The following is a 72,089-nucleotide window of genomic DNA, read 5'->3' as shown; positions in this document are numbered from 1 at the left end:
ACTAGGAATGTTTTAATTACAATTTACAGGTATTACAAGTCAGTATCTCAGATAAGTATACAGGGTGTCCAGAAACTTTACCGACTAACGAAGACAGGAACTTCCTCAGATAATTTTAAGATATTTTAACCCAATTCACCTAGTCCGAAAATGCTTCCTAAAGCAGCTAGAGCCCTTTGAAGATGGCGTCTTGTAATTAGTTTTTCTTAAATAACTCCAGAACATTTCTATTGAGAAAAACAAAAATGGGTACACATATTTATCTTCCAGAGATAAATCGATTCCATGCATAACGAATTTCTAGTACCGGTCATAGGCATCCGTTTTGGGTAACAGTTATTTTATCGCATAACTTTTTTTATTGAAGATATTCTTCTTTAGCGGCGAATTGATTGAGGGTAAAATTTGATTGATCCGCGCGCATGCGCACACCGACAGTATGGTATTAGTTGTTATACGGGCTCTGATTGGGTGTTGAAATTTTTAAATGATCTGTCAATAATTGTTCAATATGGAGGTTATCGGTAAACAAAAATATTGTATAATATTAGTTTTTATTGATGTGTGGACAGAAATAAAATCAAATTTATAATTATAGTGACTTTTTAAATAGTTTTGAAAAGCCGCAGGTACGTAATTCTAAATGTTTCAGTTGGAAATACCTAATAGTTTCAATACCTACCTATTTGGAAAATGTAAACAAAATAATGTAGTTAATAATAAGTATATTATTATATAATTTTTGAAGATATTCTTCTTTTTTGAAAGTGGTAGATAAGAAAGTTAGTTTGATTTTTAAATAAAATAAGTACAAATAACCTTTTAAATATATTTACTTCGTTTAAATTACCTATTATATAATAGAAGAATATCTTCTTACGTGCGTACAAAGTACACACACATTTTTTTTTCATTTTAAAGCATTTTTGACTCTGAATTATTAAATTGTGAGGTATTTTACAACTAAAAGGTACTCTTGTCTTAAGTCGATAGGATACACCGTTTTCTAAAAAAATCGATTTGAAAATTTTTCTTTTCTTGAATTTCCAAAAAAAATTAAAAAAAACTATTTAGAAATCCAAAAACTGGTACGTTTCTTTATATTTCAGAGATGAATCGATTTCATTAATTGCGAATTTCTAGTACGGGTCATATGAGTCCGTTTTGGGTAGGTCAACGGTTATTTTATCGCATAACATTTTTGTCTTTAATTTTTAACCATTTTTGACTCTAGATTATTAAGTTATGGGGTATTCTAGTACTAAAAGTTACTCTTGCTTTAAGTTGGTAACATACACCGTTTTTTTTAACTTCTTAAATTTTTTTTTAATTCAAAAAACGAAAAATTGTCAAATTTATTTTTCTAGCTAACCGTGTGTTTTATCGACTTAAAGCAAGAGTATCTTTTAGTACTAGAATACCTCACAATTTAATAATCCAGTATCAAAAATGCTTAAAAAGACAAAAAAGTTATGTGATAAAATAACCGTTACCCTACCCAAAACGGACGCCTATGATCGATACTAGAAATTCGCAATAGATGGAATAGATTTATCTCTGGAAGATAAATATATGCACCGATTTTCGTTTTTCTAAATTGAAGCGTTATGGAGGTATTTAAGAAAAACTAATTATAAGACGCCATTTTCAAAGAGCTCTAGCTCCCTTAGGAAGCATTTTCGAACTAGGTAAATTGAGCTAAATTGTCTTAAAATTATCTGAAAAATTTCCTGTCTTCGTTTGTCGGTAGAGTTTCTGGACACCCTGTATAATTAATCCTGTGTTTAGTTTTATAAACTATAAACGTTCTTCCCTTTTATTGTTCGTCCTTTTTACTTACTATTGCCTTTATTGATTTCTGATCATTTCATTTCTATGGTTATTTTAATATTTGGTTGCATTTCTAGCCAGAATTAGCTAGATTACTAACCAAACTCGAAAGTAGAGAGATATTTTTGTATCTCTCTACATTAGACCTGTCGAAAATTTCATAACAAATTTGAATTGAGAGCCAGGAGTAAAAATCTGAACAAAAATTACAATTTCAAAACGGAAACAAACTTCAAAAATAAACAGCCAAGAAAATAATATAAGGTTAAAAATATGCGAATTATAAAAAGTAATACTCTATTCTTTGCATGAAACTAAGTAGACGAATTGACAATGTCACAATTAGGACCATGCTGCCCAATGTTAACTGTAAGATACATTTTATAAAAGTATATTGCAAATGAACCATAAAGTATTAGTGCCCAAAACTTGTGAATAATCAAACTTAAATAACATAATAATAAGTGACTTGAATTAGTTTCCATAAAGAACATATTATAATAGAATAGTAACAGTAAACTGAACTTACCTCTTGTGTTGATTGCTTAAAAATGGCGCGCACTTACAGAACAAGAAAATAAATCAACAAAACCTAATACTTTGACACCTTTTAAATCAAACAGAGCTTGGCAACAGTATAGAGAAATAATATCTGAATGTGACAGCCAAGGTTTGAACTATTGAAAAAGCCCGGAATATATAGGGTGTAACAAAAATACAGATCATAAATTTAATCACATATTCTGGAACCAAAAATAGTTTGATTGAACCTAACTGACCTTAGTACAAATGTGCATATAAAAAAGTTACAACCCTTTGAAGTTACAAAATGAAAATCGATTTTTTCCAACATATCGAAAACTATTAGAGATTTTTTTATTGAAAATGGAGGTGTGGTATTCCTATGGTAGTAGCATCTTAAGAAAAAATTATAGTGAAATTTGGACACCCCATATAAATTTTATGGGGGTTTTGTTCCTTTAAACCCCCCCCCCAAACTTTTGTGTACGTTCCAATTAAATTATTATTGTAGTACCATTAGTTAAACGCAATGTTTTTAAAACTTTTTTGGCTCTTATTACTTTTTCGAAAAGTCAGTTTTTATCAAAGTCATATATTTGTATATGGTTAAGTACGATTATGAAGACTTGTAGTAATATGAAAATTCATACATTTTTAGGTATATTTTGAACCATATTAAAAAAGAAGCCACATCTCGATAAAAGGTGCCTTCTCGAAAAAATACAAAGAGGCAAAAAAGTTTTAAAAATACTGTGTTTAACTAATGGTACCGCAGTAATATTTTAATTGGAACGTACACAAATATTTGGGGGGTTTAAAAGAACAAAACCCCCACAAAATTTTTATGTAAACATATTAAAAAATAAGCCTCAACTCGATAAAAACTGCCTTATCGAAAAAATAGTAAGAGGCAAAAAACTTTTAAGAATATTGATTTTAACTAATGGTACCATAATAATAATTTAATTGAGACGTACACAAAAGTTTGGGGGGGTTTAAGGGAACAAAACCCCTATAAATTTTTTATGAGGTGCACAAATTTCACTATAATTTTTCTTTAAGATGCTCCTGCCATAATACTGCCACATGTCCATTTTCAATAAAAAAATCTCTAATAAAAAATGAATAACCACTTTCAATTTCGTTGCAAAACGAAAATACAGCCGAACCATATTCCAGCCCAATCAGAGAGTGCTGCAAGCACCTCTACCGGTTTCGAAACTTATTAGTCTCTCATCAGGAGGCACATATGCTGCTCTCCCCGATCCAACCAAAACAAACCCCAGCGTGCAGTCCCGAATTGCAACGAACGAAATGGCATAGATGCCCTAGCGGCAACTGCTAGCAAAAGACTAAGTTTTCACTCTAATGGCATATAACATATCCCACCAGAATGAAAACAATGGGAACCTTCTCTGGGAACCGTATGGCCTTCAATGGGAACCGTATGGCTTGCAAATTGTAGAAGCCTCGGAGGTGTAACCAGAGAAGGTTCCCATTGTTTTCATTCTGGTGGGATATGTTATATGCCATTAGAGTGAAAACTTAGTCTTTTAAATCTCTAATAGTTTTCGATATATTCGAAAAAATCGATTTTCATTTTGTAAATTCAAAGGGCTGTAACTTTTTTTATGTGCATATTTCTACTAAGGTAAGTTAGGTTCATTCGAACTATTTTTGGTCCCAGAATATGTGATTTAATTTAAGACCTGTATTTTTGTTACACCCTGTATAAAAATCGATTTTAAAGTCATGTATCTTCTGAGATATATTGGGCTAAAAGAGGGTTAAATAGCTCATAACTCGTGGATGATCAAGATGATGCTTGTTTCAAAAAATGCCAAGAGGCAAAAGTGTTTATTTTTGCCAAATTTGCCAAGAATAAATATTTGCAATACAATAGTCAAATATTTTTGACTTTTTTTTTTATTTTGAAATCGATTGTTAGTAACACTTAAACGTAAACAAGCAGAAGATTCAGATAATGAAAATATCAAGGAAACAACGGACGGAAGATCAAATAGAAGTAAGGATAGACCTACAAAAAGTAATACAGACAAATTCATACAAATACTTAGGAACAGTAATCAACAACAAAGGAGACCTTGAGGACGATCTTAACAACACAATGGAAAACACAGGAAAACTATTCCAAGCACTAAATAGAGGATGGCATATCAATAAAGACCAAGATGACAATATAAAAACAATATATAGACCTACGGTGACATATGGAGCAGAAAATTGGATATTAAACAAAAGACAGCAGAGCAGAATTCAGGCAGCAGAGATGAAATACCTCAGAAGAACAATCGGAGTAAAAGGAACTGATAGATTCAGAAATGAAGAAATAAGAGAAAGACTCAAAATCAAACCGATACTCGACCCAATCAAGGAGAAAAAATTGGCATGGTTCGGACATCTAACCCGGATAGACAATAATAGACAAGTAAAAAGAATGTGGGACGCCAAACCAATAGGGAAGAACAGAAGAGGAAGACCCATTAAAGAATGGAACAGTGACATCTCGCAGATACTGCAGAGTAAGGGTAAGACTTGGCAGGAAGCAACACAGATGACATCCAATAGAAAGGAATGGAGAGAGTTCGTTAAGAGCTAAGACACCTCAGAAGATTGTGAAATATTGTAATTTAATGAATTGTATTATAACCAGCTTAACACCGAAAGGTACAAATGGGTCTACTGATTAAGTAAGTAAGTTGTTAGTAACAAATTATTTACCATTCCTACAAAAAAATTTACTTGCGTTTTATGTTTCAAATGATATAAAAATCGATTATATTTGGTTTGGATCAGTAGTCTTTTATTGGGGGGGGGGGGAGGGTTATTTAGTTTTTTGGGGAATCTCTTTGGGGAATGCACCGGTCGTCTATCAAATAAAATAAAAAGTGTAGCTACTGGTAAGACTAAAGATTAGATATAAAGCTTTCGATACAAACATAAATTAAAGATCAAAACATGACATAAAAATGCTACTCGAAAAATATAATATTGAAGTAAGACCCTTCAACAAAGAAACAGTAAATCCACAAAAAACCTTTATGCATTTGACAGACAGATAAACTTCCCCTATTTTTCGGTTTCGCCCCAAGGCCAAAGGATCTGAGATATGCCGAGAATGCATCGAGGATCTCCCTTCCGGTAAAAAACTAAAAATTTAATTCGACGGAAACATTATTAAATTGACGCGGCGGGGTCCTTAGTCCTTACACACTCAAGTCGATAAGGGTCTTACGACAGGACCGAACTAAAAGGACTCAAGTTAATAAATGATTTGTGCAAACGAAATAAACTGCTCGTCAAAAGTTAGGGTTATTATCAGAAAACGCTTTAAAAAGACCTGACAAAGGCTTTTGATCGCATCCAAGTCGAAGACGTCTTACATTTATTGTATAGAAGAAACATAACAATCAATATTATACAAACCATCGAAAACATCTACTCTCATAATCGAATACAGGAAAAGATAAATGAAAAACTAACGCAGTTTTTTCCACTACAAAGCGGAGTCAGACTAGGTGACTCATTAAGCCCACTGTTTTTTAATGTAATAATGGACGGAATAATAAAAGCAGTACGTAAAGGTCATAGTTAAAAAATGGGGAACAAAGAAATCCAAAATATTATGTTATGCAGACGACGCCGCATTAATCGCCGAGACAGAAGACGATCTCCAAAGATTAACACACATCTTCAATACAACAGCCAAGAAGTACAATATGATAATATCAGCAGAAAAAAACCAAATGTATAAGAACATCTAAATACCCACTACGATGTAAAATCGAAATTGATGGGAAAATAATATAGCAGGAAGCAAGGTTTAGATATCTGGGAATAGATTAACCAGTTACAAAGATGTTGATGAGGTGCCCCTGGGCCCCCGGCCAAGGGGGTCCCCGCAGATGCCACCGTTTGTTGGCCATGCATATATTTTAACGAGGAAAATAAAAATACGTATTTTGAAAGCCGATCCCAACGAAATATTTTTAAATGATAAAAATTTTGAAAGGACTTTGGAGTGGCACCCTAGGTATCGATATAAGGTTTTAATTTTTCACTGAGGAAATTAGTCTTTTCGACTAAAATGCAATTGGAACAGAACGGGGGAACCTGAAGTCTGAGCTAAGCTCTCGAGACCTTAAAATAAAAATTTAAATTATTAGGAAATTAGTTATTTCGGCATAATAAAACCTAAAATGCCATTGGAAGAGGGGCCCGTGCCAAGCTGGGCCCCAGAGGCCTTTCGTAAAGATATAAATTGTTACTGAGGGAATTAGTTATTTTGGCTAAATAAAAACTAAACTTCAAACGGAATAGGGGCCCCGGCCCCAGCTACTTTGTCTTAACCAATTTACCCCAGACCACATCTTGGTACGTAAAAGGAACCACATTTTTCCGGACCTTCCCTTCCGCGGGGGTTAAACCACCGGACCCCTAGGTAGGGAGCCCCATATCACGTTTGAGCCGGGGCCCCCAACATCGTACTTACGGCCCTGGCCTGAATACCTATAAAACAGCTCCAAAATCAAACTCAACAAAACTTTTTTTCAAATTGTTAACGAGTGTTATGTCTTTGGATCTTTGTTAGTTCATCATTCATCTCTAAGTTTAGCTACAATTTTTTTTTATCTTCTTTACATGCCATCTCCCCGACGAAGGTTGGCAATCATCATTGCTATTCTCACTTTTGAGACTACATCCCGAGCTCAGTTCAGTTGAGCTGCATTAAAACCATTCTCTGAGATTTCTCAGCCAGGACATGTTTCTCCTACCTATGCTGCGCCTTCCTTGAATCTTTCACTGCATAATTAATTTTAGGAGTTCATATCTGTCACCACGTGTTATATGACCCAAGTATTGAAGTTTTCTTATTTTGATGGAATTCAGTATCTCCCTGCTGTTCTGTATTCTTGTTAGTACTTCTTCATTGGTTATTCTGTCTGTCCAGGAGATTCTCATCATTCTTCGATACGTCCACATCTGAAATGCTTCCAATCTATTGAGACATTGTTTATTAAGGGTCCATGTCTTTACACCATACAAAAGAACAGAAAATAAATAACATTTTAGTACTCGCTTTCTAAGATTTAGGCTGAGGTCTCTACTACATAATATTTGTTTCATATTAGAGAATGCACTTCTAGCTTTTTCTATTCTAATTCGTATTCCTTTGGTATAATCGTTTGTTTCACTAGTGTTTGACCCTAAATAATTATAATTCTCAACTCGTTCTATCGTCTTATTATTTACGTGTAGATTGATGTTTTTAATATTTTTCTTTGATATAACCATGAATTTTGTTTTCTTTATGTTTAGTGACACACCAAATTCTTTACTCGTTGCAACAACCTTATCTAAAATTCTTTGTAGATCTGTAATAGTTTCTGCTATTAGTATTGTATCATCGGCGTATCTAATTTCACATATGGGTAGGTCATTTATTTTTATGCCTGCTACTTCATCTTCTACTGCGTTTTTGAATATTTCTTCTGAGTATGCATTAAACAGTGATGGCGACAAGACACAGCCCTGTCTAACGCCTCTTTTGATTTTTATTTTATTGGTATTGGTTTATTGGTTTTTTTGATATTAATTTTTTTTAATAAACTCTAATGATTTATATAAAAAATATGGAAATATGTCTTGGTGTCCTGTTGAATCTGAATACTTTCCTGTAATCAGAAACTACCCTATATGACCAGTTTCTCCCTTGTTGGGAAGTTTAATGAATTGTACTCCATTGTTACTTGCAGAAGTGCGTTAGGGAGTGACACAAGAGAGGGTGGGTGGTATTACGTTTATGGATTTTCGGAAACAGCGGTTAAGTGCTATTTCGTGATTCGGGGGATGTATGGTGGATGGTGTAATGATGGTGTGAGAATCGTTTGATTGTGATTTATAGGTTCGAACATGTAATTGAATGTAGGCGCATCCCAAATAAATTTGTAGGTACCCTTTATTTTAAACATTTGCGTGTTGCGTTTAAATTGACTACATAAAAAGATTTTAAAAAGTGGACAGAATATTGTGTAGTGTATTTTTTTAATGGCTTTGGATTGCATGATCTCTTCAGCCGGAATAAAAAAATAATACGTTATAATGAGACATACTCGAAATAAGTTATGATATTTGGTCTTGACCAGAATAGCAGAGTTTGGACAAGAATACGGTCTAACAATGAACGGCAAGAAGACAAAGTTTATGAGAATATCGAAAACTCAAATAAATAACCAGAATACATACCTTGGAATAATGATCAACTCCACAGGAGATTACTTACAGGAAATCAAAATTAGAATAAAAAAGGCTAGAACAAATTTTAACAAAATGGGAAAAGTGCTCTGCACAAGAGATTTGAATTGGAACTAATAGTTAGGTTGGCTAGGTGCTACGTCTTTTTGACGTTGTTTTATGGAATAGAAGCATGGACCTTACATGCAGCATCAATGAAAAACTAGAATCATTGGAGCTGTGGGTGTAAAGAAGGATTCTGAAAATATCGTGGACAGAACTCGTCACAAACAAAGAGGTTCTGAGCAAGATAAATAAAGAAATGTAAATCTTACATACAATCAAAACAATAAAATTGGAATATCTCGGACATATTACACGTGGAGAGAGATACCAATTGCTTCAATTAATTATACAGGGAAAGATTCAAGAATATCGTGACTATGCAACCTGAGAGAATGGTACGGATGTACAACAAATGAACTTTTCAGAGCAGCCGTGTCTAAAATCCGAATAGCTATGATGAATGTCGACCTCAGTCGCGGAGATGGCACTTAAAGGAGAATATCATTCCAAATCTCGAGAGCTACTGTTTCTACCTCTTATACGGTTCTAGGAGGTGGAAAACACTGTCACAGTATAAAGAGGGAACCTCTATATGCTGTGACACTGTCGAATCCTTTTGACAATTATTTCCTCCAAAAATATTCTATCGAGTTTAGATCTGGACTATGCGGTGGCCACTTCAAAGTCCGAAGATTTATCGGTTGTACATATGGGGTTCAAGTACCTGCATCGTGAGGTCTTGCATTAACCTGCATTAAAAAAAATTGTTATCAATTTAAGTAGCGAAAGGTACAGTAAAACCGATTTATCTGCAACCTTGAGGAGAAGAGATCACAGACATTCGTTTATGCGATGCACGTGACCTTTAGGGTTTTTGTTAAATCTGTTATACTGTACAACATGCTTTAATAAAATATCGGTTATGTTCCTGTCACTGTTTAAAGAACTTCCACGTAAAGAAACAAAATCTGTCTTCGCTCTTAAGGAAATTCCTCCCAAAGCCATTATAGACCCTCCATTAAATAAAATCGTTCTACGTATATTGCACTGGGCATAGCGCTTATTCATCGTGTGCAAGTACTTGGAGGGGATACGAGAAACGATCGTGCGCGAATAGCGGAGAAATCTTGCAACTTTCTTAAACAATTCATTGTCAATTGAAATTGCCAAATTGACGTATATTCCATATCTACTGTCAATGAAGAAGAAAAATTATATGTTGTTCACAATATTGATATAATATCATCATCCTCATGGCATCTACACTCCTAGCGGAGTGATTGCCGCCCTCTTTGAGCTCTTCCGATTCGTTTGTCGCGGTGAATAAATCCGCATTAACATTTTGGTTTTACAATTAGTTGTGTGACTTGGCATCTTCTACAATTTTCCTCCATTCGTTCCTGCTTTTGCTTCTGGTTACCCATTCTCTGACTCCCATCTTCTTAAGGTCCTCCACCATCTGGTTCTCCCATCTAGTTTTGGGTCTTCCTCGTGGTCTGCCTGATACAGGTCTCGATTTGGAAATTTTCTTGATAACGGCTTCTGGATTCCTCCTTTCTATATGTCCCATTCATCTGAGTTTCTGTGCCTTGATATATCTTACGATGTCTTCTCCTTTCAGAAGTTCTCTTACTGCGTGGTTCATGAGTTTTCTAAATACATTATTACCTAAGTTTAGTGGTCCTGCTATCCTCCGAATTATTTTCCTTTCTAGGATCCTCAATCTTTCTTCCTCTTTCTGTGTCAGACACATTACTTCAGCACCATATGTGATTACTTGTCTAATTGCTGCTTTGTAAATTTTCAGTTTTATATTCTGAGTGATATGATATGCAATTGTTATATAAAAGTAAATTTAATTAATTGTATTTTGCTTGTAGTAGTGCATTTTAATAATTAATTTTATTTACTAAATACAATTATTTACCTTTTAATAACATAACCTTAATATTACATTTTTCTCCTTATAATTTTTTGGGGCTATGGCCTTGACAATTGTCCAGTAACCAGGACTAATTTATTTGGCCAATATAATTAAAAGTGCGAAAAATGTTGCTGAGCTATGAAACCAGGTGTCGCTTTTCCGAACTTGCACGGTCCCAATTTGGTCGTTGGATTACTTTTAAACGTCGATTGGAACTATAGAGGCAAAATCTGGATTCATCAATAAACAGAACGTTTTTCCACTCGTCATTATTCCAGTTTACGTGTGCTCTGGCAAATTGCAATCTAGCTCTGAGGTGGTTTGCAGTTAATAGTGGACCTGTATCTAGTCTTCAAATACGCAAGTCATGTTATAAAACACGTCTCGTCACGTTATCAATGCTAGGTTGGATATTACGAACCGCACTAAAGATTCCTTGATGTGGCAAATCTTTCTCTTAAAGCGGATAATCTAATAAGACGATCTTCGTCGACCGTAGTAACTCGAGCTCAACCTTGGTCTGCTGTAGTCGTTCAGTTCTCAGCGTTGAACAATATGGAAAATTGGTGTATGTGAAACTCCCAACCTCCGACCGATAGCATGGTAACTAAGTCCTTCGATATGTAAGGTCACTGATTTTACACACTCATCACGGGCCAAATTCCTTGTACCGCGTTTCATTTCCACTAAATAACAAAAAACTTTAAATTACAAAACTACTAATTTTCACAACAAACCAAAAACTTTTTGACTGCTAACAATTTTATAGATTAGATGAATTTGACATCTATGAAATTGTAAATTTCTCATAGCCAGCTAAAGGCGGCACACATAGTGAAAGCGGGTTCCTGCTTACGGGCAAACCGCGCGGTTCTCGCGCGCGTGTATGGTAACACAGTGAAGACGGGTAAAAGCGAGAGAGATCGTTCAAATTTGGCAGTTGCGTCTACTACTTGTAGCAAAATGTCGTCTTCCGATGACGATAAAATTGCTTTAGATTCTGTTTTGACTATACTGAAAAGAAATGGAGTTGATGCACATCCTATTAATCGAGAAAGAATAATTTATGGAGAATATAAAAAATTAAAATAGAATGAACGATTCTTCCAGTATATGAAAATGACTCAAGAGACTTTGAAATATATTTTGGAGAAAGTGAAGTATCGTTAAAAACAATATTAAACGCTCAACTTACAGTCAACCAACAGAATATCGAAAGAGTTGAGTAATATACATATCTGGGTACGAATTTAAATAACTAATGGGACTACTCAACAGAAATTAAACACCGAATAATAAAAGCGAAAGCAGCATACGTTAGAATGAGACCTATTTTCAACAGTCGAGACAGATCATTAAAAACAAAATACCGTCTGTTGAAATGCTACATATTCACAGTTCTCCTCTACGGAATGGAAGCGTGGACACTAACTATTGCATCTATGAATCGGCTCGAAACTTTCGAAATGTGGTGTTATAGGCGCATCTTACGTATATCCTGGGTTGACCGAATTACTAATGTGGAATTCCTGCGTAGAATGGGGAAAGAGTGTGAAATTCTCATAACCATCAAAACAAAAAAATTAGAATATCTAGGACATGTAATGAGAAATCAAGAGCGTTACGGCCTTCTCCAAATGATTCTCCTAGGGAAGGTAAATGGTAAAAGAGGGAAAAAGACGCATTTCCTGGCTTCAAAATTTACGAAAGTGGTATAACACCACTACCACTGAACTATTCCGCGCTGTGGTAAACAAAGTCAAGATAGCCATGATGATCGCCAACATCCGTAACGGATAGGCACTTTAAAAAGAAGAAGGAGTATCGTTTAATTAAAAACTGGTGTAATTTACATAAGCAGGCTATCCTTCCGGAAGAAAGGCTTGTTATAACATTGAGGTAAGTAGTTTTGTTGTAAATTTATTTTTCAAGTACTTATTTAGTTCATAGTTAATACTGGAATGATTTTAGAAATACCTAAGTCACACAAAATTACGGTTTCAATAAGATTGACTTTATTACTTTTGTTTATTATAATGTACAATTTATAAAATTAATCCATGGAGAACTATTAATTCTTATTATAAACGAGGGAATAAACTAAATTCTCATTCGAGTAAACATTAAAACCGCGCGGAAAAAACTAAATTCTCATTCTAGCAAAAGCGGTCAGGCGGGTTGAAGCGGTTGGCCCGCGCGGACCTGCTTTGACTATGTTCGTGTACATTTAAAGACGTGCATTCTTTTTGAAAACGTTTAAAAGCGGGTCCGCGCGGTTTAACCGTAAGCGGAAACCGCCTTCACTGTGTGCGCCGACTTAGGCTGGTTTATTAAACTAATTCGAAAATGTTGTACCTAAACTAGTTTTATCTAACATGCTAGAATATTCCACAGGGTATTGCGAACTTTGAGAAAAAATACAGTCTGATTAGTACACTCGGTATACAATGACAATTTACCTGTCTAGCAACAATATTATTACAGCAATATTGTTTAAAATTAGTGTTTTAAACATATTAAAAAAATCACTTAAATCGGACATGTTTAGGAAATTCGAGCATCAAAAATGTCCCAATTTTAAGGTGGTGCGTTAATTTTGTTGATTGGTGTATATAGTTCTTCCATTCTATCTTTGCCCATGCATGAAATTATTCACGAACTATTTTGTACACTAGGTCTCTTTTTAACTCACAGAAACTAGTCTCGCAACATCGAGACGCTTGTCCATAGAAATCACAAAAGTTAAACAAGAATAAACAGTACGGCATGTCTTTGATACCATATTTGATATATTTACTACGAATTTTGACGTGATTTTTGACGAATTGTCACTGACATTAGCACATTTGTATTATTTATTGGTTAATTTGCATTTTTTATTGTTTATTGGGCTTTAAAAATCAATCAAGTCTTATTTATTTATCAATAAAGTTTATTTGGTTTTATATTTATAAAAAATAAATATAATATTTCAGTTAAATAAACGAAGAGATACAATTCTGACTTTTGGGTCCCCAGACAAAGCCGAGTATTAGGTAATATTGTAGTGTTGATAACTCAATTTGTGAAAAATTTGAACTTATGTGACTCTTTCCCCAAAGGCTATGATATATTAAAAATATTAATTGTTTTCTACGTAGTTTACTCGATAGTTTTGACGTGAGGTAATGTTAAATCTTCTTAATAATATTAACTTTGTTGTTGTGATTTTTTTAAATTTATTTATTACTGTTCTATATTTATTTTTATACTAGTAATAGTCAGTATGATGTTCAAGCTGTTTAATGTTGAGTTCATCATTAATAGTAAAAAATAGTCCACACTTCAATAAAATAACTTTATCAAATACGTCCACCGGGATAATAGCCATTTCCTAATTATTACATTGACTTACGTATCCATGATACTACACATCGACGAACGTTTCACTTAAAGTTTTAATTTAACTTGCTTGGAAATGAATCATGACGTTTGGACAAAGATAAAATAGAACAAATAATAAAGCAAATCCAAAATTGGGAAACATCACTTGGCGTCGAGTGGGTAGGTCACATGCTCCATCGAAATGTCAGTTTACTCGATCGAAATAGAAAATCTAAATGGTATAACTCATGCCAAAGCAATTCTAGTCGGTAATACACATTGAGGTTCACAATAACCCCATTTGTGGGCCATTGAAAAGGAAAGGAAGACGGCGAACGAGCATGTTTATTGAATTTGGTCCTCTCGAGTGACGGTCTTGACAAGTGATATCCAATATAATTTGCAATTTGGATATACAGGGTGGCAATTACATTCTTACTCTGCTATATTCGCTAAGCTGATAAAAAGATGAAATTATTTTAGCCAACAGTTCGTCACTTGACTGATCACCTAAGCTTTTATATAAAAAAAATTATTTGTGTGGCACATATGATTTGTAGGGTTATTAATAAACCTATATCCCGAGTACCAAAAAAAAGTTGATTAATATCAAGCTGAAAATTTGTTATTAGCTTAACGGTGACTAGTCGGACAAACTTTGATGTACGGGACCACTGGAACAGGGGAAGTTTTAATTGTGGAATAGTTTAAAAATTTGGAACGTCTTCTTCTTCTTCTTCTTCTTCTTCTTGTAATAGGACTATGTCCTGTTTCTTCTGTTACAGCCTTTGCTGCGATCCGGAGCTCCAACTCTCGTACCATCGTTTTTTGGGTCTTCCTATGGGTCGCTTGGTGTTGGGCTTCTGTGTTTTCGCCCAATGCGCCATACGTTCAGGGCCCATCCGATCTACGTGGTCTCTCCACATGCATCGTCGCGCTCTTGTCCATCTCACTACGTCTTGAACGCCTAGCTCTCTCAATGTGTCTTCGTTTCGTATTCTATCTCTGAGTGTGATACCTCTTATGGATCTTAGGGTTTTCATCTCTGTTGTTCTCATTATTTGTTTGGTCTTTGTTGTCTCGGCCCTTGTCTTAGCTGCGTATGTCAGTACAGGTCTAACACATGTCTTATAAATGCGGACTTTGCTTTCGGTGCTCATATATTTATTCCGCCAGATTATATCCCTCAGGAAACCAGATATTCTCACTGCTTTCGTTGCCTGTTGTTTTGATTCTTGCCACAGATGCCTGTCGCTAGATATTTCCACACCTAAGTATCTACAATACATTACCTGCTCGATTATATGGTCGTCCACTACTAATTTACATCTAATTGGGTTCCTGGATATTACCATCGATTGGGTTTTCTCTTTGGATAGTGTCAGGTTATACTTTTCGGCGGTTATTTTTAATGTTTGTAGTAGGCGTTGTAAGACATCTTCGTTTTCGGCTATTAAGATTGCATCATCTGCGTAGCAAAGTATTCTCATGGCTCAGTTACCCATTTTGTATCCCTGATTCATTATGTTAACACTACCTATAACTATATCCATTACTAAATTAAATAGGCATGGACTGAGGCTGTCCCTTGTCTAATGCCTGCATTGATTTTGATTTCTTCCGTGAGCCCGAGTGTGGTTTTAATTCGTGTTTTGTTGTCCTCATAGTAATTTTCCTCAAGTCTTTTTTGGTAGAGATCCTTAGTACTTTCGTCTTGTAGGGATTCTATGTTGAACTTGGTGATGTAGTTAGGTGGTTTCTTTCTCTCTATTATGTACGCCTGACGGTACTTACATATGACCATTCCGTCTTGCGTTCCCACATTCGCAGACGTCATTGTGCGTACGTCAAGTACTTCCCGTGGGTGAACCTTTCTGTTGGTTATCACATAATCAATCATCGATCTGTGGCCCCTTGTGTTAGTGAATATATATTTATGTTGTTCTTTGTGGTCAAAGTATGTATTGTTGATACACAACTCGTTGTCTGCAATTTGGAACGTCAGATTACGAAAACGTCCCATGTATTTTGTCGGACAGAACATCCAATTGATTTGTTACCCTTTCATTAAACTCTTATGCAAAAATCAGATTCCTATTACTAACCAACATGATTCCTGTCATTTGACATGTTCTTCGTGTTCCACTCATTAAAATACCCAGTTGGTAATAAACACCAGTCTAATTTTGGCATGAGAGTTTAATGAAAATGTAATAAATCAATTGGAAGTTCTCTCCGACAAAATACATGCGTTTTCGTAGTCTGGCGTTCCAAATTTTTAACCTGTTCCACAATTAAAACTTCCCCTGTTCCAGTGTTCCCATACATCAAAGTTTGTCCGACTAGTCACCGTTAAGGTATTAACAAATTTTCAGCTTGATATTAATCAACTTTTTTTTGGTACTCGGGATCCAGGTCTATAAATCAGCCGCAGAAGACAAAATCAACTCGGAGAAGAAAAACTAAGGTATGTGCTGGTAATATGGTCACCTTAAGATGTTTTGTCTCGTCTCTGGCCAAATTTATGTATTTGAAAGGGTAACTGTGAATACAGTGAAATAGGTTATCCAGATAAATATTTATTTTATAATTTTTTGAAGTTATACTTCTTTAGGCGCGATTGAGAGTGAATTTTTATTATTCCACGCGCATGCGCACACAGACAGTATGGAGTTAGCTACTAAATCTTTCAAGGTATATATGTATCAGCGTAAATAAGGCGTGAAAAAAGTATATTAGTGTTTTTAGTAAATAAATTTTTTATAATTTTTGTGTCTTTTGATTTTTCTTCCTCGGGAGTAAGATAATAAATATTATTAAAATATTTTTATATTTTTATAATTCACTTAATCTATTTGTCACCGTGATTGTAATTATGCCCGAGAAGTCGTGTAAACAGAGAGGTGGTGGCTCATTGGTAGAACATTCGACTACAAATCGACAGGTCGCGGGTTCAAATCAGGCTATTCCTTTTTTATAATTTTTGGTATTGTTTTAATAAAAATTGTTTGAAAGTGATAAGTACTAAAATTAGATTAATATTTAAATAAATTACAAGTAAACGTTTAAAGTATATTTATTTCGTTGAAATCATATAATACTTAGAAGTATAACTTCTTACGTGCGTACAAAGTATACACATATTGTTTTTTTTTTATTAAAAATACACTATTTATGACGTAACTACCAACATGGTGTCGGTTATATGATTACTCTAAAGTAAAGAAACTTTTATACCTAATTATGCAACTTAACGCCAATGCGCTGATCCAACCAATCAGCCATCCTTGACTTTTGGCTAAGAAATTCAAGAGTGCCCAATATTATTTCATACGAAGATAAGGCAGTAGGGAAAGAGAGAAAGCGAGAAAGGGATGAAACAACACTTTAATATAATAAAAGAGTTCCAGAATTGTTAATAGTTTTATTAAATGTTAAGCCAATAGAGCGTAGAAACTTAAAAGTAACTTATTTTTCACACTCAGAGCACAAGAAAATATTACTATTGTATTTACTATGCCCTACATAGCCTCATATCTGCAATTCTTTCTTCCATAATTCGCAAAAACAAGATTCTTGTTTTTTGTTTCATTCTTCTTAGTAGGCAAGGATTGCAACTTTGATACATCAGGTAATTTTGGTAGCATTGAAGAGTCTGTAATATCCGTATTGCTTCAACATTTTCTGAATTGCTGAGCTACAGCTAACAAATAAATATTTAGTAACAACTTGAGCTGCATTATTGATAACAAATTTTCTGGACTTTTGTCATTGCTCTTGATGAAAGAATCACTCTCATCGTCTTCTGAATCAATAATTTCACCGCTACTAAAGTCAAGAAAACTAAAGGATATCAGAATTACTACTATCAGTAGTATCTAAAAGGGTTTTTTTGGGCGACGATTTTTTGGTTGGATATCCGGAGTAGATGGAACACAAGAGTTGCTACTATCATTGTCCGGATAGCCTTTTTTGAGTTATTCCTCAGACGTAAGCCAAAAGTAGAATGATGACAGTAATATTTTCATTGCATGCCTGAAGTTGACGGGAAACAATCACCTGCTTTATTATCAACGTTAGTTACTAGCAATGCCACATTCTCTGTATATTCCTGGTGTCGATATACACCTGTACTACGAGCAAATGCTATGTAAGGGACAACAGAGACTAATTCCTTTTGACGAGAACCCAGATTTTATATTGAATGGTGTCATTGTTTTGTTTCAAACCGAAGAAAATTTACCGCAAATCTCTGTTTGGTAATTACATGATCTCTACGGATAGAATCAAAAAGGTTATGAGTAAGATCAATAAAGAAATGGAAATCTTAAACACCATCAAAACAAGAAAATTAAATATCTCGGACATATATAACACGTGAAGAGAAATAAAACTTACTCCAATTGATTACGCAGGGACAGCTTCAAAGAAAAAGAAGCCTAGGCGGGAGACGTAGAATATCCTGGATTCACAACCTGAGAGAATGGTATGGATGTACATTAAATGAACTTTTCAGAGCAGCAGCCTCTAAAGTCCGAATAGCTATGATGATTGTCGACCTCCGTTGCAATAATGGCATCCAAAAGATGGATAGAATAATATATCATAACTTCATCATCCCAATAATATTCAAAGGCTTTAAATACAGCTTTGTCTATTGGTGAATAATATTGCTGGAAAGACAATACATAGTGATTTCGTATCTTTCGACTTTGTGTGTGTGTTTATGTTTTATTGGCAATGGTTTAAGCAACCAACTGGCCAGTCAATGTGTTTTGAATTCTCTCTTTTACAAAATATATGCTTAGTATCTAAATTTAAAACTATTAGTACTACTGTTTTTTTTACTCTGTTTTTTTTATTATATTTTTTAACATTTTTTTTATTACATTTTTTCTTTTTTTTTTTTTTTTTTTTTTTCTTTTTTTTTGTATATTTTTTTATCGCGCTAAGACCTAAACCCGATTCAACCTCGCGGAGGTTTAGATCTTAGTAACTTTTTATTTTATTTAATAATTTTTTTTTTTTTATTTTTTTTTTCTTTTTTTCTCAGAGCTTTAATTTTAAACAATTAACATGGTTGTACAAAATTTTATAAACATCTAGATTGTTTGATTGTAAAAGGTATATAAGATTAAAAGGAAATTGTACATTAACTTGAACTAGATTGGCAAAAAAGTTTGATATTTCAATAAAATGTAAAGGACATTCTAATAGCATATGTTGTAGATCAGCTAGCTCTCCACATAAACATTCATCATTATCTACAAGTCCTATTTCTCTTTTGTAGACTGGAGTCAGACAGTGATTACTTCTTATTCGACAAATAGTTTTGATAAAGCCTTTGTTGGAAACTTGATTAAACCATGTCTTGATGGGAAGTGTAGGCTGGATTTTTTTGTAATAATTTCCTTTGTCTGAATTATTGTATTGTTCCTGCCATTTCGTCCGTTTGATAGATCTCATAATAGAAATTATGTCTCCCATAGGAAGTTGATAAGTATGCAGAGTGGATTCCTTCGTTGTTGCTTTTTTAGCCAGATCATCTACTATTTCGTTGTTTTTTATACCAATGTGTGCTTTTATCCAACACAATATTATATTTTTGCCCGATTTCAAAGCTTCACTGTTCATTGCTATGATGTCACTGATGATATAATTTTCTGCAAAATTATGTACATTGTATTTCAATTTCTTTACAATGCTTTGGCAGTCTGTAAATATAACATAATTGAGTTCTTTTTGATTAATACATATTTTGTATGCTTCTTTGATTACAATGAGTTCAGCTGTGAAAATTGTCATTTTATCAGGTAATCTGTTGTTTATTTTTATACTTTTTTGTGGGTAATATATAGCATATCCAACTTTTCCTTCCATTTTTGAACCATCCGTATATAATTTCTGATAACTCCCCCAGTTTTTTTGTACACACTGAAGGTGGTCTATTTTAGTAAGGAAGTCTGTCGCACGAATATTACTTAAATGACAATTAACTGGAGATAAATAATCTTCATAATTTAGCTTTCGAGACGAGCTTTGTTCAATTTGGTGTATGTCGCCAATGGAATTAGAAACGTTGAGGAAGCTTTCCACAACTAAAAGCAGTTTCTTTTTTTCCCAGTAATAATGAGTTAGGTATGAGGTGGTCAAATGAACAATTTTATTTAATAGCAGTTTATCGTTAACCGCTGTTTTAACTATAAATTTCTCACTTAGGTATTCCCTGCGTAATGAAAGTGGAGGTTCATTAAGCTCACATTCCATGACCAATATAGGTGTGCTACGAAGATAACCAGTGCATAACCTAAGTGCCTTATTTTTGATCCTCTCGATTTTTTGGAGTACAGAGTTTGATGCTGAGCCATAAAAAATAGATCCATAGTCTAAGATTGATCTTATCAAATTTCTGTATAGTAATATTGATATGTTTGGATCAGCTCCCCAGTTACTGACACTTACAGTCTTCATGATATTCATTGCATTTTCCATTCTTCGTAATATGTAATTTGTGTGTTCTTTCCAATTTAATTTGGAGTCTAAAAATACGCCAAGAAATTTTATTGAAGTTTTATAAGGAATACTAGTATTATCAAATTGTAGATGGCTTTGAGGAACATATCGTTTTTTAGTAAAGGTAACAATGGTTGATTTACTCTCTGATATTGTTAAGTTATTATCGGTAGCCCATTTTTTTATAATATTCAATGTCGATTTAAGGTAGTTATTACATCTATCTATTGACTTATTTTCTGCACATATCGCAACATCATCAGCGTACTGTAGGATTTTTATGTGTTGAGGAAGTTTAGTTTCTAAGTCAGCAGTATACAGTATATATAATATAGGACTTAGGATGCTACCCTGAGGTAGTCCCAAAGATGTGTATCGGGAGTTAGATTGATCTCCATTTAATCTAACGTGAACTGCTCGATTAATGTATAAGTTAATGATGTTCCATGTTACTATCTCGGGTATTCCTATTTCCAACATATTCGCGTATAGTATGTGAAGATTAACGTTGTCGTAAGCCCCTTTTATATCTAAGAACAAAGCACTAACTGCTTTCTTATAAGTAAAGGAACTATAAATGTCTATTAAAAAGTGGCAGAGGCTATCTTGTGTGGATTTACCTTTTCTAAAACCAAACTGACTTCTTGGTAATAGGTCGTTCTTTTCTAGCCAAAATTCCAGACGGTTTTTAATAAGTCTCTCATATGTTTTTAGTATACAGGAAGCCAGACCGATTGGACGGTAAGAATCCCAATTCTTTGATGATTTTCCTGGTTTTAAAACCGGGATAATAGTGTAAACGTGCCAATCGTCAGGAATCTTTATGCGGCGCATCCAAATTTCATTATATATATTTAGTAGTGCAGCCTTACCAATTCTTGAAAGATTTGATAGCATCGAGTAATGGATATTATCGGCACCTGGTGCTGAATTTGAGTTTCTACAATAGTGTGATCGAAGTGGCATCTTGATTTTTAGCCGAGCTAATAAAACCTTCACAAAAGTCATGCTTTGTTTTCCAAACATGAAGCTTATTCAGGCAAGAAAGCCATGAAAGACATAAAATAATAATCTAAATATTCAATAAGAAGGCATCTGAAAATGGAACATGCGCAAGGATATCTAGTAAATGGGAAGTAGAACAAGCACTACACGCTTTAAACTACATATTTATGTACTAACTTTCATAAATACGTAATATTTCAAAAAATAAAACACTAGTATTAAATACTTAAAATAGTTGTTGTTTTAGAACTTTTTGAATTTCAATAAGTTATGTTTTCTGTAGTTTGACCACCATGTATAGTTTCCAATCCAATATGCTTTGATAAATGAGTGTGATCTGGATATGTATTCCGGCCTACATATTACCATAATATTTTAGGATGTCAATATGTCTGACACCCCTCTTCACAGCCCACTCTGCAGTGTATATCGAATTAATGAATAGAGTAAACTCAAATCCGTCACAAGTGCAATGAAGGGTATTAACAAGGGAGTACCGGAAAGACCACACTACAACTTTGGGTTAGAATGCACTGCATAAAGAAAAAAACTCCCCTTTAGAATATTTTTGTTTTGTGTAATAGAGTTGACACTCTATACTCTATATAGTAAAAGTCGTTATGTTAACAGAAACTTGGACAGTTTTTCGCTATATAAATTTTTTGAACAAATCTTTTTCTATGAGAACAACAATTTTTTCTATATACAATGAGAACAACAATGCCATAATTAATAATAATGCAACATTAGATACATTTACAATAAATAGAGGTTTAAGACAGGGCAAGGAGGAGCACTTAGCCCAACCCTATTTCCTATATATACAGGGTGTTTGGTAACGAATGGGCCATACCTTAGATTCTTAGATTTATGAGGTTAAAATAGGTCGATTTAAGCTAAGTTACATTAGTACGAAAGTTGATAAGAACCGAAATACAGGGTGTCAAATTTAAACTTTCATTTTATTTATTCTTAAATATTTCCTGACAGCCATAGAATAACAACACGAAATTAAGTAAGCGGGTGGTTTTTGAGACGAGAAATCTAAATTCACCACCAAATATGATATATTACCCAGGGGACGCCACATACGTCTTTCAGCGCTCATTTAATACGTTCAATTTGTTTTATTATCCACTCTACATACTTTTTGAATCAAAACGCACCTGTCATAATTCCTGTCATTTGACATATTTTACATGTTCCACTTATTAAAACGCCCATTTGGTGATAAATAGCAGTCTGATTTTTGCATGAGAGTTTAATCTCTGTTCGGAGAGTTTAAGTCTGTTCTGTCGGACAAAATACATGTGCCGTTTTCGTGGTCTGACCGTTCCAAATTTTTAACCTGTTCCACAATTAAAACTTCCCCTGTTCCAGTGTTCCCATATACACTAAGCGCCAAAATTAACGCACCACCTTAAAAATGGGACATTTTTAATATCTCATATTTCCTAAACCTGTTGTCCGATTTTAGTGATTTTTTTAATACGTTATAGCTTTATTCTTCGGGAATATCGATGTAATAATATTATTGCTAAACAGATAAGTGTCATTTTATACCTGGTGTAACAATGTTAGTGTGTTTTTTCCTCAAAGTTTGGAACACTCTGTGGAATATTCTAGCACATATAAAATATTGAAATTACAACTCAAATGCAACCTTAGGCTATTTTAACATTTTGCTTTTTGATTCGTTCTCTTATGTTGGATAATAAAAAAGTTAGGTACTTTAATAACTAGCAACGTTCTTCATCAATACAGGGTGTTTCTAAATAAGTGCGACCAACTTTAAGGGGTAATTCTGCATGAAAAAATAATGTCCGTTTGCTTTATAAACATATGTCCGCAAATGCTTCGTTTCCGAGATACGGGATGTTGAATTTTTTCTTACAAACGGACGATTTATTTATTGCTCTAAAACCGGTTGAGATATGTAAATGAAATTTGGTAGGTTTAAAGAGGTAGCTATTGCGCATTTTTTGGCATACAACTAAGAATTTTATATTCACCATTGGCGTGCATACGGGTAATATGACCGGGTAATATGACCCGTATGCACGCCAATGGTGAATATAAAATTCTTAATTGTATGCCAAAAATGTGCACTAATTACTTCTTAAAACCTACCAAATTTCATTTACATATTTCAACCGGTTTTAGAGCAATACATAAATCATCAGTTTGTAAGAAAAAATTCAACATCCCCTATCTCGGAAACGAAGCATTTCTGGACATATGTTTATAAAGCAAACGGACATTATTTTTTCATGCAGAATTACCCCTTAAAGTTTGTCGCACTTATTTAGAAACACCCTGTATTGATGAAGAACGTTGCTAGTTATTAAAGTACCTAACTTTTTTATTATCCAACATAAGCGACCGAATCAAAAAGCAAAATGTTAAAATAGCCTAAGGTTGCAGTTGAGTTGTAATTTCAATATTTTATATACGCTAGAATATTCCACAGGGTGTTCCAAACTTTGAGGAAAAAACACACTAACATTGTTACACCAGGTATACAATGACACTTATCTGTTTAGCAATAATATTATTACATCGATATTCTTGCAGAATAAAGCTATAACATATTAAAAAATCACTAAAATCGGATAACAGGTTTAGGAAATATGAGACATTAAAAATGTTCCATTTTTAAGGTGGTGCGTTAATTTTGGCGCTTAGTGTAAAGTTTGTCCAACTAGACACCCTTAAGCTATTAACAAATTTTCAGCTTGCTATTAATCAACTTTTTTTTTCATATGCGGGATCCAGACCTATAACTTTTGTTTTGTTGATATTTACCTTTGTAGATTTCTAGACCCTTCAAACAGCTTTTTACTGCTTGTGCTTTTATACAGGGTGTTTGGTAACGAATGGGCCATAGCTTAACCTTAGATTCTTAAGGTTAAAATAGGTCGATTTAAGCTAACTTGTTAATAAAAACTGTAACCTGTAACGGTTGATAATAACCGACATACAGGGTGTCAAAGTTAAACTTTTATTTTATTTATTCTTGAATATTTTCTGACAGCCATGATATACCAACACGAAATTTGGCAAGCGTTTGTTTTTTGGGACAAGAAATCTAAATTCGCCACTAAAAATGATGTTTTACCCAGAGGACGCCACATACGTCTTTCAACGCTCATTTAATACGTTCAATTTTGTTTATCCCCCATTCTACATACTTTTTGAATAAAATCTTTTATTCTCTTAATACTTTTACTTAAAAATTTATACTACATTCATTTCACCTTACTAAACTCAACCGTTTTCGAAATAAACGGATTTTAAATCTGCAATGCAACATAACTTTTTGCATAATATAATTGTAGTTACACCCGAAAAATAAACTTGATACCATAATAATTGTGCAAGTTCTCAATAGTAATTGCACGACAGCTCTAAAATTATCAATTTGTCTCCCGAGTGACACTTTGAGAGTTTGACACTTTGACAGTCAAAGTGGCGGCACGAAGGCAACAAGTCGATAATAATTTTAGAGATCGTGGGTAATTCGCTTAGATTATTTCATGAATAAAACTATTTTTAAATCATTTTAACTAATATTTTATTGATATCTACACCTGAATATTTTCTAAACGTGTTTCTTGGTGTTTCTGTAACAAATAATTGTAAAACATTAATTGCAGTTAATGCCACTGAATGTTCATTGTTGCATAATAACGAAAAGCATCTGACGTAATGCTTGACGACGGGATATTATCAAAAATTATTACTTTCATTTTTATTTCTGTAGCTTTCTATTGGTCAGAATCTCCTATGAATGATGCAATTATCTCATTACGTCAAAAATTCCATTTGAAGGAATTTTTGATATATTTTTGGAAAATATTATGGTTTTAAGCTTATTTTTCAAGTGTAACTACAATGATATTATGCAAAAAATGATGTTGCATCGCAGGTTTCAAATGCGTTTATCTAGAAAACGGTTGAGTTTAGCTAGACGAATGTAGTATACCTTTTGTAAGTAAAAATATTAAGAGATAAAAGTTTTGATTCAAAAAGTGTGTAGAGTGGATAATAAAACAAATTGAACGTATTAAATGAGGGCTGAAAGACGTATGTGGCGCCCTCTGGGTAATACATCATTTTTGGTGATTAATTTAGATTTCTCGTCTCAAAAAACACCCGCTTACTAAATTTCGTGTTGTTATTCCATGGCTGTCAGGAAATATTTAAGAATAAATAAAATAAAAGTTTAAATTTGACACCCTGTATTTCGGTGCTTATCAACTTTCGTACTAATGTAGCTGTAGCTTAGCTTAAGTCGACCTATTTTAACCTCATGAATCTAAGAATCTAACGTATGGCCCATTCGTTACCAAACACCCTGTATATATTGGAAAAAGGGTTGGGCTAAGTGCTCCTCCTTGCCCTGTCTTAAACCTTTATTTATTGTAAATATATCTAATGTTGCATTATTATTAATTATCGCATTGTTGTTCTCATTGTATATTTTTTGAATCATATTTATTAGCAGTCTGATTTTTGCATGAGAGTTTAATCTCTGTTCGGAGAGTTTAAGTCTATTCTGTCGACAAAATACATGTGCCGTTTTCGTGGTCTGATCGTTCCAAATTTTTAACCTGTTTCACAATTAAAACTTCCCCTGTTCCAGTGTTCCCATATATCAAAGTTTATCCGACTAGACACCCTTAAGCTATTAACAAATTTTCAGCTTGCTATTAATAAATTTTTTTTAATAGGCGGGATCCAGACCTATTATGCAGATAGGCGAAACTAAAGAAGAACTGAATATATTATGTAGAAATTTAAGGAACAAAAATATAACAAGTTAAAGCTCTTACGTACTTAAAAGTAACAATAGAAGAAACCGGATCACTAGAAACAGAAGAAATCAATAGCAGAGTAGAGAAAAAGCTACAATTTTATCGTACTGAATCGTCACTGAATTTCCCGAGGAACATTATCGTAGGCTTTGTCAAGATCAATGGATACCATATGAGCGTTTGTTTCTTTATTCCCGTATCTTTCATCAACTGTTTTATAATGAAAATTGCATCTGTTATTGAACTGCTTTGCATAGAGCCAATCTTATTTCGGTTTCTTCGCGTATCCATCTATCAATTTATCTCTAATATTTTCATCACGTGATGAGCATTTTTATGGCTCTACAGTTTGTACATTGTTTTGTATATCTCCCTTGTCTTTTAAACTGGTGCTAATATACTGCTTCTCCATTCGTCTGACATTTGTCCAGCTTCTATAATTCTATCAAATAAACTTGTTATTTCGTGCAACTGGTTTTTTCTTCTTCTTACAACTTCCTTATCTTTTGAAGGGCTGTAACGACTTATTCCTTTTGTTATTTTGGTGACCATTGCTGTTACTATTTCCGTTCTTTGTAATGCTTGTGCTCTTTAACTTGTAATGCTTTTGATTATTTTATCATATCCAGCTTAAATTGTGCTTCCAAAGCCTAGTCCTCCATGTATTGCTTATTATTCTGACTTGGAGTGGTCCACATGTGCATATGAAACTTTGTTAATATCCGATGCCAATAATTTGCAACCAGACATAAAAGTCAATTACAAGAAAGATTATTGCATCCAGAAAGAAGAAGAAAAAATCCAGTTGACATTTCTCTATTTACTATTACTGTATGTCACGTGTCAAAATATCTATCAATAATTTTAAAACATGGAAAGGTGAAGCATAAATAGAAACAGATCCAATTATTTTATTATCATGAATAGTGCAAAAATGAATCATAAGATTATAGCTACATCTGCTTTATATGTAAGTGTTAAGTAAGTTCCCATTCATATTTGAAATGTTATGTTCTCTAGGTAGTATACTGCTCAGTGAAGATTAGATCTGGTGTCATCATATCTAAGTTTACCATAAAGATGAATGTTTCAAGTATAGTCCCATTAATATGTTTGTGGCAATCCAATACATAATTAGGCTTCCAAGTATTGTTTGCTTCAAATCTCGGGAAGGTGATATATTTCCAGCGGAGCGAGACCTGTTATAGCCTCTAAAGATGCTGTTGCTGTAATATTTATCCTGTTATATTTAGAAGTACTTGTGTCTGTAAGGCAGCTTTGCATTATACTGCAAAGCTGCCCTTTTCCACCAAAGTACTGAACCATAAGTAACAGTCAGTGGTATCATTGATGTGTACATACAAAAGATTGCCTTTGGTTTCAACTCCCAACTGTCTGCAGTTCTAGAAGAGTCGCAGAGCCCTGTTGGATATATTGTTATTATGAGTACTCGAAATGAGTTTGGAATCCAGGGTCCCCATAGATACTTGACCTCATTGGTTCTTTCTAGTTCCTCTACAAATAGTTTCAGCTCAGTCAGTCCATTAACCTGTCTCTTATTAGTGAAGGCTACTAATTTAGACAAACACCAATTCTCTATTCAATGAGGAGCATCTCACATCTGATCCGCAACAGTACATACTGGGAAATTTTCTAAGATTTCTTGGCTACTAACCCATGAATTAGGTTATCAACGATAGAGCGTTGGTTATATTTTTTGTTTTTAAACACCATAGTTTTGTTTCTTTCGTTTTTCATTCGTTTGTTCTTTTACGCACTAATTAGAATAATGCTATTAGTTGTGCTCCACTTAGGTCTGTCTCTTTGTTTTTATATGTTTTTCAATCGTTGATTACATAAGTACATATCAGTTTAAATATTTCTTCAACCATATAAATTTGAATTGTAACGGCAACACTGCAAAACTTTTAGAGGGAATGATCTTGCGCCGATTACTTGCGCACTGGAGCATGCAACCCGAAGCTGTAATTCCCCTTGCTTAAACGAGGAATCTTATTTGCCAGTAAAATTAGTTTACCTTTACGTATAAGCTATATTTAGGCTTAATTTGACTATTCAACTGAAACCACCACGACTGGATGGACAGCGTTTTCAATATTTATTGATTATAAACCAGTTAGAAGGTTGTCCATCGTAAGAACAGTAAGGCTGGTATGGGAGGAAGTCCTAACTGGAAGAAGATCACGCAGGCGCCCTTGCCTCCGATGGCGAGGTAATACATCAAGAGACTTGGAAGCTATGGGCGTGGAGAATTAGATAGGGATTGCTCAAGACAAAAAAGAGTGGAGGCATGTTGTCGAGTTGGCTAAAACCCACGAAGGGTTGTAACGCCACGGAGTAAGTAAGTAAGGTTGTTCATCACAGAAAAACTTCAGTAATAAAGTAGGTGGATGGACCTAATGGTGGATTTAGTTGAGTTTTTACAGAAGAAGTGTACTAAGAAGAAATAACAGTCTACTGTCTTTGAAGGGCATGACCTCTTCAGGGTAATACAATACGCAGTAGTACTTCGTACGCCGGTTTCCTGGAAGATCAGTCAAGCATGCTTCTCACAATCTTCCAATCCAGATTTTCTAGTGCATGGTCTATTTTTGGTAAAGCCAATTTTTTGATATGATAATTACACACGATTTTTTTCAAACTAGTTAGCGCACGCCATGTGTTCTCGTAGGTAAGAATTAATGGTCACCATATATACAGCAAAGATTGAGGACCATCTTCTAATGGCAGTACTCTTTAAACTTTAGGCTGCTCTTTTCTTAACTCGTCTAAGCCGAACTTCGTATTAAATTCGGACTAAATACCTTTGGTCATCTTGAGGTCTTTGGTAACACAGTGGGCTAGAGAGACGTTTTCCGGGACAACACGAAGATCTTGCTGAACTTCTGGGGTGACGCCGAATCTAGCACTCTTTCTTACTGCGTAATTTGATATATAGATTCATTAAAACTTGGCTATCCGTTATCTGTCATCTCATGTTGAAGGATTAGTGCTTCCTCCATTTCATTTGAGCCAGCATATAGTGCAAGATGATTTATGTGAACAACTATTGGTTTACCTTTTGGCAACTTCTTAATTCGATATATTACGTCATTTATTCCCTTTTTAATTTCATACATACCTTCCATTATCTTTGTAGTTTAAAGACCAGGCTGCGCAACGTTGTGGATTACAGAGCCACACAAGGTAACCTATTTCAAAGCTTTCATTCTTGTATCGAAAATCATATCGATCTTTCATTCCCTCACTGACTATCTGGATGTATTGTCGGGCAAGTTCATGAATTTTGTTGATTCGCAACAGGCGGGCGACATATTCTTCGCCTGCAACATGTTGCTCGGAAGGTCTGCAGCCAAACTTTAGGTCGCACGGCAAACGAACTTCACAACCCACCATCAGGAAGGTTCGGGTGTAGTCTGTAGTTTCATTTTCGACCGAGCGGTAGCCCATTAGGAATAAATAAATGCGCTGGCCCCAATCTCTCTGATGTTTGCATACAACTGTGGACAGGTGTTTACCAATCGTTGGGTTCATTATATCCACCGTTCCATCTGATTCATCTGGTTGAGGATGCAGGTGTGACATTATAGTCTTATTGCCACCAATCAATTAACAATTTTTTTAAGGGGGTTGACTCAAACTTTCGTCCTTGGTCGGAGTGGATCTACAAGGAAACACCGAACCGCCCGAAGAGATCTTTCACAAGTACGGTGATTACATAAAATCGTATCATTTTAGATATTTCTTTAACCCTATAAATTTTAATCGTAACGGCAACACTGCAAAACTTTTAGAAGGAATGATCTTGCGCCGATTACTTGCGCACTAGAGCATGCAACCCTAAGCTGTGATTCCCCTTGCTTAAGCGAGGAATTGTATTTGCCAGCGAAATCAGTTTACCTTTACGTATAAGCTATATTTAGGCTTAATTTGATTATTCAACTAAAACCACCACGACTGGATGGACAGCGTTTTCAATATTTATTGATTATAAACCAGTTAGCAGGTTGTCCATCACACAGAAACTTCAGTAATAAAGTAATGGTGGATTTAGTTGAGTTTTCAGAAGAGGTATACGTCGCTTCGCGGTGACAAAAGTTTCGTTATTAGAATAGATTATTTAACACGATCAACATTCCGCTTAATATGATATTCTCCAAGGAATTTTACCGAGTAAGCTTCTCTATTTATCGTTTTTACCAATTACGCAAAACGCTGTAGTAGACAATTAGTTCGTTAGAGACTAGTGAATGTATTCCTTTTTTTTTTTTAATTGTACACAATAATAATGAGCATGATAACTTATTTTTAAATGTTTATATTTAAACTTGGTATTTTGTTTAAAGGAATATAGTGGGCTTGATATTATTAAAAACTATTCCAAAATATTGTTACGTTAACCGGTTAATCGCAAAATCCTTTAAAATGTTTTTAACTGCTGTCGTTTTGTTAAATCTTATAGGATACTTGTATCTAGCATTTATGTATGGTAAGTTTTCTATTAGCTTCTTGTAAAATTGCAGTGAAATAACAGCCAAATGTTCAATGAACCTGTTTGTTAAAAAAATAATTATTAGTTTTAATATTCTTCTTCTTCTACGGCACTACAGCCCAAATTGAGCCTTGGCCTCCTCTATTTTTTGCCTCCACTCTTGCTTATCTGTGGCTGCTCTTCTGCATACACGGACTCCTAAAAGGGCTTGTGCGTCGCTGTTTACTGTGTCTTCCCAGCACTTTCTTGGCTTTCCAACCGGTCTCTTTACCTGCATTCTAGCATTCAGTACTCTTTTTGGTAGCCTATCCTCTCCCATTCTTATCACATGTCCGGCCCATTGCAATCTTTGTATTCTAATGAAGTCTGACAGGGGTGCTTCCTTATAAAGTTGATAAAGTTTGTTGTTGTATCGACCTCTGAAGATTCAGTTTTCCCTCACAGGTCCTAGTATTCTCATCATTACTTTCATTTCGAATGTGTCGAGTTTGTTTTTAGATGTTTCTTTCAGGACCCAGGCTTCACTGCCATAGCATGTTATTGGTCGAATTAAAGTTTTATAGATTCTCATCTTTGTATTTCGGTGGACAATTTTAGACCGAAATATATAGCAGAGGGCAAAATAAGCTCTGTTTGCCTGCGTTATTCTCTTCCGTATTTCTCCATCTTTTGATCCGTCGCCATATATTTCTACTCCCAGGTATGTAAACTTTCCAACCGTTTCAATGTCATCTTCATGTATAATGTTTTGTGGGACTATATTTCTTCTCGTCTGAGTCATTATTTTTGTTTTTTCTGTGTTAATTTCTAGACCTAGCATATTCAGTTTTAATATTATTTGATATAATTTGTATGAAACATATTGAGTATCCAGATTTATATGCGTATCATCATTATCATTGGCGCTACAGTCACAGTTGCTCTTCGACATTCATAACCTGATGCCCCCATTCGGTCCCATTCTGCTGTGCAGCTGGATGGCAGTTGACAATACCGACCTTTCTGGCATCCTCATCTACACCATCCGTCCATCCCAACCTTGGACTACCTCTTTGTTTAGTTCCCTCTACTTTGCCCGTTTAATACGTCGTGCAGGTAGTTTTCATTAATTTGCTTAGACTGGATGTCTTGCCCACCACATGCTTCTAATTTTAATTGCAGTGTCTATATATCGGCTAACTCTTTATACTTTTTGCATAGTTTAAAGTTATATCGAGGACGCCAGGTTAGTGCGATGTCACATTATGCATTTTGACCGGATGCGGTGGAGACGCATCCGTTTCCAACGCTACCGGACCGACCTGTCACACTATGCGTTTAGACTGGTGCAGTTGTAAGCGCGTACCGATGTCTCAAAACGCATCCGTTTTCAACGCAACCGGACCGACCTGTCACACTATGCGTTTTGACTGGATGCGGTGGAAACGCATCCGGTCAAAACGCATAATCTTCTCTCGAATTTGTTTACAAATGTTTCATAAAAAAACTAATATTAAAAACATTTGCATCAAATAAAATTTTATTTTTTAATAATAAAATTTGCAATTTGACATACAAATAGAGGGCGTTAAATTGGACACTGTTTCAAAATAAAATTGGGCATATTGCGTAAAACACTCGGTATAAGGTAGCATAATATTCTTAATTATTATTGATAGTTATTTCGCAAACTTCCAACGGTTGCAAAAACTAAAGTTTGCTGATCATAATTGCAAAAGTCAAAAGCACAAGAAATTGTCGATGCTTAAAAAATTAAATGGTAAGGCCGTTGGAATCATTGGTATATGCGGGATCAAGATCCTCCTTTGTAATTTTCTTTGAGATGATCGTTGCCTCAATGACATTAATTATTAGCATTTTTACCGTCAGTCCCGTTCCATTGTTCAGTCGAGGTTGATTAATGTTACACAGCATAATGACAATTGACCCTACTTTTATTTAAAAATTTTGAGGTAGGAATCCAGACAACTCCAATGAATTCAAAAATTCTATCAACTGCCAACTGTGCCAACTGATTTAAATGAAAAGAACTTTCCCAGAAGAAAATTCTGAATGGTTACATTAAGATCATCGAAATCTATATTTTTCTTGCAAATATTGCTCGTTAACTCAGCCAATTATGCATTCTTGCTGAATTCTATGTCCAGGAAATACGCTGAATAAACTCCCCTTTAGAGTCTGTGAAGTTATAGAAATATGTGGGTAATGTGATGAATCTGGTCGAGAGCCAATAATGATTTTACCATTTCCAACGTCTACCAAGTATTTTAAAAATACAATTTTACTGACCCTGAAGAATTAGAATGTTCTGGAATTCTTAGGATCCTCTAACATTGTTGCCCTAAATTGGTTGTATTGCTCCTATTATAGTGATCCTTTCTGAAGTTAACATACTCATGTTCTATCTTGGCTTCACACACTATACTGATGACGACCAAATAGTCAGAAATACGTGTTTACGGTTACCTTCCATCTGTTTCCTTCATATACATGTTTTGTTTTTTCTTCCTTGTTGCCATCTAATTGAAAAATTTTAGCCTCCTCGGTCTCCAGATTTGACGCCACTTGATTTTTTCTTGATTATTAGATTTTTAAGGAAAGTTGTGAATTTGGTTACGGGAGAAATTACGGAAGAGTTACATATATTTGTAATAAATAAAAATGATGTTCTGTATCGGTAATTTGAAAAAAATTTGCTAGTTTTTTTGCAAATTTATATTGTATTATATCTATTATATCGTGTTACTACTTCTGAAATATTTCACCGTCTTGGCAGAAGCATCTGGCCCATCTGCATCCTATTTGCATTACTTTAGTATTTTAAATTTTACTGTGTATATTTTAACAACAATAAAGGTAGGTATTCAAAATCCTTCACTAAAAATAAATTCGATGTACATTGTACATACATTATCGGTTGGAGACGATATTTTTTTCATCAATCCGAAAGGAGGCAACTCGATTCAAAATACAAATTACCTCTTATTCGAGTATTATTTTACTTTTTATTTATCTTTCGTCGCGTTTTATATTGTAGAGATTTTTTATCAGCCTAGTACGCCGTCGTGTTAAAAGCATTTTTGTAATGGATAAAAAAATTTACCAATAAAAAAATTTCTATTTATCAAATTGAATTCTGTCTTCACTCCATTTTATACGGGTATAAGTATCTAATATTTTTATGTAAACCCTAATATCTTTTTTGTTTTTAGAAAGGTAAAGTCAAAACAGCCTACACGGAGATATTGGAATCTTTAAGAAGAGATTTTTATTGGAAATGGGAGAAGAAAGCACGTGCTGGCTCTCAAGGGTTAGAACTTTATATTAAAATAAAAACTCTGGGTACAGGTTCTTTTGGACGAGTGGTAAGTATTTAAATTTTGAAATAATTTAAAAATGGCTGCAATATGGTTGTAAAATTATACTCTTGTGGCATGTTTTTCACTGAACATTGTATGTTTGCAAATAAACCGTAATTGGTTATAGTAAAATATTACATTTTTATTTTATTTTATATCTTTCGATTTCTAATGCGGAAATGGTTTTCAAAAAAAATCTGATATAAAAATTGGGGGAAAATTGATTTTAACTTAATAATTTTATTTTCAACTGGTGCTGAAAAAAATTTAACGGACAAACACTTAAAGTGTAAACAGCTATGTTTAGAGCAGAAAGTCTTGAGGGATGGTATTATAGGTACCCTCGACTAATATCAAATTATGTTTCCCTGCTTTGATCGTGTCCATAGTGCTCGCTGGTTTCCGAAGTCAGAGCCTAGTCCGTGTGCAAATAATCCTAATAACAGCGCGCAGGTGCACTTTGGAGAGGCCCGTTTAAATACAAAGGATTATTCGCACACGGACTTAGCTCTGACTTCGGAAATCAGCGTGCAATATGGACGCGCCCTTATTGTCGGTTAAGTCTAATGTTATAGTTGATAGTTACTTACTCCTTACTTACTTACTTACTTACTCCGTGGCGTTACAACCCTTCGTGGGTTTTAGCCGACTCGCCAACATGACTCCACTGTTTTCTGTCTTGAGCAACCTCCCAGTGGCGGCTCGTGACCTCAGTATGCGGGTAGGCTACACATATACTTCGGGTAGGTGACAAAAAATATCCTACAATTTGTAATAAATTTTGAGCCTTCTTGCAATACTAGATGTAATCTATGAGCGCAACAATGTGTAAAAATTGCTTTTGGAGCATCTACTTTAATTTTTGATTGTAATCCGTTTAAAGAGCCAGCCATTACACTTGCACCGTCGTAAAATTGAGCAATTAATTTATTTTTGTAATCATATGGCTCAAGCACGTTTGAAATTAAACTATATAGAGCGTCTGCAGATCTATTCTCGCTAACATCAAAAAACCCTAAAAATCTTTCTGTTACCTACCTGACCAACTTTGTTAAGAAAACGGATTGTTAAAGTACACTGTGATTTTCCGGTTATATCAGTAGTATCGTCCGCTAGTATAGAAAAAAATTGACTTTCATTAATTTCTGTTGAAATTTCATTTTTACGTAATCGGCAAGGCAATCTATTAAATCATTTTGTATTGTTTTTGACAAACCCGTGAACACCCCTTCCATTTTTTAACATGATCCTGGATTTCCTGATCGCGTTTAACTACTAAATTAAAAATTTCTTTAAAATTACCCATGTTTGAAGAATTATGGCTCTCATCACGACTGCGAAATGCAAGTTCTTGTTTTACTAACAGAATTGTAACATCAATTTCTTCAACTTTTTCAATCTTTTTCAACTTCTTCATTATATATCTTATTAGATAGAGAAATTTGTCCAGCTAAATCACTGTCAATAGTTTAATTTTTTTCTAACCGTTTTAAACCTAAGCAATTGTTTAAATGTTCTTTCGAAGATTCATATTTTTTTACACTAGCTGATAAATTTTTCAAATCTGAATATCCCTGACTCACCTAAACATTTTGTTTCAAATTTGAGAGCAACAGACGAGGCCAACAGAAAAGTGAATTTTTAAAATAACTTCCGCTTAGCCATTTAAGATTTTCATACCATATTGTTTTAAACGATCTCGAAAATGGTCGATTGTCTTTTGTCTTATCTGTGGATAAAATTGTTAAATTTGGTAAAGGCCGGCCCATTGAAATAATTTCTGATCTTTCTTGATTTTGGCGCCTTGAAAAAGGCGTCTCGATCAAACTGCATATTACATCGTTTAAAATATTCATATTCGATGACTAAAGTTTTTCCACCAATAAAACTAACACACCTACGTTTCAACAACGTCAAATATTACTTATTTTATTTATGTATGAAATAATAATTTACTCTTCGAATAAATTGATAAGTTAACAATTAACCTCGCTTTAAATTTTTAATTATCTATATAATCTAATAACACAATTCGTCAGTTTAACTTTAAATTATCCAAATTTTATTGAAACACAATAAAAATATAATGGACGACTGACAAATAACTATTCACAGATTTATTTGTCGTTAGTGAATTATTACTAAATTAATATAAAATTAAAATGCCCTTCAATAGACCGATCTCAAATTTACCTGTTTATTATTCAGTTTTCATAAACAAATTTAAATTGTCCTACCTAGTTTTATTCAATACTTAACCTACTAATAACAGCCAAAATCAAAAAACAATTATTTAAAACAGTTTCACAAGACACAAGAGAAGCAACTGATAAAATTTTGTAGGTCCGGCTATAAGACTCTGTGCCTATCCGCCCTTTCAAAATCGTAGAATACGGTCGCTACCAGCAGACCTGCAGCAGGTCTGCTCGCGTAAACAGAGAGAGATCGCACGTCAATTCGGTGTTGGCGTCGTTCTATTTCAGGCTACGTTTTCAAGTGCCTGACCAAGGAAGAATATAGAATCTTATACAGTACTACTGATACTACAAGGAGCGTACAATAATTATAACTACGGAGAAAATTTTTTGGATATTTTTAAAAATAATTTGGATAATTTTTGCTATTTTATTGTAGGTATTGTGTCAAAATTTATAAATTACAATTTTGAAATAAGTAATTTATATTAATAATTTATATTATTGTACTACATTTGAAGAGGGTAGGCGGCGCCTACCTTGCCTACCCCAACGGGCCGCCCCTGCAACCTCCATCCAATTCTCCACACCCATCGTGCTTAGGTCTCCTGCTATATTATCTCGCCACCGGAGTCGAGGGCGTCCGCGTGGTCTCCTTCCAGTTGTGACTTTCTCCCACGCCAGTCTTACTGTTCTTTGGTCAGAATGTCTTCTGAGGTGTCCCGCCCATTGGAGTTTTCTGGACTTTATTTCTTTTATGATGTTGGCGTCTGGGTAAAGTTCTTCGAGCTCTTTGTTAGTTCTTATCCTATATTATCCTGATGCTTCATCCACCACAGGACCAAAGATCTTCCTTAGGATTTTTCTTTCCCAAACACATAGTATCTCTTCGTTTGCATTTGTTATCGTTCACGTTTCGCTTCCATACATCAAAAAGGGTCGTATGATTGTTTTATAGACGTACTTCGTAGGTCTTGATAGTTGTTTTGATTTTATAAGGTTTTGGAGGGCAAAAAGACATCTGTTGCCGGCCTGTATCCTGCTGTTTATTTCTTGTGATCCGTTATTGTCTTCAGTTATTATTGTTCCAAGATACTTGAATTCTCCAATTCTCGAATAGTTGGTTATGGATAATGTATCTCTGACTTACTGTACAGTTTTCCGCGTTCAAAGTTGAATATAAGCCTCCCCTATTCAAGTTGAGCTTTCTGTAGGCCGTTCCCAGCGATTCTTTTGACTTCGTATATCTATCGTGTAGGTGGTCTACCTCTTCTTCTCCTGTTTGCATGTAGTCTACACACTGGAAATTTTCTTGTCCATTGCTTTTGTTTTTCATTCTGGCCACATGTCCCGCCCAGTTCCACAGAAAAATACTGAAAGAAAAACTGGAAAAATCTATCTCGGATAAAATCGGAGAAGATCTTGCATAGACCACATATGTACACTCCAACAATTAAATGAGAAAAAAAAATGGCAAAAAATAGACCAGTACATATGAAATTCATCGATTTAAAAAAGGCATATAACCCGGTTCCCAGAAAACAACTATGGAACACGATGAAAGAGATCGGAATATCTCAGGTTAATAGAAGCAGTAAACAACCTTTACAGCAACAACAGGTAAGAGTTAAAACCGGCAATAAATACTCCAACGAATTTAAGACCACAAAAGGCTTATTGCAGGGATGCTTTACATCTCCGACACTGTTCAAGATATTCCTAGAACAAATATTAAATCCATTGAAAAGAAAATGGAAGGGATGGTAATTCTAATCCGGGACAACTTCTTGTACACATTAAGTTTTGCAGATGACCAAGTGGTAACGGCTCAAGATAAAGAAGATCTCTCCTATATGCTCCGAAAATTAGAAGAGGAATACACAAAAAATGGACTGGGAATAAACCTAGAAAAACCGAATACTTAACAACAGAACAAGAACCAGTGAGAAACTTGGAAATGGACGATGATAGGGAAATTAACGGCACTGAAAAAATCAAATACTAGGATTCTTACTCTCCAAGATTAGAACCACCGAGCAAGAGATAACCAGCAGATTAGAACAGACAAGAACATAAAATAAAAAATCCACAAGGAAGAACTTCCTGTAGTTGGCTGTATACCATTAATTACAAGTGAAATTTAATAAAAAAATTTCCTCTTGGTAAAAGGTATATTATTTTAAAAAGCCCTAAAGGGCTACAAACATATTAACAAAACGTTTTCGCTCTGTAACAAGAGCATCATCAGTGTTACCTAAAATAAGTATAACCATATTAATTAAAGCAAATGTTAAAGTTAAAATGATGACCAAGGTAAAAGTAAAGTTTGGTTATACTTACAAGAACATGGTGAGCCAACCAAAAAATACAAGGTCAAAGCCTTTCAAAAAAGAGACAAAATTCTAGTATAAAAAAAATACATCGAAAAATCCAAAGGATGGATAAAATTCCTAAGGATACGGCCCTAGGGCAACATATGACTCCCACATGTGGTAAGTGGTTCAAAAGGTAACTAATTCATTATGTTATGAGAGGTAGCAGGCAACTAAGAGATGAGACTTCAAATACCCCAGGCTGTGGGTGAAAAAACGTGATATAATTCAGTAATTTTTGAAACCTATCAGATGTTGTAAAGGACGATGCCAGGAATAACTTCTACTAAAATGTAACCAAAAATATTGTGCGCTTTTTTTTAATTGCGATTTCATTGATTTTTAATTTTGTAGCTTAGGATATTGATTTTAGAGAAAAGCTTTTTAATAGAAAGTTGTAGTAAATTAAAAACCCTTCAATTTTGAGCTATCGTAAGTTTAATTTTGTTAATTGGTTATTGCAAAACAGCCTGCGAAAATTCCAAAATGGCCGTTTTTTACAATTGCATTATTTATTGTACAAATAATTTTTTTTATTTTTTAAAGCTTTAAAATGAAGATCTATCAATTCCAAACATAAAAAAATTGTAAGGCCAGATTAACGAATTTGTTGCTTAGATATTATAAATTGTTTATCCCAAGAGGTCAAATGTCGAAGGCTATAACTTTTTGAAAAAAAAATCGTAGAAAGTTGGTGAAACATTAAATCTCCTTCTAAAGAGTTATATTTTCATATTCTGTTGTAAATAAATGCGTAAAACATTTTTAAACCTCTAATTTTTGGATTTGAAAATAAGGGGGCAAATTTCGTTATAAACATTTAGAGCTGAAGCGGCCCTGTACATCCTATAAGTTTTTAACTTACATATTATTGTTACTGAAGATTAAACGAAGATTCATAAAAAAATATAAAATGTCTACGACCAACTGAAGACGAGATAATTTTTGGGTTTGAAAATAAGGGGGCAAATTTCGTTATAAACATTTAGAGCTGAAGCGGCCCTGTATATCCTATTAGTTTCTAACTTACAGATTATTGTTGCTAAAGACTGGACGAAGATTTATAAAAAAATTAAAATGTTGTAAAACCAACTGAAGCCGAGATAATTGTTTTTTCTTCTTAAATCATAGTGCCTTTATTTATAACAATTAAGACATTATTTTACAGTTATTGACTAAAGAAAGACTTATATCATCTTAAAATAAAAATTATTATAAAATATAATTACATCTAATTATTAAAAATTATTTTTAAAATCGGTGCTTTTGCAAGCGGCCGAATTTTGCAAATCGCCCGGCTCGCTTCAAATCCGCGCGCTCGGAAAATTTTTACGTAACTTGTATTAAATTTTGACAGAAAATAATTTAATAATATTACCATTATAATATACAGTCTATTTACAACTGTATTTGTTTTTCTTGATAAACTTTTATATGTGAAGTCCAAAAAGAATAGTCACTACAAGAAAAAAAAGTTTTATATTGTATATTATAGTAAGGAGTAACATTATCATTATTATATTTATATAACAATGAAAAAATTAAAAATATAGTTATATATGTCATATATATGTATCATTATTGTAATATTATTTCTTCAGAATAAAGTTTATCAAGAAAAACAAATACAGTGGTAAATAGACTGTATATTTTAATGGTAATATTATTAAATTGTTTTCTGTCAAAATTTAATACAAGTTACGTAAAAATTTTATGACCGCGCGGATTTGAAGTGAGCCGGGCAATTTGCAAAATTCGGCCGCTCGCAAAAGCACCGATTTTAACAATAATTTTTAATAATTAAATGTAATTATATTTTATAATAATTTTTATTTTAAGATAATATAAGTCTTTCTTTAGTCAATGGCTGTAAAATAATTTCTTAATTGTTATAAATAAAGGCACTACGACTTAAGAAAAAAAAACAATTATCTCGGCTTCAGTTGGTTGTAAAAATTTTTTATTTTTTTATAAATCTTCGTTTTGTCTTCAGCAACAATAACCTGTAAGTTAGAAACTCATAGGATGTACAGGGCCGCTTCAGCTCTAAATGTATATAACGAAATTTGCCCCGTTATTTTCAAACCCAAAAATTATCTCGGCTTCAGTTGGTCGTAGAATTTTTTTATTTTTTTATAAATCTTTATTTCATCTTCAGCAACAATAATCTCTAAGTTAAAAACTCATAGGATGTACAGGGCCGCTTCAGCTCTAAATGCTTATAACGAAATTTGCCCCCTTATTTTCAAACCCAAAAATTAGAGGTTTAAAAATGTTTTGCGCTTATTTACATCAGAATATGATAATATAACTCTTTAGAAGGAGATTAGATGTTTCACCAACTCTATACGATTTTTTTTTTCAAAAGTTATAGCCTTCGATATTTGACCTCTTGGGATAAACAATTTATAATATCTAAGCAACAAATTCGTTAATCTGGCTTTACAATTTTTTTTGTGTTTGGAATTGGGAGATCTTCATTAGAAAGCTTTAAAAAATAAAAAAAAATTATTTATACAATAAATAATGCAATTGTAAAAAACGGCCATTTTGGACCTTTCGCAGGCTGTTTTGCAATAACCAATTAACAAAATTAAACGTACTATAGCTCAAATTGTAGATTTTTTTTAATTTACTACAACTTTCTTATAAAAAGTTTTTCTCTAAAATCAATATCCTAAGCTACAAAATTAAAAATCAATAAAAATTGCAAATTTAACAAATGAAAATCGCAATTAAAAAAAAAGCGCACAATATTTTTGGTTACATTTTAGTAGAAGTTATTCCTGGCATCGTCCTTTACAACACCTGATAGGTTTAAAAAATTCCTGAATTATATCCTGAAATCGACCTATTTTTCACCCACAGCCTGGGGTAAAAAGCGAATTTGTCTGATGTCAGGACGACAATTATTGTCAGATTGAAGTTTTATGAAATGTTGGTTACGCAGCTATTAAAATTAAAATTATTTATGGTAAAAGCAATGATAACAGCTAACATCAGTGTGTTGGAAATATAAAATTACAAGAACTTAGTGAAAATAAATTATCTAAGATTTATAAAATAATGGGCGAATTTGAAATTCCATAATCATCAATGAGGTGTATATAAATTAATGAAGTAAAGATAGGCATACCAAAATACAGTAGACGTGTTTTGTGGTTTGTGTTAAAATTAGATAATTAATATTTGTGAACCAACACAAATGATGTTTGATAAAAAAGGGCTGCATGAAGATGAGACAAGTGAATAGGGGTTGGGATATGGAATGCTGAGGAATGTTGTAGAGCAAAAAAACTTGTTTATAGTTAATAGGATATAGATGGATTCATCAACAACAATTTAAATGACTGAAAAGGTTGTTTTAAAGCTTAGTCCAAATTTCTTTATTCTGTCCTTTTATGTAAAATAACATCTAGGGCAAAGAAAAATTAGTAAAATTGGATAAAAGTATCTAAGCTAAGTCTAAAGTGAGGTCAGATGAAGTTAAGTGTTGAGACAAATTATTGAGTAAATGGGGAAAATCTTTTTTAAAATTGTGTTTATTTAATAAAATTAAAAGGTAAACCAGAATAAAAGAACGGTGGATAGATAAATGAAGTTGTTGATGAAAAATTTTGATATCACAATTATGACAATTAATGATAATAATTATTGAGAGACTGGGAACTCAAGAGACCCAACAACCAAACAAACTTTGTTTGAAAACCAACCATAGAATTATAAATGTCTAAATATTTATATTGTCAAAGGCCACTTTCAAAACTTCCGGTCCCTTAAAAAATCGCATTTCCACTTACTTCCGAAAAGTCACTTCCACTTCCGCCCTCTCCAAAAAAAAAGTTGGAAGCAAGCAACGCCACGCTACTCTCTCTCTCCGCATTTTTCACCGTTTGTAAGTTATCTTCTCGTCTAATAGTTAATGTTTTATTCTCTCTCATTTAAATATCTCAAGAGCAAAGTAGTTTTAGCAAGTTAAGTGTTTATTTTTTATAGTTTTCATAATTATAATTAAATCAGTACATTAAATTAAAATCAGTGCAGTGTATAATTTCACCTCCGTAAAAAATAGGAAACTGAACCAGTCGCCACACACCGCAAATCCTGTAAATCTGTAAGTATTTACAATACTTATCCTCAAATTCGACAGGTCGTCACGAGGGTTTGACGCTCTAGGAGGAAATTTGTGGCATAACCCCAGCATTTCCCCCCTAAACCTGATGATGTGAGTTAAAGAAGGTGGGCTGATAGAATAACTTGATGTGAGAAATTCTATTGAATTATTGTATGTATTGTTGGATGAATGAGTTGAGAAAATGGAATAAATGATTGGACAATAAACGAAGACCAGGTTGACAAAGATGATGTAAAAAGAATGGGAGAGATATTGACTAGATATAGTTGTGCAAAAGTTGTGACAAGAACATGTATTGACAAGACAAGACAAGAACATGTATTGTACTAAACAAATGAACGGGATATTGTGGAATAGACAGATTACCAGAAATACAAAGGAGAGAATACAAAACACCTTGGTACGTAGTATAATGACCTATGGAGCAGAGAATTGGGTAATAAACAAACGAAACAGGTCCAACATTACAGCAACTGAAATGGAGTTCATGAGAAGAAGCTGCAGAATGACACGAATAGATCGCATTACAAATGAGGAGATAAAATGAAGAATGCCACTAGAACAAGACATCCTCAGCTACATCGGCGGAAAACGTTTAATTTGGTAAAGACATGAGAGAAGAGCAGATCGTACAAGGTGGATGTCCAAGATTTCAGATTAGAGCCTAATAGGAAAGAGAAGAAGAGGTAGACCCCGAAGATCATGGAGGGATGAAGTGGACGAGGCCATGGAAAGATGAGACCTTAGAGACGGCAGAACAGAAACCACTGGAGACGTTGGTTGAAAGAAGGAAGGAGGCGACAGCTGTAAAAATCCTTACATAAATAGGGATAGATTTATGAACTAATGCTATTTCGTTGCAGAAGACTTTTGGATTTCCGCTTGGTGCCATATTTGTCACGAATTGTGTCTTTCCAAAAATGTATGTTCAAACCAACTTCTTTATAGGCGTCAGCTAACTCAATAAGCAAAGTTCCAATCTCTTTTAAGTTATCTGTTGTGGTGTGTTCTTTCTGTCTCATCTGTCTTTCTCCTCGTCTGTCTTTGCGTTCAAGTCAACACATATTAGGTGATATGGGATAATAATATAATCAAAATATTTTCCTGCAATTCTAATTTTTACTATTTTCCCGTTTCATAGGTAAAATTTTTCGTTTTCACGGCCTGTCGCTCTTTTTGTAGTTTTCTTATCGTGAAAACTAACAAACTTTCAAGTGGCATGAAGGGGAAAATCATGGACACTGACCTATCAACATTACCTGTTTAGATCATCATTAACACCATTAGGGCTCCAGTAGTTTTTATGCCAAAAATTTTAAAAATAAAATCAATACTCTATTTAATTTATTTAGTTTATTCCCCTTTACTTATTTTAGTACTTAGTGAAAAAAGAAAGTGAAGATCAGGATAAAGAAAAAGATGAATACTATGCAATGAAATGTATTTCGAAAGCTAGAATAATAAAACTACAACAGCTGGAACACACGTTATACGAGAAGAGAATTTTAGAGGCTATACGGTTTCCATTTATAGTACATTTAGAAGCTTGTTATAAGGACAACAGTTATGTTTACCTCTTGATGCCTTTTATAAATGGCGGTGAAATGTTCACTCATCTCAGAAGGTATTTATTAGAATTATGTCGTATATGTTCTTCCATTGTATCTTTACACATGCATGAATTTATTCACGAATTACTTTTTATACTTTATTGGTCTCTTTTTTACTCACAGAAACTAGTACCGCAAAATTAAACCGCTTGTCCATAGAAACCGCAATAAGCTAAACAAGATAAACAATACGGCAGTCTTTGACATCTTGTTTACTATGAATTTTGACATTTTACATTTTCAGTGATAGTGGAATTAGCTTATTCGTTGTGTTTATTGGAATTTATAACTTATATTGTGTTTATTTTATAAAATTATATCGTGTTAAATATTATAACAGAGTTAAATATAAATGTACAATATAACTTTATAAAATACGTCCACCGATTTCCTAATTAATACATTGACAGTACATATCAGTAATATTACATATCGAGTACGTTTCACTTAATCTTTTGATTTAACTTTTTTGCATATGACGTTTGTGCGAAGATATAATGGAACAACTTTACCTGAATACCTACGTAAAACTATGTAAAAATAAGATTAGTGTATAATGAAGGTATGATTTCCTTAATACAGTAAATCATCTGTAAACGACTACTCCTACGTATAACAACCTATTCTGAATTCCCCGTCATTAGACATGGAAGTTCCCGTTCTTTTATACCTCTTTATATCAACCATTCTCTTAAGCTAACGTAGGAATCCATCATCGGAAATTCCTAGTACTTGTCATTGTAAAAAGCACCCTCAATAAAGAGCAATAAAATTCGACCATTCGTAAGAAATATAAATTGGGTTCATTAAGTAACCTATATTTTTCCACTGCTGAACGTATGCCTCCCGTAAAATTTTTCTCTCTTGAGCTTCTTTCATCCAATTTGTACTGATGCGCTTTATACCATCCGTCCATTTAGTCGGTGGTCGTCCTCTGCTTCGATATGTCTCTTATCTTGATCGCCATTCCAGAATCTTTTTGATCCATCTCTTATCCATCAATCTCGTAGCATGTCCGACTCATGTGAGACCTATCCTTGAATTGAAAATTATAACATTTTCAAACATTTTAGTAGTTACTCGACTACATCCATGCATTTAAAAAGCTTGCTTTTTAAATAGCTTCATAGGAAGAAGAACTCTGTCCTCTTATAAAATTCCAAATATGCTTCTTTGGTCAAATTTTGTTGTAAAAATAATGGCCCGAATTCATGGAAATCTCTACGATTTTCTTTAGCCCAATAACGACAATTCGTCGGGTTAATACTTATTTGTTCCATACCACATTTCCTACTTTTTCGGGTTAGAAGCTGCAATAAAACATTGCCAACATAATAATGTATGTAATTTAGCCCTGATAACTCTAACAGCCAAGACTTTTCTGTAATACCTTTGTTACTTTGTGCCATATGATTATTTTATGGGTTATTTCAGTGCTTAAGTTTTCCATACGCAAAGGCCAATAGGAAGCCAGTATTTCACACGCGCATTCGGTGCTTGTTTGTGCCATGTCAGTGTCACAGTTTTTTTGCTTTTACGAATTGTATAAACCTATATTAGACCAGGGCCCATCGGTAAAAATATTAGTACATTTGGACGTTGAGAGGTGACTCAAATTTTTTTGCAGAATTTGCTTGGAAATAAATCAAATAATAATATTTGAGTTATCCTCCCTCTCAAAAAGGTCCGGAACATTGTTTAAATAATCAAAATGTCATAAAATTAAGGAAAAATTCGATTTTTTTCTTGGTTTTTTAATTATAACTTTAAAAGTGTTCATTTCCGAGAAAAGTTGTACTAAGATAAAAGTTGCGTAATTAAATTTTCTACAATACCGAGTTAGTTAAAAGTTTAAAAAATAGTCACCCTTGTTGGAAAATAGCAATAATTGCGAAAAAAACATACAAAAACAAGTATTAGCATTTTACGTTTTTCAACCATTTATGCTACAGTTAGGACCTTCATGTTTCACCCAAAAAAACTTTATGATACAGTAAAACAATACCGTAAATTTCATTAAGATCGGTTTAATAAATTTTGCAAAATAAATTTTGCAATCCGCCTTTCGCAAAAAAAATTCATTTTTTCAAAATGTTACAGGACTGAAAATAAAGCAGGTAGCAAGTTGAAATTTTTTTTGCGTATAGAAGTGTACCGTACCTTTTATTTCCAATTTTACAAAATTAATATCAACTAATACCACGGCGTCAGGATTTTCTTTAAATAAACATTAATTATTGGTGCTACGCGCAGGACAGCGGATAGTTTGCCCTGATTGGGCATTCCAATGACCTTTGATAATGATTGATACATTTTAGTTTTTATTACATTTCGATATAAATAAATAAATCGAATAACACATACTTTGTCATTTGAAATAACACTTTTATTAGCAAAAACTCTCTGTGTTCATATATTTTAACTTAGAGAATAAAAGTTTATTATTTTTGAACATATACAATTGTTTAAACAATATTTGACAAACAATAATAAAACTAGTTTGATTTTTGTGGAATAAAATATTAAAATACAACAAAATATAGAGTAAGAAAATAATATATTAGATAAAAATTGTAAGAAATTTTGGTGGAAATCAACTTGTGTGAATCGAACACCGCTGTCCTGCGCGTAGCACCAAAAATTAATGTTTTTTTTTTAATTTCCTGACGCCGTGCTAATTAATCGATTTTAATTTTGCAAATGGCAAATGAAAGGTACAGTACACTTCTATAAGCAAAAAAAAAATTTCAACTTGCTTTCTGCTTTATTTTCAGTCCTGTAACATTTTGAAAAAATGAATATTTTTTGCGAAAGCTGGATTGCAAAATTTATTTTGCAAAATTTATTGAACCGATCTTAATGAAATTTACAGTATTGTTTTACTGTATCATAAAGTTTTTCTGGGTGAAATATTAAGGTCCTAAGTGTAGCATGAATGGTTGAAAAACGTAAAATGCGAATACTTGTTTTTGTATGGTTTTTTCGCAATTATTGCTATTTTGCAACTAGGATGATCATTTTTTAAATTTTTAACAAATTTTATATTGTAGGAAATTTAATTATGCAACTTATATGTCAGTACAACTTTTCTCGAAAATGAATACTTTTAAAGTTATAATCAAAAAACGAAGGAAAACATCGAATTCTTCCTTCATTTTTTTACATTTTGATTATTTAAACAATGTTGCGGACCTTTTTGAGAGGGAGGATAACTCAAATATTATTATTTGATTTATTTTCAAGCAATTTCTGCAAAAAAAATTGAGTCACCTCTCAACGTCCATCTCAAAACAGATGCGCTCTGGACTATATATACTGTGTCAGTGTTATGTAGTGAGTTGAGGTTAACGTGTCTTACTTCTTGTATAGTGGCGACTTGATGTGATAAATAAAAGTATAAAACGGGTAAGTAAATGCATAAATTATTTATTTACGTGTGTAAAAATGTATACATATTATTTAATGATGTGTCCTTTACTATATTACCAAATTTAATAATATCAATGTTTTAGAATAAGATTTCGGCATGTGGAACAATTAAGCACTAATTTGACAATATTTCTGCCAGGAGAGCGTAAACACTCATGTAATTTTTTTGTTACAGAGTGGATATCGATCGTAAACAAATTAACGCTATAAAAAGAAATCTATTTGAGACCATTCCCGATGTTTCTAAAAGAAACAATATTGCAATGTCTGAATGTTCGTCCCGTGCGCCGTCATTACCTACTGATGTCGAGAATATGTTTAATAGTGACGATTCAGTCTGGGATCCTGATTATAATGCAGAACCACCCAGAAAAAATTTTGACTATAATAGTGATTCAAGTTCAACTTCTTCTGATGGAAACAGACAAAATACAGAGAGTTCTACAAAAATGGTGTCAGAATGTGCCGAAAAATGTACAGAAGAAAGCTCAGCAGAAAATAACATGGAAAATCAAGATGTCCAAGCAAGCAGCAAGAAGAACAAGCTAAAAAAACAAGAAAGCGATTGAGAAATTCTGAGAACTGGACTAGAAATGTGAAAAAAGTTCAGCGAGAACACGGGCTTCAATATAAGGACGAAAAAGAAGTTGTCCATGCTCCAAGGCAATGTCAATCCAAGTGTTTGAAAATTTGTACCTATCAATGTAAAAAAAACAAACGAAACGGAGGTTATGTTTAAAAACTTTTGGCAACTAAGTGATAGCAAAAAAGCCGCATTTTATTCAAAATTTGTAAAAAAAAAATTCACCAAAACGGAGGTATGTGAAAACAGAAAATATTTCGGACTGCCAGAAACAAAAAAAAAGATTCAGTAATATAAGTTTCATTATTTTAATTACTTTTCTAATTTCTTTTAATAAGTAAAACTTTTACTTTTTGTTTCAAGTAAACATGTTTTAATTCTTAATAAATTTTGAAAACAAAAAGCAGTTTTATTTTGGATGTACCCTTGTATTTTTTTAAAGGTGCAGTAATATAAGATTAGAAATAATGTAAAAACTGTGATCTAACTCTAGAATAATACATAAGATATATAGAAACGCAAACTAAAATATTTTACTTAAAGCGTTATAAAATAATTCAGTTTTATACTTTATTGCATATGGAACAAATGTGCAAGTTCCTGTACTAATTTTACTTTTTGTTCCATAAGCAAAGGTTTTTATTTTTTTTTTCAAATTTAAAAAGAGTCAGTACAAATTTGAAGTCGTAATCCAGCACACCATTTTAAATAGTTTTTTTTTTGGAATTAACATCATTTTCATGAGTTTTAAAATAAACGAGTAAATATTACCAAAATATTTAAATGTAAATATCTCAAAATGAGAATTTGGCATATGGAACAAATAAGTACTAGCCCGACGAATTGTCTAGATCTAGTGTCATTTGCAACAAAAGAACGATCATCGTAAAAACAAATATTAAATAGAAAGTTTGGATTGCTAATTATTTTCTGTCATAATATGATAGGTTACTACCACAATTTTGTGATCTCACAAAATTGTAGTCACCTATCTGAATTATCTTCATGAAGCGGGTATCTAATTATTATTCTTCGCATGTTCATCTACTTTTTTCTGTTTAATTACAACAGTAAATAGTAACCACTCTCTCCTAATTTGATTTTTTCCATATAATATCTTCTTTAATGTCTTGGTTAAAAGGTTACTCATCTTGACTCTTGATTTCCTCCAAATTTTCACTATTAATTCGGTCTGGTTCCGGTACCAATTAATCATGGTCTAACGAAAACAGCATAATAATTAACACGAGAACAAAACCAGACATAACCACAAACTGAATCAATCAGTTCTGAATATTTATTAACAATTTTTACCACCTTATAGCTGTATTAGCATTAGCCGACAATATGTTCTCAAATATGACAATGCTAATACAGGGTGAGTCATGAGGAACTAGACATACTCCTACCTCGTATAGAGGCCCCTATGGGGAATAACAAATGACCATTAAAAAGTGTCTGCTCCCATTGTTTAATAATATACAGGGCGAGTTTCGCATTTTGACAGAAAATTATATTCGTCATAATTTTTGAACGGTCAGATCGATGTTTCCCCTAATTTGGTCAATCGTTACACTATTACCACCTAATCAACTGATTTATTCAAACTAGAAAAAAATCAGGTCCGGCTTTAAAAAATTAGTTCGTTTGGGTCTTAGTAAAAATTTCACCCTGTATACGCTTTTTGAAAACTCTAATATTAATTTTACAAATTAGACAAATAGGCAATTAAAACGACGTATTTATTTTTTCCCCACACGATTACTTAATTTTTTTATAAAAAAATCAAATTTGACTATGAATTAAAAATTTGGTAAAGTGAACCATAGATTTAAAAAAAATAACTTTTATTACAAAAGTTATTTTTTTCAAACAAATATATTTGATTTATGTTACCACCTAATTAACTGATTTATTCAAACTAGAAAAAAATCAGGTCCGGCTTTAAAAAATTAGTTTGTTTGGGTCTTAGGAAAAATTTCTCCCTTTATACGCTTTTTGAAAACTCTAATATGAATTTTACAAATTAGACTAATAGTCAATTAAAATGGCATATTTATTTTTTCCCCACACGATTACTTAATTTTTTATTAAAAAATCAAATTTGTCAAAATCGCAATTTTACCATAAAAAATATAAAAAAAATTAAACAAGGTTTTTCTTAAAATTAAAAGTTTCACCGTTTGTTTTTTCTATAACACGTCTAGGTCTAAAACTCCCCATAACACTTCTCTTTGGACTCTATAGTTTAACATAGACGTGATCAAATAGATAAATTTTAAATTTTTTCACTTAATTTTTGCGATTTAACTTTGCAATTCACGAAGCTGCACCTTTTATATTTAAAAATTAATAACTTTTACGAGAAGAAGACTGAAAGTCTACAACAATTGTCATAGTCTTCACAATGGTAAGAGATATGTGCCGTAAAAATTTCAGAAAATTTTTTTAAATGGAACGTTGTAGCGAGTTAAACCGTGATTTCATCTTTTTTTTTCATTTTTAGGTTAAAATTCCGATTTTGACAAATTTTATTTTTTAATAAAAAATTAAGTAATCGTGTGGGGAAAAAATAAATATGCCATTTTAATTGCCTATTTGTCTAATTTGTAAAATTCATTTTAGAGTTTTCAAAAGGCGTATACAGGGTGAAATTTTTTCTAAGACCAAAACGAAATAATTTTTTAAATCCGGGCCTGATTTTTTTTCTAGTTTGAATAAATCAGTTGATTGGGTGGTAACACAAATTAAATATTTGTTCAAAAAAAATTAATTTTTGTAATAAAAGTATTTTTTTTAAATCTATGGTTAACTTTACCAAACTTTTAATTATTACTCATAGTAAAATTTGATTTTTTTTTAAATTAAGTAATCAGGTGGGAAAAAATAAACATGCCTTTTTAATTGCCTATTTGTCTAATTTGTAAAATTCATATTAGAGTTTTTAAAAAGCGTATACAGGGTGAAATTTTTTCTAAGACTCAAACGAACTAATTTTTTAAAGCCGGACCTGATTTTTTTCTAGTTTGAATAAATCAGTTGATTGGGTGGTAACATAAATCAAATATTTGTTAAAAAAATTAATTTTTGTAATAAAAGTTAATTTTATTAAATATATGGTTTACGTTACCAAACTTTTAATTCATAGTCAAATTTGATTTTTTTATAAAAAATTAAGTAATCGTGTGGGGAAAAAATAAATACGCCATTTTAATTGCCTCTTTGTCTAATTTGTAAAATTCATATTAGAGTTTTCAAAAAGCGTATACAGGGTGAAATTTTTTCTAAGACCCAAACGAACTAATTTTTTAAAGCCGGACCTGATTTTTATCTAGTTTGAATAAATCAGTTGATTAGGTGGTAATAGTGTAACGATTGACCAAAATAAGAGACACATCGATCTGACTGTTCAAAAATTATGACGAATATAAATTTCTGTCAAAATGCGAAACTCCTCTATATTATTAAACAAGAGGGGAGCAGACACTTTTTAATGGTCATTTGTTATTCCCCGTAGGAGCCTCTATACGAGGTAGGAGTATGTACAGTTCCTCATGACTCACCCTGTATATAGCGAATACGGATCGATAACAATAAAGGATTTCATCACTATGTGGGTGATACATATCTTACATATTAAAATTGCGAAACCACATATTATTATGAATTTCACGAGTCCGGTCTTTGCTATTTAGTTTTAGTTCTTAGTTCGTCTAGTTTATATTAATTATTATTATATTTTAGGATGAGAAAATTTACAGAAGTATTATCAAGGTTTTATGCAGCTCAAGTCTTATTAGCTTTAGAATTTCTTCATTTTTGTGACATAATATACAGAGACTTAAAGCCTGAGAATATACTTATCGACCATAAGGGCTACATTAAAATTGCCGATTTAGGATTCTGTAAGGTAATAAAATATATAGTATATTTAACCTGGTGCAAGTTAACAACTTAAAAATTCATAAAGAGAAAGTCGAACTTTTTAATAACTACATATATTTTTGACACAAAATTAGAATGATAGGCAACGAAATAGGTAAGGCACCAAGAAGAATATTACCAAGGTGAGGCACCAAGAAGAAGAGGAAAGTCTTTAATCAGTGTGTTCCGCTAGTAGGGATGGGAAAAACCTACCGGTTTAAACTTAAAACCGGTTTTTTTACTTCGCAATAACCGGTTTTACCGGTTTTACCGGTTGTTTTTTGTCCCTGTTATAACCGGTTTTTTCTTTTTAAAGTAAAAACCGGTTATTAGATTTTTACGGTGATTAGGTTTAGGTTAGGTATTATTTCGGATCCCAATCATAATTATTATTCTCAAGTAATTATTCCAAACAAAACCATAATTCAAATTTTATTTTATTTTATAAAATACAGAAGCAAACTTAAAGTGCAATCTCACATCAGCCAGAAACAATTATTAAGTTTTATTATACTATTTCCTTGAAAAGGTATTTATAATCATAATATTTACATAAGAAGTGATCTGGTTGAATTAGACGCAAACATCATCTATTTTTCACACTTAACTCTTGACATTGAAAGTGGGTGAATGACTTTTTCTGATTACCAAAAATAATGCTCTGACTATGAATATCGAATTACTGATTGCGAATAATATTCTCCAAGAATTTCGCTACGTTTTCAAAACGATACACTCATACAGGAAGTATTAAATGAGTTAAAATGTACCTATTCTACAAATATACAAACGTGTTAAAAGTAGTACATGCTCTTTCGATAGTACTAATTTTGATCATATTGATATCGAGTCGAATGGAATATCGCAAACTAAAGTGTATTTTTAATGTAACTTTGTAACCTATTGGATTAAAAAAACCGAAAACCGGTTTTTCCAATAACCGGTTTTTTTTGCCGGTTATAACCGCCAGGTTAAACCGTAAGCAAAAAAACCGGTATAACCGAAAACCGGTGTTTTGTCAAAAACCGCCATCCCTATCCGCTAGTAATCAGCTACAAATCTGTAAAACTTACTATCTCTAACAAAACACATTGACTCATTGAGCGTTTATTGACAGGAATATTTATCAATAAAAGCAATGATTATAGACACTCCGTGTCTATAATCAATGATAAAAGGTAAGATCAAAAACAGAATTAGACTTACAAATGTAAAGAGTAAAGAGAGTAGTAAAGAGAGCTTGAAGATTGAAATGGAGATGGGTCAGCCACGTCGCAAGGATGAACGAATTGAAACCAAGAGCAGATAAACAAAATAGAGGAAGACTACCTACACGCTGGCAAGAAGATCTATAAAAATGATGAAATTGAAAGTGGATGAAAATTATGAAATGACTAATTTCCAAATTACATTACTTTTCATATCGTTTCCTTCTAAGTTTTCAGAAATATAATTAGTCGTTTATCTGTTAAACTACGTAACTTAAAAACATCAGGACCCGATGATCAGGATCTAAGACTGATTTAAAAGTTACATCTCCAAAAAAAGCAAGTGTGATTCGAAAACGAACTGTCTGAGTTTCTCAGAGTCGGAAAAGCAGTTAAACAGGGGTCACATACTGTCATATGTCACTAGCATTATTTAACATGTCCTCTGAAAACACCTTTAGAGACGCCTTGTACAAATCAGAAGATGGTATTGCTGTAAATGTCCAACTTATAACCAATATTAGATATGCAGACGATACAGTATTGCTGATAGATAGTGCGCAAGGAATCGAAAAATTGATGGATAATTTTGTAGAAAAATACAACAAATACGGCCTGTAATTAGTAACAATACCAACATAATTGCCCAAATTACAATAAATGATAAACCGTTAGAAAGAGTGGAGAAAATTAGTTATTTAGACAGCAATATTAGGGATAGCTGGGATCAAAACTACGAGACAAAAACTCATATTGAAAAAGCCAGAGGATCTTTTAACGTTCTTATGAAAGCACTCTGCAACTTGTCAATGTGGTAGCCAAAATCACTAGAACGTAGACCTTCAGAAGTTTTATCGTAGTTTATTGTTATATTTTCCAAAGCCCTTGCAATATGGAAAAGAAAATGCAGTAGAATGGGCATCCAAATCGACGACAACACCTGCCTGTACACCCTTCAGTTTGCAGACGATCAGATAATATGTGCAAACGATAAAGAAGATTTGGAATATATGACTCGCAAATTGAAGGAAGAATACGAAAAATGGGGATTGCAGATGATATGATATTGGACAATAATCAGAAAATAACTAGCTGTGATAAATATAAATATTTGGGCATTAATTTCAACAAGGAAGGTACTGACGATGCAGAAATTAAGAGCAGAATAAATAAAGCAAGAACTATAATTAAATCATTGAACGGAGTTTTGTGGAGTACCGAGATAGGGAAACAAAGAAAAATGCGAATATACAACACCATGATTAAGAGCACATTGGTATACGGATCCGAAACATGGAGAATAAAGGAACACCTAAAACGAAAAATAGAAGCTACTGAGATGGACGCCCTAAGAAGAGCAAGTAGAACATCGAGATTGGACCGGGTTAGAAATGAGGAAGTAAAGCGAAGAGTGAATTTACAGGAAACGGTTGTAGAATGCATTGAGAAGGAACAATTAACGTGGTACGGACATGTTCAGAGAATGGGGGAGGAAAGACTGCCAAAGAAAATTATGAAATGGATACCCACAGAAAACAGAAAAAGAGGAAGGCCAAGAACGACATGGATACAAGGAGTAAGACGATCAATGAGTGTACGAGGATTAGAAGATGAAAACTGCAATGATAGAAGATATTGGCAACAAGGCATCGGACAACGTCGGAGGACGTTTTGAACCCGAATTTTTATATGTATATTGTTATATTCTTTTTTATTGTAATTATGTTTTTTTCCATACAGATAGTTCGGGGTCGTACTTGGACGCTTTGCGGCACACCTGAGTACATAGCTCCAGAAATAATCCTCAGCAAAGGTTATGGAAAAGCCGTTGACTGGTGGTCTTTTGGAGTGTTGCTCTTCGAAATGAACGCAGGTTATGCTCCGTTTGCTTCTGCAGACGTAATGAAGATATATGAAAGAATCATCGCGGGAAAATATAAATGTCCAGCTACGTTTACATACGAATTGCAAAGCCTTGTCCAAAATATTTTACAGGTAGATTTAAGTAGAAGGTGAGTACATTTCTTGACATAAATCAGTTAGTTTTTAGCACAGCATAAAGAGGGACAGTAGAACAACTCTCCGAAAAATTGGAAGTAAAATCTGTAGTCGCACATGGCGACCGCGCAATGTTCGTAGTCGCTTTTGCCCCACTCTCGCATTGCTAAACGCATAGAAACGTACGGATTTTAACAGGGAAAACCCGCATCCACCACTGATGAATTACCAATTGCGTACTGCCGGTATTACTTCTTAAGATCAAAGCGCCGACAGACGAGTGGTTTTACTGTGGAACCTCTATATACTGTGGTTTTTAGTTTGTCTCTAATAGGAATTAACGAAAACTATAAAATTTGACGTGCTCCAGTAATTTGCCGTTGTTTTCGTGGTCTTCCCATTGATCATCTTCCTATTGGGAAACCAACTCGCCGTCTTTACGACTGTGTTTGCTGTCATTCAGATTATATTTATAGTTCCATTCTACTCTTCTATTTCTTACCAAGAGACTAAGAGCCGCTATAGGTGAAATTTCTTAATCATTTTAGGCACGATGGGACTTTATAACTTAAATAGTAGAACCTAAAAGAAAATGTTTGAACACTGTGCCGCCACTTTTCAGTGGCACATGCGTCGACAGTGGCGCATCAAACTTTCCACTTATGGACGGGATAAATAAATTAAAAGTTACCCTCCCTTACTAACAGAATTAAATTTTTTTTATTTTTTTAAGTTCAGTGTGATTAACACATATGATTCAGCGTAATTTTAACCCACCACCCCCTTCCCCCTGTCCCCACCATCAAAAACTTTATTTTTCGTTTTTATTTTTTTTTGGTGGGATGCAATCAATTTTAAAATTTCAAAAAATTCACACGCATAGCTGACGCTTTTATAAAATATGCCTATTTTTTATAGGCCCATAGGTAGAGTGTACATAACGTCAAAAAATTAAAAGAATTTTTTTTTTTTCAAAAAAGCGTTTAACTTTTTTGAGGAATAACTGCAAGTCTAATTTTTTCTTAAGCTTGTGTGTTTTATCAAACACTATATTTTTAATTTTTTTCAGATTTTTTCGTAAGGCTCGCCACCTTCAAAAATCCGAAAAACTATTTTGTGGGGGATTTTCCCTATTTATAGACTTCATAATATATCAAATCAATTTTGTTTTTATAGGTTATATGTAACTTGAAGTAATTGAGTCCTTTATAATATTTAAAAATCAGAAAAATACGTTCAAGCCCCCAAAACCCCTTAAAAAACAGTTTTTTGGATTTTTGAAGATTTAAAATTGATTACATCCCACCAAAAATAAATAAAATCGAAAAATAAAGTTTTTGATGGTGGGGGCAGGGAGAAGGGAGTGGTGGGTTAAAATTACGATGAATCTTATGTCTTAACAGTGGCGTGCGGTAACTTTTTCGAAAGGGGAAGCGATTTAATAAGGATATAAAAATATTTTCTTAGGGGTCGAGGGTCGAGACACTTCCCACCTGATAACACTCTGATGCGCAGGGGCTCTCTATCAGCAAAGTGCTTATGTGAGACGTCCTGGGTACAAGAACTCACACACTAAATCTTACCCCGATCAATGCGTGAGGCACTCTATTTCCGCTATTTCTAGTGACTAGTAACCTATCATTGATTGATCTGTATTGCCAGCTCGGGCCTTGAGTCCTCACGCCGGGCTTGGTTTCCTAAAGAAGAATTCTATTAAAAAAAAATTATATTCCGAGGCATTTTCCACAACACACAACTTTCAATAATATGACACTTATTTATACTTGAGGTCTATTCATCTATCAACTTCTGATAATTGTTGAATGCAGTATTTTTCAATGAATAATAGGGCTAACTTTCAAACTCTCTCTTCGCTTGTTGAATTTCTTTTAAACTCTTAATTTGAAACTTTTAATGCATCTTAATACTGAAAAACTTCGTTCAGCTGATGCACTTGTGGCTGGGATAGTTAGTACTAATTCACACAACTTGACCACTTCACACAGTGACTTGTTTAAACCAGTAGTTATAATTTTCACTAATGTCAGTTGTTTCATAAACGACACTTAACTGAGAATGCAAGGCTGGGATATCAAAAAAATTTCATTATTTAATCGTATAGTGAAATAAATTCCTCTGTGGGAAATTTTGATGAATTATAATTAGAAATATTAAGATTATATATTATAATTCTACAAATTTTAAATCGTTAAAATTTTGAAAGCTAGAATTCATTTGTTGTAGAATATTATCAAAAGGTCTCTCTGTTTCCTCTATTCTCTCTGTCTCTGACATTATCAATCTTCATTATTTTTCTTTCATGTTCAAACCCCGTATTTTCAGTTTTATCCCAAATATTTTTAAACTGCTCTCGTTTTTTTAATTATCGTATTAATAAAGTCATCAATTTGTCTTATACAAAATGCAATGTCATTTGACTTCTGTAAAATGTCAAATAAAAGATCAGTAAAAGGAAAAATCTCTGCAAAAAATTTAAATCGAAATATTGTTTAAGCGAATGTACCTATGTTGACCTAAGCACCCCTTAGCAGTCGGAGCATCTCACTTTTGGAAGGCGATAGAACGATCGCTTCCAGAGGGTACCAAAATTCGCGCGACTAGTGGGTGCGGTCATTGAACCCTGACCAATTTTTAAATCGGACAACTGCATGACAAGCAGCGATTTTGAGATGCGCTTCTGTCAGGAGTGGACCGAATAGTTGAATTATTGTGTACATATTGAGTTCGTTCGTACGCGATTAATTTTTAATATTTTCCAATGCCTATTGCCTAGGTAATATGTAGATTACTTGGATTAGGGAAAAAATTTTGATTATTAAATATTAATTAATAATATATTTTCTTATATCGAAGTAAAACTAGGGAAGCGGTGCTTCCCCACGCCTTTGTGTCTTAATCACATAGAACTTAAAAAAATGAAAAAAATTAAATTCTGGTAATAAGGGAGGGTATTTTTTAATTTATGTATCCCGTCCATAAGTGGAAAGTTTTATGCGCCACTGTAGACGCATGTGCCACTGAAAAGTGACGGCACAGTGCTCAAACGTTTTCTTTTAGGTTCTACTATTTAAGTTATAGGGTCCCGTCGTGCCTAAAATGATTAAGAAATTTCACCTATAGCGGCCCTTAGTCTACAAGTCCTTGATGTTCTCCACTTTTCATATGTTGGATCTCTCTACTTCTAGCTCTATTCCATAGTGTCTTACCATCGATTTTTCTAGGGATTTGCATATTTGCTGTTTATAGCATTCTTTTAGGTCTCTGTATGTCAGGTCGTGCTTCTTCGTTGTATCTTATTATTGGTCTGATGATCGTTTTGTAAATTTTGCCTTTCATTACTTTCCTAATATTTTTATCGCTATACTTAAACTGCCGTCAAACGGTCTTGTACTATAATGCCGTTAACAGCTATGACGTCATTCGTATAATGCGTTTGACGGCATTTTCTTCGGCTGCCGTTGTGCCGTTCGCTTTCACTTGCAGTCCAGCATATATACACGTGGTGAGTTAATGCACGAGTTGACGATTTTTTAAATAACACAAAATAACCGCCTGGAATCTTTAACGCTAAATTAAAATCAGTTATAATCAAAAATAGTCCTCTGGAACAGTTTATAAACACAGTTTACAATTATTTCAAGTTTAGAGACAGAGAGGGATCATAAGGCAGTTTATGGTATTTTAAAGAAACCCGTCGATATGTTTCCGGAAGGTTCTGATGAAAAAAAAATAGTTTACATTGCTCACACGTGAAGCCTCGAAGCATATTTTTAAGAGAAATTCGTAATTCTAAAAAAATCAGAGATATTACAATTTTTGGCAGACGGTGATTAGATTATTACCGATAGGCAGGGTTCCACAAATACTTCTGTTTCTTCGTGAAACTGTATAATCTATGATTCAATGATTTTATCTTGCAAGCATATTTTTGCATTGAGACGGCATTTGCAATTAGAGCTTTTTGATAAAATGATCGTAAATCATAGATGGACAATGGACTATTATAAAAATAATCAAAGAACATTAACGTCTTTGACTGAAGAAAACGAATTAACAGAATATGAGTTACCAAGTAGATCTAATGATAATATGTCTATATCATTGACCACACAAGGGTATCGACCACCAAGTTCCTATGCACAAAGAAGAAAAAAATGTCTTTTGTTATGCAATGAACTAGCAGATTTAGCTGCACAACGTACGGGCATGTTATTTGAGCAAAGGTTTACTCTATTAAAAACTCTCAAAACACTGTGGGCCAATCAATTATATTGCTGTTCATCTTACACTTATAGATGTTACAGACGAAAATGACACGCAAGTTATTATTGACAGTAATGATGAAGTTGTATTTGAAACTGACAGTCAAGTTATCATTGAAAGTAATGATGAAGTTGTATTTGAAAGTGAAAATAAGCTTGTGTGGTGAGGTGGTTCGTCAAGAGATAAGTAGGGTAGATAACGTGAAGGGGAATATATAAGAGTGAAGTCCAGAAAATGAACTTCCTATTACTCACCAAACTTTTCAAGTGAACGATGTTGCTTTGTCGACAATTAAAAGGCCAGTGGCAGTAAAGAAACAAGGACGCCCAAAAGTACAGGGCCTGAGAGAAATAGGACTACCAAAGAAAAAGAAAAGGAACCCCAAAACATTTCCAAATAGATCCAGGGTTCCATTCCAAAGAAAGGATTAAATTTCTATAATTAATTTTTTTGCTTAGTTTACAACAGGTTTACAATAAATAAAGACTAATTTTATTATGTATTTATCATTACCCATAATTAAAATACGTTTTAATACTTCACTTTGTTTTTTTTTCGTTTATAAGAAAATCTTCTAATATTAATAAATTCTTTATCAGAAATTGATACTACGATGGCCAGCCTCCAAGCGAACGGCAGCCAAAGAAAATGCCGTCAAACGAATCATAAGAATTACGTCATAGCTGTTAACGGCATTATAGTGCACGACCGTTTGACGGCAGTTTAAGTACAGCGTATTTTTATTTCTCCATATTGTTTCATTCGGGCAACCTGTGGCTCTGTTTGTTTTAATCACTTGATCTTCTACTTCTGTTTCGAGCTTTCTGTAACTAAATAGGGTGATGCCTAGATATTTACATACACTCCATCACTTGTTTCATTCTCTGACCTTCCAGCTCTAATTTACGTCTTAGTAGGTTTTCTATTATAACCATGCTTTTATCTTTTTTGGAAAAATTAATATGTTAAATCTTCTGGCGGTTATATTAAATTGGTGTAACATATGTTGTAAATCGTCTGCACTTTGAGAAATTAGTATTGTTTTGTCTGCATAGCAGATTATTTTGTGTTGTTTTCTTTCATTTGGTATGGCAAGCAAGCAAGCAATTTGATTTAACCCGACCTGTGGGAATGTCCACCCTCTCGAAAGAGTACATTCGGGTGTAACAATTCATTGGGGCGAGGTGTTTTGACCCGAGTAAAAACAGGGATCACCCCACCTCGCTCAAATGCCCCAGGCCATCCCTTTCCCCCCCATAGCACGCTGATGCGCGATGAGGGCACAACTATCGTAGCCAAATGCTCTTCACAATGGAATCCTGGGTAATAAGATTCCATGTGGTACCCTAATCGAATGCAAAAATCTTAGGCTAAGCGTGATGCGCTCTATGCCTTTATCGTCTTACTTACTTAACCGCGGTACTAAAAATTGCTTGCTTGGGCCCCAAGTCATCGTGCTGAGCCCTATTGGGCTCCGCCAAATGACTTGTTGCTCGAGTTTTTATGTGTTTTTTATGGTTTTTTTATATTTTTTTGGGGGCTTACGCCATTTTATTTTTTTTATATATATTTTTTTGGGGGCCTGCGCCCTTCTATAATTTTCTAAAATTGTCTTACCTTGGAGGTGATCGTGGTGTTGGATCTCCGTATGTAACGCTGTCTTCGGCACTTGTTTTTGAGCTACGAACTGACTACTATCACTTTTCACTTTTGATCACTTTATTCCACTATTTGCTGTTTCGGTCTTCTGTGCTTCCATCGGTGGAACTCATCATACCTTAGCATCTCTCGCAGTATGTGACTTGGGTGGTGCTCCAGTTCCGCGAATTTGACCCTTGCTTTGTCTGTCATGATTTCGGTGACTCTCACCTGTTGGAGTTCTCTGAACAGGAATCTTTCTGCTACGTATCTTGGGACTCTGGCGGCTTCTCTCAAGCTGCTGTTGTGGACCGCTTGGATCTTCTTTTTGTGGGTGTTACATGCTTGTCCCCATGCGAGAGATGCGTATGTTAATACCGGTAGTATAATGCTGTTTATCAATCTTAACCTTGTTTTTAGTCTTAGTTTGCTTTTTCTGCCTGTAAGTCCTCTTAGTGTTGCTTTCGCTATGTTGGCCTTATGGACTGTGGCTTCTACATGTTTTTGGAAGGTTAATCCTTTGTCCATGATGACTCCTAGGTATTTAGCTTCGTTTTTCCACTCGATGGGGGTGTTCTGTACCGTCAGCTGTTCCTCTGGTTGTTGTCTTCCTTTCTTGTATAGGACCGCTTGTGTCTTTTCCGAGTTGATGGCTATCTTCCATTTTATACTCCATTCCTCTATTTCTTGTAGTGCTGTTTGCAGGTTGGTCACTGCTATATCTACGTTTCTGTGTTTGGCCGCTATCGCTGTATCGTCGGCGTATAGGCTCATAAGGGTACCTGGTGTTCTAGGTACGTCAGCGGTGTATATCGTGTACAGCAGGGGTGACAGGACCGCTCCCTGGGGTACTCCAGCCTCCGGGTTCCCGAGTTCGGACAGGACTTGTCCTATCCGAACCCTGAAACTCCGGCCGCCCAAGTACGATGAGATTAGCCTCGTCATAGCCCCGCTGTACCCGTAGCCCCTCATTTTGTATAGAAGCCCCTTATGCCATACTCTGTCGAACGCTTTGCTTACGTCCAGGAACGCTGCTCCAGTGTACTTCCTGTCGTTGAATCCAGCTGCTATGTACTCGGTTAGTCTGAGTACTTGTAGCTCGCTGGAGTGCTCTGCTCTGAATCCGAATTGAGCTTCTGGGATAATGTTTAATCTATTTGTTTCCGCTTGCAGTCTGCTAAGAATGATTCTTTCCACTATCTTGCTGATCGCTGGAAGTAAGCTGATTGGCCTGTAGTTCTGCGGGAATGTGTGGTTCTTACCAGGTTTTGGGATCATAATGACGTGGGCCATTTTCCACCTGTTCGGGAATATCTTGAATCTTAGTATCGCGTTCACTATGTTTGTGAAGTACACTATAGCTTTTCTGGGCAAATACTTTAGGGCTCTGTTTGTTATTTCGTCTGGACCAGGTGCTTTTCTCGGTGAACTGTTTCGGATGTGTTCGTTGATTTCTTCCGGTGATGTTGGGGGAATGATGTCCTCTGGGTCTTCTGGTCCTTCTTCTTGTTCTTCGACTTCTTCCAGGAAGTCGTCGTCTTCGTTTTGGTGGAAGTTTAGGTCGCATTCTCTTTCGAGTGTAGCCCTCATCGCCTCTACTTTATCCTCTATGGTGTATACCATGCCGTCTCTTCCATGTAATGGGGGGATGGGTTTTCTGTCGCTTCTCAACATTTTTTGGAGCTTCCAAACGTTTTTCATATTTGAGTCTAGTTCTTCCATCTCTTGTACAAAGTTGTCCCATTTTTTGCTGCGGTGGAGTTGTAGGGCCGTTTTGACCTCTCTGTTTAAAGTATTTGCCCAGGTTTTGTCTACTCGATTTCTTGTTCTTCTGGCTATTTTTTTCGCTCTATTTTTTTCCCTTATCAGCTCTTGAGTCATTTGGTATGGGCCATTCCACGAACATACGCCTGTTTTGGATTACTTCGACAACGAATATTTTACTGTGCAACATAAGAAGTACGAAAGTAAATGACGCTAATAATTATTCCAATAAACAACAATGTAAATTGCAATTTACTTTCGTTCTTCTTATTTTGCACAGTAAAATATGTAGCACAGTAAAATATGTGGTATTCGTTGTCGAAGTAATCCAAAACAGGCGTATGTTCGTGGAATAGGGTATATTGTTTTTTTCTTCTGACTTTTTTATTATTTCATCCATGATTAGGATGAACAATAGAGGACTTAGGAAATCCCCCTGTCTTATTCCATTGCTGGATTCAATCGGGTCAGTTAGTTCTTCTTCCACTTTTACTTTTTTTGTGTTGTTATGGTAGATATTTTCGCTCGTTTTGATTATTTCTAAAGGTATATCTCTTTTAATTTGATCCTTTAATTTGATCCTGTCAAGTGATCTTCCCGACTTAAAGAGTTTTTTTTCTTCTGCTAGTGTTATAATTCGGTTCAGTTTATTTGTTTTCTTTGTTGGTGGTTAATTTTACTCTTGTGTTTAATAAATTAATTCCTCTGTAATTCTCCGGGTCCAATTTGTCTACCTTTTTAAAGAGAGGAATCAGGATTTTTTATCTTCATTCTTGTGGTATTCTGTTTCGTTCTATTATTTGTTGGGTTAGGTTTAATAGATTTTTTATTTTTTAATTTCCTTGACGCTTCCTTTACCTCTCTCTTCTCAATGTTTATATCTTGGTTTGCCTTATATTGTAACCTTTAACAAATAGGGATCGAAAGTAAACTGCTTATGTTTCCTTCTGAATGTGTTTGGTTTTTATTAGTTCCTTCATCTCTTTTGTTTCTTCTCTGATCATTTTCCATATTTTTTTTGTGTTCCATAGAAGTCGTGTCTAAAAAAATCTGAAAAACTTGACAAATAATTAAACACTAACATTAGTGGGATCAACAAACAATAGGAGAAACTAAAAAATTCGCACATCGTTCCATGCAAACAGATATGAAATAATACAAAAAGATTTGCTAAGAAAGAAAGACAATTTGATGAGTGATAAATTACTGGATTACTAGATATGATGTACAAAAGGAGATGCAGCATGAACAAGGACAATGATATTCAAAATCATTAACCATGATATTGGAAAATGGTAAAGAAAAACGACAGAACGTGCCTTTCTTATATTTTCCTTTTTCTTTCAAGATATATTAAAGAGATCTTCAGAAAGAATAAAGCTTATTCAACCTACATAAAAATATTAAAGAAATAATTAGTATGATCATAAAGAAGAAAATACACTGTCCATATTTTGATCAAAATGAGAATACAATAATGCTTAACTGACCAAAATAATATGTCATAAATCAAATACCTTTGACTCGTCAGAAAGTAAATATCAAAGGCCACATTTACTGGCAAACTACTTGGGATCACACTGTCACTAAAATTAAAGAATGCCTAATAGATCAAATACGAACCACTCTTACCTTAGTAAGTAGTATAAGAGACCAAGTTATCATCAACTGACTCCGTATAGGGCACACTGTGCTTACACACAAACATATCTTTAACAATGAAGCTGCTCCTATATGTGTCAAATACAACACTTCATTAGTAGTGAAACATGTAATTATCGACTGCCCAGTATACCAGCACCAAAGAATCGCATGTACCCTTTCACTTTAGTTAGTGAAAATTTCAAAACTGTGCTGATTTCCAACCTAACCTCTTAATGTTGTTCTGAAGCTATTTCCTTGTGGCATTTTTATAATTATTATTTTCTATGGGAAATTAGCCACAATTTTACTAAAATATGAATTTATTAACGTTTCGAAGCCCAAATCGGGTTTCGTTGTCAAAATACAAAATACTATTAAAATAAACAAAAATGTTGTTGCTAAGTAAAAAAAAATCTTCTAATAATTTATTTAATCTGACTCATTTATATCGGCAATTCAGACGTATATTATACATTTTAAAGTAGAAGACTTTAAAATGATATCGTCAATATTTATGAGTTGCGTTCCTGGGACGACTTTACTAAAAGATAGTTCATTCGATTACATGAAATCAATCCCAACTCAAGAATATCCGTCGCAAAAAAATCATAGCATGTGATCTGTCTTTAAAAAGACAACCAAATGCAACGATGACAGTAAAATTCTCGCGTTAGAGATTCCATAGTAAATCATGAGGGAAAACCAGGAAAAAACCTCGTGATACTATCCCGACATCGCAAGTATTTGGTCTTACGTTTAATTTACCTTCAAAAAACTAATACCAAATTCTGACTTTAATATGTTTAAATTATAAATAATATTAATAATACATAGATATACAATAAGTAATACTAAAATATAAAATTTGTATTAACTCGATATGTTATTGACTTACTAATCGTGGTATTTTCTTTCTATTGACTTCCTTTTTCAGTATGGGTAACCACATCCTACTGCATTCTACCGAGCCATTTGCGACACAATTGGTTTCATTTAGCATAATTAGAGCCGCTTCTTTGATTTTTCTCTTTTTACTATCTGATTCTTTCAGGACTATACTTGAATCTCTCCACTGAACTCTATGTTCATTATCCCATGCGTGTTGACATATTTGAGATCTATCAAATTCTCTATTCTTAATATAAGACTGATGTTCACTTATTCTAAGGTTTAATGGTCTTGATGTTTCACCTAAATAAAATTGTTCGCATTCACAAGGTATTTTATAAATGCAATTCTTTGTTCTTTCTTGTTCATTGTTAGGTTTAGTTTTAGATAGAATAGATCTCAATGTGTTTGTTGTTTTGAATGTTGTTGAAATGTTGAATTTATTTCCTATTGTTTTAAGTTTCTCGGATAGTCCTTTTATATAAGGTATTGTTATTTTCCTCGTATTATTTCTTGTGAATGTTGTAGGATCCCGTTCTAAGTTGTTCTGTTCCATTCGATCCAATCTTGTCGATTCCTTATTTATAAACGATAAAGGATAATAATTTTTTAATAAAACAGATGTTAACAATTGTTTTTCTTCTAAAAATGAATTTTTGTTAGAACAAGTAATTTTGGCTCTATCATATAAGGATTTAATGATTCCCTTTTTAACGTTGATGTTGTGAGTTGATTTGTAATTGAGATATCTGTTGGTGTGTGTTGGTTTTCTATACACTTGAGTCTCATATCCAATATCCTTCTTTGGGACTAAAACATCGAGGAAAGGCAAAGCGTTATTGTATTCCTTTTCCATTGTAAATTTTATTGTCTCTTCTTGATCGTTTATAATATTCAGGAATGTATCCAACAATTCTGATCTATGAGGCCATATTGAAAACACATCATCTACATATCTCCACCATACTGTGGGTTTTAAATGTTGTTTCCATACTAAAAGAGGAAGTCAATAGAAAGAAAATACCACGATTAGTAAGTTAATAACATATCGAGTTAGTACAAATTTTAAATTTTAGTATTACTTATTGTATATCTATGTATTATTAATATTATTTATAATTTAAACATATTAAAGTCAGAATTTGGTATTAGTTTTTTGAATGTAAATTAAATGTAAGACCAAATACTTACGATGTCGGGATAGTATCACGAGGTTTTTTCCTGGTTTTCCCTCGTGATTTACTATGGAATCTCTAACGCGAGAATTTTACTGTTATCGTTGCATTTGGTTGTCTTTTTAAAGACAGATCGCATGCTATGATTTTTTTGCGACGGATATTCTTGAATTGGGATTGATTTCATGTAATCGAATGAACTATCTTTTAGTAAAGTCGCCCCAGGAACGCAACTCATAAATATTGACGATATCATTTTAAAGTCTTCTACTTTACAATGTATAATATACGTCTGAATTGCCAATATAAATGAGTCAGATTAAATAAATTATTAGAAGATTTTTTTTACTTAGCAACAACATTTTTGTTAATTTTAATAGTATTTTGTATTTTGACAACGAACCCCGATTTGGGCTTCGAAACGTTAATAAATTCATATTTTAGTAAAATTGTGGCTTATTTCCCATAGAAAATAATTAACCTAACCTCTTTGCTGAAGCTTTACTCGAGCATAAAACCCTTGTTATATAGTTGTAATGTTATGCAATTCAGTCCGTTTGTTATCCAATATTTCCAGATTTTTAAGGGCAGTCGAGTGAAATTTGATATTAAAGGCATCATCAGCGCGCAAAGAACGCGTTCCAAGATATCAGCTTTAATTTTGAATATTCTGTCGAGATATTTGGCACAGATATTCGTAATAGAGTAAAGAGTGGCCGAATGGCGAATGGCGGTACAGAGCCCAATTTGAGAAATATTATGTGGAAATTACTCTATAATTAAATAAAATATTAAAAAAATCGAGTCTGTACCGCCATTAAAACCCTCGTAAGGCGGTGCGGGGTGCAGCAACACCCCAGACCTCGTTTTTTCTCCTCTCTTTTTAATAAATTTTTTGATTTTTGTCCATTTTTTATTTGCATTAAATTCAATTCTAAACGAATTCCACCCATTACAGCATTTAAAACTCTTTGAGTTTACGTGCTTTTTTGGAAAAATGACTGTAGGGTGCAAATGATGAAAATTTCATATCCTAAATTGACGTTTCTGATGTTCCACCTGGAACTAAAGGCCCCGTCTCACCATCAAATAATTGACAGTTATTTGATCAAACTTGACAGTCAAACTTGACTAGTGACACAAACTATACATACTAACTGTCACTTTGTGTCACTAACTGTCAAGTTTGATCAAATAACTGTCAATTATTTGATGGTGAGACGGGGCCTTAACAGAGCTACGGGACAAGGTCGACCAGGTCAGTGTTACGTATGCCAGTGAAAAAAGGCCGAAAGTCCCGGCATAACTGTACTCTGTGTAAAAACTTTGTGTTGCTCACTTTGTGAATAAATTCATGTGTTTGTCTTGCAACAATTATTTCATTCATAGGAGATTCTGACAATAGAAAGCTACAGAAATAAAAATTAAACTGATTATTTTTTAATGATTTTAACTTCCAATCGTATAGTAAGATATTTGATCACGTGTTAAATTCTGTCCAATCAGATTAAAATTATACTGAGAATTATCTATTATAGAAAATTACCGATAAGAATTTTTTTAAGTAGATTGTTTCTGTTTAATGGCAACCAGTTTCCTAGTTTTGACAACTGCCACATTTAAGAAAATATCCATAATATACGTATTACAAAATAATCTTACGAATATCACACGACATCTCGAGCCCTGCGGGCTCTCGTGTCTATTGCCAGACAACAAATTTTCGAAAAACTGTCGCATTATTTTCAATTTATTCTCACTCTCTTGTGATATTATACCCGATTATTTTTTTCACCTGTCAAATTCTGACGTTTTTACTTTTTCAGCCAATCACCGCGCGTCGTTCTAGCCAATCATTGAGTGTAATACTGATAAAACAGCCTCTTCCTTGATAAAACAGTATCTTCCCTGATAAAACTTAAGGTACCCTAAATTTCACATAATACGTACATATCTGTGTTTACTAACTTAATTTATGAACAGCCCTGGTACATAGATATTTTAAAAACACTAACCACGATATACTCAGATTTTCTACAGTTTTTATTTTCAAAATAAATATTTCTAAACTTTTCATAAACGTCAAACAGAACCGATGTAAACCGTACACAGAACACAGAACTAATTCTTCTATTTTGTTGCCGATTTCAACAAACCAGTGTTATCACATAAAAGGATTCGAATATTTACAACGTAATATTTTGGAACAATAGTTACTTTTAAAATACACATTATATTAGTAGAATTAGTAAAATAGTTCTAAAATTACATTCTCCTATTTTATTATTACAAAAACACGGGTGAATAATAATTAAATAAAATGCATTCACCTGGGGGTTAGGCAAAACCAATTATGGTCAAGTGGCATGATCTTCGTGGCCTGATCTTCGTGGCAAGACCACGAAGCAAGTAGGCCGCGCAATTTTGACCGATTTAAGTTTTTTATGTATTAACAATATAATAAACAAATTGGTTCATTTTTAAATCATAAAATAATTTATCTATAACCTACTTAAGACATTGATCCTAGTTGTCTTAAAAATATTTCACACATGCCCGTATTTACTAATAATACATATTGGTTCACAAAATAATCTTTTCAAATACCACTCGTCCTCTAAATTTTGCTTGATAAATTTTTTCGTTTTCATACTTAAACTTCTTTATTTAGGGTAAAATCACTCAAACAAACAGAAATGGATAAAATCACTCGTCCTTCGGACTCGTGATTTTATCATTCGGTTTGTTTTCGTAATTTTACTAAATAAAGAAGTTTTCGTGAAAACAAAAAAAATTATCGATAAAATTTAGAGGACTCGTGGTATTATCTTTGATAATTTTTGATAATATCACGTCGTCAAGTATATTACGTCAGATGCCCTTCGTTGCTACGAAAAAATACATTCAGTGACATTAATGACAATTAATGTTTTAACAATTATAAAAGTGATGACTTTCAACCGTCAAATATTTATAACAACTGTGTGTTTAATTGTACTAATTTGTACTTACATAAATAAATTACATAAAATTTTGGTTTTGAACAGTTTTATTCATGAAATAATCGCAACAAATTGCACTCGATCTCTAAGATTATTATCGAATTTTTGCCCTCGTGACACTTTGACATAATTTCACTGTCAAAAACTGTCAAAGTGTCACTCGGGAAAAATTCGATAATTTTAGAGCTCTTGTGCAATTAGTATTGATATTTTTTTTAAGAAGGAATGAGTACTTTGTTTGTAAAATTATGTTTCGTAGTATAATGAACAATTCCTAATTATTTTTCAAATTAATTTTCCCGACGTTCACATATAAAAAAATGGATATACGGATGGAGTGCAAATGCACCTCGCACCGTTATTTACGTAAGAATCTAAGCACCGCCTTACGACGGTTAAGAAGAACAAATAATGCACTTTTTTCAAATAAACTTTTTTATCCCATTTCTAGATTTTGTGTAACATTGGAATTAATTAAAAATCGATTATCTATAACAAGAAATCGAACTTGACTGACTTGACTACATTTACCGCGTCTATGAGTATAATAATTATTGTTATCAAAATAGTGTGCCTTCGCTTTTGATAGTATAGTGTCACTGCCACTGCCGTACTGCCGACGCACTGTTGCGCACCGTTAAAAGTTCGCAGAACTTTCGAAAAAAAATTGATTAAGCGCTGATGTAGCCTCTTAAATAACATATTTCTTGACCAAATAACAAACGATATTTTAGGCGATGTTTCATATGTTGAATGAGAAAACTGTTTATAGGTATGGAAATTTAAAAAATGGTATACAAGACTTGAAGAGCCATCGTTGGTTTAAAGATACGGATTTTGTGGCAATCTACAACAAACAAGTGGAACCACCGTTCAAACCAGCACTTAAATCAGTTGGTGACGCAAGCAATTTTGATCATTACGATGAAGAAACGTTAAGAATAAGTGAACACAACTTATTTAAGGAAGATTTTGAATTCTTTTAGTTTCAGTTTGGATTCAATGTATAATATATCATAAGAGTGTTATGTTTTATTTTCTAACTTGATTTATGTTGATTAATAAATAATTAATGGGAAATGTGGGATATTTTATTTTTTAATAATATATGGGCATCACAGACACCGAAAAATAGGACAGAACTAAAAGTAGTTTCTTTAAAAAGATCATAAGGAGTGGGAACTTGTTAGACCAACAAAATTGAACGTCGTATTTCCAATTTTTTCCCGTTTCTAATTGCAATTAATATTATTATGTCTACTTGTCCGTCACCTGTATGTAGAGGATTAATTAGTATTTATAATTAACTATATTAAATGAAAGAAGAATAATGCACTACAAGCTCCTCTGCAAAACATTAAATGAAGACAGTATTAGAATCATGGCGGTTGGAGTAGTACATTGACATATATTTTCTCCTTCGTAAGGATGTAGTGACGTCATGTAATTTGTTTGACTATTTCTGTCCAATTATCTCTCTCTCCTGTGCGTGTTGTTTTGCTTCGGAGAATGAGTAACCAGCCATGTCCTTTATTTGGTCTGACCATCGTACTGGAGATCTTCCTCTGGATCTTTTACACGCTACGTTACCTTTAACTATCATTCATTCCATGCCTTCTCTTCTAGTTATATGTCAAAAATATCTCAGAATATTTTGGTTGATAGTTGTGTGCTTTAGTATTGAATTATTTGCACGATGTGCGGTCCATGATATGCACAAAATTCTATATACCCATATTTCAAATGCCATTATGTGCTTTGAATAGGGTTTTTTGATGATCTATATTTCTGAAGCGTAGGTGGTGACACTTTGTACTGTACGGCAAATTTTACTTTGCCTTCCAAAATTGAATGTGAGTTTATTTGATGAACTTGATTCTTACTGAACATCATATCCTAGTTGACTTGACGCCAATTGGTATCACGTAATTATTGGATGTTCTGTTTGTGACTTCTAGTAAAAGTTGGAGATCTTCCGGATTAGAATATCTTAGCAAATGTGTTTTGAAACATAGAGAGATTAAGATGGGTTGGCTATGTTTCCAGAATAAGGACCGATAGAATCCCAAAATT

At 33.5% G+C, this 72,089-nt stretch overlaps 1 protein-coding gene across 2 annotated transcripts; it reads left to right on the top strand.

Annotated features, from left to right (window-relative positions):
* Positions 1-27,139: 27,139 nt before the first annotated feature.
* LOC114329850 (cAMP-dependent protein kinase catalytic subunit beta-like) lies at positions 27,140-71,090 on the top strand. Of its 2 annotated transcripts, none has more exons than XM_028279105.2 (6): positions 27,140-27,265; positions 34,021-34,173; positions 44,246-44,493; positions 52,236-52,401; positions 55,364-55,635; positions 70,789-71,090. In XM_028279105.2, the coding sequence occupies exons 1-6, from the start codon at positions 27,215-27,217 to the stop codon at positions 71,000-71,002; spliced, it is 1,104 nt and encodes a 367-aa protein (XP_028134906.2). In that variant the 5' UTR covers positions 27,140-27,214; the 3' UTR covers positions 71,003-71,090. The 2 variants fall into 2 exon arrangements, with proteins under 2 accessions (XP_028134906.2, XP_028134907.2); XM_028279106.2 differs by lacking the exon at positions 27,140-27,265 and adding an exon at positions 30,261-30,489.
* The last annotated feature ends 999 nt before the right edge of the window (positions 71,091-72,089 follow it).

This window comes from Diabrotica virgifera, chromosome 7, assembly GCF_917563875.1.
Source record: "Diabrotica virgifera virgifera chromosome 7, PGI_DIABVI_V3a".
NCBI lineage: Eukaryota > Metazoa > Arthropoda > Insecta > Coleoptera > Chrysomelidae > Diabrotica > Diabrotica virgifera.
Note: the sequence above shows the minus strand (reverse complement) of the source record. Positions and strands in the feature narration are given on the sequence as shown.

Excerpts from the sequence above, each read along its gene's own strand:
- LOC114329850 (XM_028279105.2), top strand. The coding sequence starts at position 27,215 with ATGAATAGTGCAAAAATGAATCATAAGATTATAGCTACATCTGCTTTA. Across the intron at positions 44,494-52,235 it reads ATGTTCACTCATCTCAGAAG|GATGAGAAAATTTACAGAAG; the intron begins GTATTTATTAGA and ends ATTATATTTTAG. Across the intron at positions 55,636-70,788 it reads CAGGTAGATTTAAGTAGAAG|GTATGGAAATTTAAAAAATG; the intron begins GTGAGTACATTT and ends AACTGTTTATAG.